General features: G+C 33.3%; 3 long non-coding RNA genes across 4 annotated transcripts; 1 reads left to right on the top strand and 2 right to left on the bottom strand.

Moving 5' to 3' along the window:
- Positions 1–20218: 20218 nt before the first annotated feature.
- Positions 20219–24448, top strand: LOC107850013. 2 transcript variants are annotated; one of them, XR_001668384.2, is made up of 3 exons: positions 20219–20500; positions 20579–20657; positions 24103–24448. It is a non-coding gene; the product is annotated as an uncharacterized LOC107850013 (long non-coding RNA). The 2 variants fall into 2 exon arrangements; XR_001668385.2 differs by lacking the exon at positions 24103–24448 and adding an exon at positions 23245–23591.
- A 4826-nt stretch (positions 24449–29274) lies between these two features.
- LOC107849626 lies at positions 29275–32383 on the bottom strand. The gene is made up of 3 exons (XR_001668221.2): positions 32242–32383; positions 29968–30085; positions 29275–29893 (listed from the first exon to the last, which is right to left on the bottom strand). It is a non-coding gene; the product is annotated as an uncharacterized LOC107849626 (long non-coding RNA).
- Positions 32384–43291: 10908 nt separating this feature from the next.
- Positions 43292–50660, bottom strand: LOC124889539. The gene is made up of 2 exons (XR_007048604.1): positions 50474–50660; positions 43292–45363 (listed from the first exon to the last, which is right to left on the bottom strand). It is a non-coding gene; the product is annotated as an uncharacterized LOC124889539 (long non-coding RNA).
- Positions 50661–72089: the final 21429 nt, after the last annotated feature.

Genomic DNA, 72089 nt, shown 5'->3' with positions numbered 1-72089 from the left:
CGGTATATCTTGGTGGCTGCTGGATGGATGGAGTAACGCGCACCATGCACTTCTGCCATAACCTACTGCCTCAAATCAGGAACACATGGCACACATAATCTATCTAGTATCTCAACACAACACCTCCCCCTTGAGAGAAAACATCTACCTTATGGTATTTAACTGACTCCTTCAGTTTGACCAAACTAGAATCCTTATCTTGCTTCTCTTTTATTTTTGAAACTAGAGAAGATTTGGAATTACTCTGAACCCAAACGTTCCTTTTAGCTGAATCAATCAATCTCACACCCAATTTAGCTAATCGATGAAATTTCTGAAATAACTCCTTCTTACCATTCTTTAAATGAGCAACACTGCCCATAGACAATCTACTAAGGGCATCTGCCACTACATTGGCCTTTCCTAGATGATACAATACACTCATATCGTAATCTTTCAATAATTCTAACCAACTTCTATGACGAAGATTAAACTCCCTCTGAGTAAACACCGACTGCAAACTTTTTTGATCCGTAAATACATCAACATGCACCCCATAAAGATAATGTCTTCAGATTTTCAAAGAAAACACAATGGTAGCTAACTCAAGATCGTGGGTTGGATAATTTTTTTTGGAGGCTTAAGCTGTCTAGAGGCGTAGGCTATGAGCTTACCTTTTTGTATCAAAACATAACCCAAACCAACTCTTGAGGCATCATAATACTCAATGAAACCATCTAAACCATTGGGTAATGCTAAAACTAGCGCTAAAGTAAGTCGAGTCTTCAACTCCTAAAAACTCTTCTCGCAGGAATCTGACCACTGGAACTTAACTTTCTTTTGGGTCAATCTATACATGGGAGATGCAATAGACAATAAACCCTCAAAAAAACATCTGTAATAACCAGGTAAACCCAAGAAACTCCTAATGTCTAATGGAGAGATAGGTCTAGGCCAATTTCATACTACTTCTATCTTTTAGGGATCAACTCTAATACCTTCACTGGAAATAATATGACCAAGGAAAGCTACTAACCTTATCCAAAATTCGTATTTGCTAAATTTGGATAACAACTGATGATTTTTAAGAGTTTGCAACACAATTCTAAGGTGGTCTGCATGATCATTCTCACTACAAGAGTTGACAAGAATATCATCTATAAAGACTATGACAAACATGTCCGGATCAATACTGTTTGAACACTTTGTTCATCAAGTCCATGAAGGCTGCTAGGGTATTAGTTAGCTCGAAAGACATGACTAGAAACTCAAAATGACCATAGCGGGTTCTAAAAGCTGTCTTTGGAATATCACATTCCCTTACTTTAAGCTGATGATAGCCAGATCTAAGCTCTATCTTTGAGAAGTAACTTGCACCTTGGAGTTGATCAAATAAGTCATCAATTCTAGGAAGGGGATATTTGTTTTTAACTGTAAATTTATTTAGCTGACGATAGTCAATGCACATACGCAAAAAACCATCTTTCTTTCGCACAAATAGGATAGGAGCACCCCATAGAGAAACACAAGGCCTTATGACACCTTTATCTAAAAGCTAATTGAGTTGTTCTTTCAACTCTTTAAGCTCGACGGGAGCCATACAATAAGGAGGTATTGAGATGGGCTGAGTATCTGGAAGAAGGTCAATCTCGAATTCTATTTCCATATCAAGAGGTACCCCTGGCAAATCTTCGAGAAAGATATCAGGAAACTCATTGACTACACTGACTGAACTATTGGAGACTTAGACTTAGTGTCCTTGACTCAAAATCTTTGGAAATTAACTTTCTAGCTTTAACATAAGATATGAAATGACTTTTGGGAGACACTGAACTTTTTCTCCACTTAAAGGCTGGCTCATTTGGAAACTAAAACTTTACCACTCGGGTGTGACAATCTATGGAAACAAACAGGAATGGAGCCAATCCATACCAAGAATAAGATTAAAGTCAACCATATCTAACTCTATTTAGTCTGCTAACATGATTTTATGAAGGACAGTGATAGGAAACTTTCTATAGATCTGCTTGGCAACAAATGACTCACCCACTAGGGTAGAAACCAAAAAGGGCTCAGGGATCTTTTCAGGACTTATTTCAAAATTGAATACAACTAATGGGGTCACATAAGAGAAACTTGACCCAGGGTCTAACAACACATAAACATCAAGATGAAAGACGCGAAGTATACCAATAACAATGTCTGCTGAATTATCTTGCTCCTGATAGGATAGTAAGGCATAAAACTGATTTTGGCACTAACCGTCACCTGTACTGGATGATATGCCCTAAGGAGGGATTGGGTGACCTAAAAAAGTTGGTGCACTAGTAGCCTGAGTCTGGGGTCGAACATCTCTGTTTCCCTGCTTAGCATGCGAAAACTCTCTAATATCATGACCCAAATTACCACAACCATAACAAACCTTTCTGTCTAGCCAAACACTTATCGAGATGGTTCTTACTACACTTAGCAGATGAAGAACAACTGGGTCTTCCACTCACACTATTCTGAGATCTAGACATAGAAGACTTACCCCACTTCTTCTTCCTAGGTCTAGGAGTGGGAGCACTAGCTGAGGATGGTGCTGGCATAAAAAAATAATTCTAAAACTGTGAATGATTTCCCCCTTGAGACCTAGCTTGGCCATACTCAAACTGTCCTATTCTAGTTTTTTATGTCCTCTCTCTCCCTTTTAACTTCTCTACCTTAATCTGTTGAGTATGAATTATCAATATAGCAAGATACATGTCTCCAATAAGCATGGTAGTCCTACACTCCTTGACTGCCAAGATAGATACTCCAGTAATAAACTTACTCAAACTTGCCCTAGGATCAGCCATCATATCAGGGGCATACTTAGACAACTTTTTGAACTAAAGGCAGTACTCCTCCACTGTCATTGTGCCCTGCATCAGGTTCATAAAATCCTCTAACTTAGCCTTTCTTATTTCATGTGGAAAGAACCTATCTAGAAATGTATCTCAAAATACCTGCCAACTCATAGGAGCTGCATTCTCACCTCTACCATTCTTCCACATAACCACCCAATCATAAGCTATATTTTTCAATCTATAGGATGCTAACTCTACACTTTTCTCTTCAGAAACATGCATAATCTGGGTGATATTCTTCACCTCATCTAAATAAAGTTGTGGGTCCTCACCAATTTTTGACCCAAAGAACTCTGGTGGATTCATCTCATTCTGGCTACTGCTAAATCACCATTCTTCTTAAGTAGGACTGCAGCCTGATGGTTTCCCTAAACATTAGCAGTCACAGCATAGACCAACGCCTGAAAGGTAGCCTTAAACTCAACATGGGATACATTCTCATTCAGAGGATCAGTGGGCTGGTGTGGCTGGTTATCATTTTTGCGGGCATTAGCTCAATGAGGAGGAATATTCAACTGTCATATAAGAGCATGAGTTACAAAGCAGATAGAGATATTGTAAGCATAATAGATCATGAAATAAAGAGATAATTTCCTAAGGACGTTCCATAGCCTCTTGCCATAAATGTGATGCACTTCAAACCCATGACTAAGACTCTATGTAACATGGCTTGTCTGACTCTTTAGGACTCTTATAAACCTTAGGCTCTGATACCATGTTTATAACGCCCCAAAAACTGGTCTCGAGACATCACACGGTGCTCAAGACTACGAATAACCTTAAGCTAACCCTGTCTGCCTTCTACTAAATTTGAATCTCATAATAATAGAAATATAGATGTATAATTATGCTAAATGCAGAAATTTGTCTGAGCTAACTGAGAATATCTGAATCATAATCTCTTAAATAATAGACTTAAGAGTCTGAACAATCAAAGTTGAATAGTCTGAATCATATCTACTAGTCTGATAAGCCTATACTACTAATATCTAGAGAGTCACTAGGACAAACCCCCTGCTAACTCGAAATGTCTGGAAAATACTGAAATCGTCTATACTAGAAAGCTGAAAATCTAAATAACTAAGTTCCAAAACTATGAGGACTCACCAACTGTCGGGATGTAGATGGAGATGTTTTAAATCACTCACGCTGTGGAAACTGAGCACCTGAACCTACATTATGAGACAATGTAGCACATAGACATATATGTGTATCAGTACTTTGAGAATGTACTGAGTATATATGGGTGAAATGCACACGTAAAACATACTATCAATTATCATCAAAGTTACATAAGCTGGAATATCTGAAAACTGAAATCTGTAATAATGAATAGCAAATCATACTTTATAAATCTAGTGATTCATAACATTTAGTTCTGAAAGTTGTACTAATGTTCTGTCTGTAAATCATATTGTCTAAGTGTAAAAAGGGCTCACTTCTATATCTGAAATCTGAAAGTTATAGTCTATAGCTAATATCATTCTGTAAAAACATAATCTGAATAAAGCTGTGAGCCTTTACACTTAGTTTTCTTACAAGTTTTTTTGTTATTTAATTTTTTTAAGAAAGTTACTCAAAAGTTGTTTAGTTACTTTTACTAGTAGGGAGGTTTTCTTAACCGACATAAACCATGTGAGCTTACATGGAGTCCAATGTCTTGTTCCCCTATGGGAAAAACCACACAATGGGGAGAGGTGTCATACTCTTGCCAAGGAGTATAACCTAATCTAAGTGATCACATTTGTATCTGTCATCCATATAGAAATGGGAAAAATCTGAATTTGTACCTACATTAGCTACGTAGTTCTATGAAAGTTAGGGCACGCTAATCCCACATTTCCTACTCGGTGCTAAATACTACTCCCTTTAAATCTGTATGCTCATTCTGTTCAAAATCCACTTTAAAGCTAGTATAAGGATCCATTTCAAAATCAATTATGCATTTATCTGAGTCAATCTATAAATAAAGCTAATCTAATTTCTATAATCTGTAATAAATTTGTTAAGTGGATTACAAATCTTATCTGAGGATCAAAAGATCAAATCGTTACTAAAAAACTCTTCTATCTTTACTGATTGAACTTAAGGTAGTACTCTTTCACTGTAATTGAGCCCTCCCTCAAATTCACAAACTCCTTTATCTTAGCTTACCTCATTTCACGCGGAAAGAACCTGTCCAGAAAGGCATCTCAAAATATCTACCAACTCGGAGTTACATTCTCACCTCTACTATTCTTCCACATAACCACCCAATCTTCTCCAGTTTATAAAATTCCAACTCAATACTCTCCTATTTAGAAACATACATAATCTAGGTGATCTGCTTCACCTCATCTAAATAAAGTTATGGGTCCTCACTTGCTTTCGACCTAAATAACTCTAGCAGATTTATTCTCATAAATTCTCTGATTTTAGCTGCTGCTAAATCACCATTCTGTTGAAGTGGGACTACAGCCTGATGGTTTCCCTGAACATTGGCAGTCACTGCCTGGGCAAACGCCTGAAAGGCATCCCAAAACTCAGCATGGGATACGTTCTCATTTAGAGAATCAGCAGGCTGGGGTAGCTAGTTATCATTTCTGCAGGCGTTATCTCAACGAGAAGGCATATTCAACTATCACGTAAGAGCAAAAGTTAAAATCAGATAGAGATACAACAAGCACAATAGATCATGAAATAAAAAGATGATTTCCTAAGGACGTCTGGAAGCCTCCTGCTCATAAATGTGGCGTGCTTCACATCCATGATCAATACTCCACGTAACTCAGCTTGTCTAACTCTCTAGGACTCTTAAAAATCTTAGTCTCTAATACCAAGTTTATAATGGCCCAAAACCTAGTCCCGAGATGCCACGCGGTGCTCAAGACTATTAGTAGCCTTAAGCTAACCCTATCTACCTTCTGCTAAGTCTGAATCTCATAATAAGGAAAAGTAGATATCAAAATCATACTGAATATGGAAAACTATCTGAGTTAACTAAGAACAATCTAAATATGATTTCTAAAAAAAACAAATACTGTAAGTCTAAATCAAATCTAGCAGTCAGACAAGCCTCTACTACTAACATCTAGAGAGTCACTGAGACAAACCCTCAACTGACTCAAAATGTCTGAGAAATATTGAAATCGACTGTACTAGAAAGCTGAAAATATGAATGACTAAGTCCCCGAACTATGAGGATTCACCAACTGTCAGATATAGATGGAGATGCTCGAAAACTACTCACGCTGCTAAAACTGAGCACCTAAACCTACATTATGAAATAATGTAGCACATAGATGTATATGTAGATCAGTACTTTGAGGATGTACTGAGTATATAAGGGTGAATTCATAAGTAAAACATAATATCAATCATCATCACAGTTTGTAAAATAATACACGCTAAATGTAAATAACTCACATAAGCTGGAATATTTGAAAACTGAAATCTATAATCATGAATAGCAAATCATACTTTATAAATCTAGTGATTCATAACATTTAGTTCTAAAAGTTGTACTAATGTTCTGCCTGTAAATCATACTGTCAAAGAGTAAAAAAAGGCTCACTTCTATATCTAAAATCTGAAAGTTGTAGTCTGTAGCTAATATCTTTATGTAAAGCATAATTTGAATAAAGTTGTGAGCCTTTACACTTAGTTTTCTAAAAGTTTTCCTGTTATTCTTTTGTAAAAGTCTTTATTGTTAGGGAGGTTCTTTTAATGACATAAACCATGTGAGCTAACATGGAGTCCAACGTCTTATTTCCCTATGAGGAAAACCTCATGAAGGAGAGAGGTGTCATACTCTTGCCAAGGAGTATAACCTGAGCTAAGTGATCACATCTGTAACTGCCATCCATATAGAAATAGGAATAATCTGATAATCTATACCTACGTTGGCTACGTAGTTTTGTGGAAGATAGAACACGCTAATCCCATACTTCCTGCTCGATGCTAATTACTACTCTCTTTAATCTATAAGCTCATTTTGTTGGAAATCTACTTTAAAATCTAGTATAATGGTTCATTACAAAACCAATTAAACTTTTATCTGAGTCATTCTAGAAATAAAGTTGATCTAAATTTTGTAATCTATAATAAATCTGAAAAGTGGATTCAAAATCTTATTTGATGATCAAAAGATCAAAGCTTTACTGAAAATCTGTAATTAATCTGATCATAGGATGCTTAAAACATCATCTTTCTTGAAATATCAACATACAAACTTGGGCTTAGTAACCCATGCATCAAATACACATTAAAACATCATAGAGTTCATGCTTGATAATGAAAACAATGATAATTCATCTCAAAATCTGAAATTTACTGTAATAGGCATGTAAATATGAAAGTAGTCATGCAATTCAACTTCTAAAATACTTGAAATCTTATAATCTTGCAAATAGCAACATTGGGTATGAATCCTAATATAAAAATCATATATATTCATGTAAAATCATGTAAATTTGTAGTTAAAAGCTAGTTTTGGGCACAAGGATGAAAGAGGATCCTTGTTCATAAACCCCACATACCTTGGTAGATGATTAGATGAAGAATCTTGAATTTTGGATTCCTATTTGAGTTCTTGAAGATGAGTTCTTGATTATCTTGTCTTGAAAATCCTCAATTTTAAGCTTTCTTGGAGAAATAATGGAGGAATTTGATTTCTTGGAGAAGAAGCTTTTGAGCCTTAAGAGTTTTGCTTTGAGAGATAATGGATGAAAATAAGCATAATAGGCTTAAAATAAGCATAATAGGCTTAGAATAAGCTTAATCTTGTGTTATTCACTAATTGGGGGCTTGGGAATTTACCAAAGTGCCTTTTTTAAAACTTTAATCAAAACTGAAAAAGGGAACAAAAATCCCGATTTAAAATGTCACCGCGATGCGCCACTATCACGATGGCACTTTAGAAATAGGACAACTGGGAACTGGCAATTTACCACGATACGGAGCCATCATGGTGTTCCATTGAATGCCATTTTGGCCATCGTCGCGATGCGGTACCACCGCATTGGCCTACTATAAATTGACAACTGGAAAATTAGACCTCACCACGATGCTAGCTTATTGCGGAGGTCTAATAGAATCTGATGAATGGGAATTTAACCTTCACCACGATGCGGTGATTGCCCAGATGGCGTACTACTTTACTAAAAATGTCATAACTTCTCAACCGAGTATCGAATTTGGGCAAAATTGGTATCGATGGAAAGCTACTTCAATTTTTCACATAGTGGAGGGTCTAAATATGGGAAATTATATATGTAACAATTGTTATTCATTTTTGAAGATAGTCTTTGACATTCTAGAAGCAAAATTAAGCTAGGAAAAGTACAAGGTATTACACTAACTAAATTTTAAACATACAACTCCACATTTGTTGTACATCCCTCACATCGAATGATCCATTCTTTCGTGGAGATGATTATCTTTTTGTTTCTCTTGATATAGGAATCATGTGTCCACTACTTGACCTAATTTAGCTATGATTTTCAATTGGTGACCAAGTTATTCTTATGATTCTCAAAATAATTGCCTTAATTTTCAGAGAAGATTTTAACTTGTCGCCAAATGTCTCATCACTCTACCTATTTCTCAGATGTTTTTTCTAAATTTAGCCCTCCAATTCAATGTTCATGGTTAAACATGGATTTTAAGATCTAGCTAAAAAGTCCGCAAGCATGTCATATCATTAGAATCGCCATAGAATATACTTATGTAAAGAAAACAAGCAAACAACACATATTTAATACAAAAAGGGAAAAGGGACACTCCATTTAGTTAAAATTAAAGATAGAAGAGTTTGAACATAAAATACAAAAGTACAAAACAAGATAGATATCAAACTAAAACCCTGAAATAATTTGGATAACAGAAAAAAAAAAAACTACCAGACCTCTTCCTAGTTGGGAGAAGGGTGACTTCTTAATTGCTCAGCCTGACATCTTAGCCATTGGTTTGCATATCAGCATAACTAGAGATTCCACCACTATCAGACACATTTCCTTCAATAAATAAGTTTTCCATCCCCATGCTCAACTCATTGCCTCCCACATTTTATGCAGTACCATGTGCTGGTGAAGAACTCTGTGGGACGGTTGAGGTGACAATGTTTTGCACCATAATCAATTTTTCTTGAATCATCTTCTCTATTTCTCTTTTTAAAATATGACAATCTTTAGTACTGTGACTTTGCATATTAGAATGATAAGCACATCATACATTAGGATTAAAAAATTTTGAATGTGGATTAGGAGTATACCCAGGGATAAGAGTAATCATGCCCCATTGTCTCAATGTCTGGAACAAATTGGTATAGGACTCCTTAATTGGCGTGAAATTATCTATAATACCCCGAGAGTACACCCTGGGCATCACACGATGCTTACAGTCTCAAGGGACCACAAGCTAACCCATGAGTAGTATCTGTTATGAGCACTGAATAACATAATCATAAATGTGGAAGATTAACTGATATGCCATAAGGTTTTAACATCTGAAATTGAAACTAAATCGTAAAATTGGAAAACAACTATTTGAATAATTGACTGAAATGTCAACTGAAATCTAAGTACTAAATAACTGACAGTAGTGTCTGAAAAGCCTCTAAACTAAATGACTATGAGTTGATGGGACAGGCCCCAACTAACTCCATTAACTACTAGACTGAAAGCATGAAATGAAATAATCTATCCTCAAAATATGAGGACTCACCACTGCTACTACTGATGGTCTGAGAAGTCTACGAGCGATCTGAGAACTGGGTATCAGAACTTATGATATGATACATCATAGCACAAAATAAAGGTATGCGATCATTACTTTGAATGTACTGGTATGCTAAATGATGTAGGTTGATATGCATAGTTTTATGGACATGAATATAAATAACCATCTGAATATGTATGCAAAATATAAGATACTAAATAAAATGCATGAGGTCTATAGATACATGGGATTATGTGAAATCTGTGAATGCCGAGTATGCATAAAAATCTATAAATACTGAAGATACGTGAAATCTGTAAATATTGAGGATGCATGACCAAGCATATAACATAAACTATATAAGATTTGTAAATGGATATACTGAAATAACTAATATTTCTATGCGTTGGTCAAACAACACTAAGACTGAATGTCTGAACTGATTATTGGGCTAAGACTGTAACTGAGACTGTGGCTGAGACTGTGGGAGCTATCATCTAACCAACATGTCCCAATCTGAGCAAATTAAGGTCCAACCTGTAACCCCAGTTAGAAGGGTGTTAATACTATGCCATGGGTACTAACGTTGGTTGTATGGATCTACTATACTAAGGTACTGTCCTGGAGTACTAAGGGTGTCAAGAATGAATTGACGGGTGATCCCTGCGAGATAGTCAAGCCTAAGCTGATGAGTGACTTCTCATATCCTAGCTGGTTATGTAGCTCTGGAGTTTAGGGACTGGTACTAGCAATTCCACCTATCTGATGGGGAAGTCACCATCCCTACACTTGCTCGGTGCTAAATCCTACTCCCAACTGAATGACACTGAGTTACTGACTATTCTGAGTTTAACTGATTATTATAACAATGCTCATTATGTAATCTAAAGTCATTCTGAAAATACTGAGACAAGACTGAGTAAACAGCTATGGTTTTACTGTATTCAATACCTCCAGGACTCAAAAAGCAGTAATAGTAATATGACATTAAATTTAGGGGACATAGCATGAAAGCATCTATTAAAATCTACTTTTGTAGGCATTTCACCAAACATTTGGCATGAATAGTGTATATTAAGATTGAGGATAGTTTAAAGCTTATGGAAAGCACAAATTTTCAACACCATTACCACAAATCATGAACTAAATTTATGGACAACAATATTTAGACATATGGAGGTAGTAATCAACATCAATTTTGCTAAAACATGATATAGGACAAGATTTATGGAAATACATTATAAAAATCATGATTAAATTCAATGAATAATAATATGGGAAAATATGAGATTTAATAACAACCATAGTTTCATTTAAACATAGAGTAGAATCAAGTTTCATGAAGATCAATGGGTGAAATCACAATAAAAATCAAAATAACTTGGAAAGATCATAATGTTGCAATTTAAAATCGGATGCTTGGACACCATGGGTGAAAGAAACCCATGGATGAACATTTAACATACCTTGATTGACGAATTTGTGGATATTGATGGCGAGTTTCTTAGGATTTGATCTTGAATTTAAGAGCTAGGGTTCTTATTTTTTAGAAGAGGCTATTTTAATTTGAGAGAAACTGAATGGATGATGACTATTTAGGTTGTTTAAGGGCTAAATCCCATGTTTGGGTGGATTTGGGGCCATGGGAAAAGTCTAATTTGCCCTTGGGACTTAAAATCTCGTAATTAGAATGTTGATTAAAGCCTCATCGTGATGCGGTGAGTGGGTGATCGCTATATCCACCGCGATGTGGTGGAATCGCGATGACTCTCTGGATTGTGACAATTGTCAATTTGGGCCTCACCGTGACCCAGTGCAATCGCGGTGAGCTATTAAAACTTGACATTTGCCAATTTAGCCTCCACCATGATGTGGTGGCCTTCTCACCGCTATACTCACTACGATGTATCCTAATCGTAATGAGCTACTATTTTGCCAATTTCCATGCGATCCAATCCTCGTCCAAAAATTTTAAAACTTACCCGAGATATGTTTTTTTCACCCCTAAGTATAATTTAACTTAATAATCAATGTCTCGGATCCCAGAGGGTAAAATTTGAAATATTTGAAGTTTAAATAGAGTCAAAATGGCTAAGTCTCTTCACTCCAAATTTTTAGATTCTAAGTGTTATAAGTACTTTCTAAGGGCTGGACTGAGTTATAAATATTTGGGGTATTACATTATCCTTTGCCTTCTTCCTCATTGCGAACTTTGTCCTCTTATTAAACTTGGATTTAGAGGTTCCTTAGTAATTTTGTGGGGATTGAGGACGATATTCCAAGTGATAGTGACGGTTTTCCGGCAAGAAATCGTCGGAACAGTCAACCTCTGCTTGTTTTCTCTTGTATTTTTTTCCTTTTTCATCCACCTTTATGTGCACCTCTCTCTTTTCTCTCTTATTTTCTTGTGTGTGATATCTCTTCTCCAGTGAGATTTTATATGTATGTATGGCGTGTATTGTTGTGAATATGGAAAAAAAAGAGGTCCTCTGTATAATTCTTACTGTGTGGGTATGTATTAGAGTGTTCTGTGTATATGTGTGCTAATCTGTGTTCAATGGAAAAAGGAGTATCTATATTGTGAATGGAATGGAAGAATTATATGTGTGCCTCCTCATTTTCCAGTGAGTTGTGAGAGTGTGTGCATATTCTATTATATTTCCAAAAAAAATGTGTTGGGGTTAAGGGGTGGGGTGGCATGGGTATAGGGGTATGTGGGTAGGGTGAGTTTGTTAAATTTGTTAGGATGAGGTGTCAAAGTTGTTGGGAATTTCGCTATTTTTGTTTTTTTGTGGAAAAATTATGGAATGGGGTAGGGTGTGTGATAAAGTAAGGATAAATGAGTAAAAATGATATCGGGGAGGGACAGAATTACATGTCTACATCCTTTAGTACCAAAATTTTAGCCCATATCTATTTTCATGACATACTTTGCATACATGGAATGCCTCTATCTAGCATTTCAGACTTGCGTTCAACGTTCACTTCTGGATTCTGGAGAGATTTTTAGGAGGATTTGGGTAGTCAGGTGGATCTTAGCACCGCTTTTTACCCTTACACCAATAGACAATTGGAATAGACTATTCAGGTTCTTAAGGATATGCTTCGAGTTGCAATATGGATTTTGGAGGCTGGTGGGATCTACACTTAGGATTGATGGAGTTCGCATATTATAAGCAACCATTCGAGTATTAAGATTGCACCTTTTAAAGAACTATATGGTAGGTATTATTTATCTTTGCTTAGATGGTTTAAGACCTCTGAGGTTAGACCCCGTAGTACTTACTTGCTTCGGGAGTCGTTGGATAGAGTCTGGGTGATTCAGGTTAGGCTGAGGATAGCTCAAAGTAGGTAGAAGGCTTATGCAAATCGTAGACTTCATGCCTTGAGGTTTGGAGTTAGAGACCGGGTATTCCTTCGAGTATCGCCCAAGGTTTGAGAGGAAAGAAAAGCTCAGCCCCAGATATATTGGCCCTTTTGAGATCCTTCAGACAGTTGGAGGTATGGCTCATGAGTTAGTTATAGCCCCATATTTTTCCATTGTTCAACCAGTTTTCCATGTCTGTAGGTTGTGGCATTATGTTCTGGATGATTCACATGTGCTTCGGTGGGACTCTGTTCAGTTGGACCTACATGGAGAAGCCAAGGTTCATAGTAGATAAGGATGTCAAGAGATTTGCTCTAAGGAGATTCCTCACGTTAAGGTTTAGTGTAGACACCTCCCAGTAGAAGAGGATACTTAGGATATTGAGAGTGAAATACAGGGCCCAGTATCCTCTCTTTTTTTAGTCTTCAAGTACATCCTAACCCTTTACTTTAGCGAATGAAAGTTTTTTAGTAATGGATATCGTAATAAACCTCCAGGTCAATTCCTACTTTTCACACATTTATGTTATTTAGAGCTTTTAAATAGCTGCCCCAAGTAATTGGTGACTTGCTGGAGATGACAGTTCAATTACCAGGCAGTTCATTTGGTTTTAGACCCAATTCTATATTTTGAAGTCTTCGTTGGTAAGGATTGACTATTGGGGGTAAACTTTAATTTAACAACCTTGTATGAAAATTCTGATAGTTTTATCTGCTTTGAAATGTCAATTTTGGGTTAGAGGTACCATTAGTTCGGGTCCTCGATTTCGAACTCATTTCGGGCTATTGGCTGAAATTGATAAAAATGGCCCATAGGTGTAGGGCCCATATTTCATCGAATTGACCCTGGATGGAAATTTCAATTATGTCATTAGGTATGGAATGTCGAATTTAATAGGGTAGCATAGTTCATTTGCGAGTGGTCGGTTGAAACTTGAAATTTTCTAAGTTTTAGCTAATGCATCACTCAGCTGGTGCACCCACTAAAGCAGCACTTTGGTCACTTTAGCGGAGGGTGATTTGGCAACCAACTAGTTGCGTAAGCGACCATGGCTTGCCCAGCTAGAACGCTAATGTGGAGGCCACTGAAGTGGTAGCCTACCCGCTTTAGAGGAATGGCCAAGCCTAGTGGATACCACTTGAGCGGTAAATGTCCGATTTAGTAGTGACCGCTTAAGCGGTCAAATGGATACTTAAGTGGCACCTGGGAGGCCATTAAATCCCTTTCTTACCTAATTTTCTCATATTTTCTCACTCGTCTCAAGAGCTAAAAGCCCTAGAGAGTGGGGTAATTTGGGAGACTAACTATTGAGAGAATGTAGGCGTTTGTGAACTCAAAATAATCATTTCTTCGTTGAAATCCTTGTAAGTTCCCGTTCAATTATTGGTCAAAGTCCCTGTAAGTTTTTGTCAAATTAGTTGTTTGATTCTTCTATTTAAACCCAAATCCCTAGATTATTGTTGGTTTGATTTTAGTATCATCTAAGCTCAAAATTTACCCATTCTTGAGGGTAAATGATCCTTGAGCATAGGGACATGTTGACGATTTTAAAAATGCGATTCTGCAGCAGGCCGTACATGAGATTTTGACTCATTTTTAACCTGAAGCATACAAAAATGCAATATGGGTATCGTTGTTCTCGTATTGATGAATACATTACAATTTTTATAGTGTGGCATCATGCAGAGGCTTTTCAAATGGGAAAATTGTTGATTTAGCGAACTTCACCGGGTTTTCTTAGTGTCCAAGTAGGATAGGTTTACATTTATCTTAGATAGACCTTAATTGTAGTAAAGATATGATATTATGCTAGTTTTGGGATGGGAATTAAGTCTTGGAGGTATATTTAGTATAATTCGAATCTTTTAGCCTATTAAGGAACTATAATTAGGCATAATTAACTTAGTTTCTCGTTCTTTAGGTAGAATTGCTATCTTAGGACTAACATGTGAAGTATTTAGTATCTAGTAGTGGAATTAGATGCCTTAGCCTAGTCGGGATAGAATTTTCCTTAGAATAAAATTTGGGGTTAGAAGTGGGCTCCTCCGACCCACCTTAGGCCAAGATTTCTATTAACTCTTTATAGAACCAATAGGCCTTCAGTATTACTTTGATTGCATTCTTGAGCCCGAATAATTTTAGATACGTGATGCCTTATTCTAGATGGATACTTGGGAAATGGTTAGTTTCAATTTAAGTCTGGAGATTTATGATCTTGAGTTTTAGTTCAAGTCCAGCAAATAATGATATGAGTTCTGGGTCAAGTCCGGCCAATGAAAACATAAGTTTTAGTTCAAATTCGGCATTGAGAGATTACTTATGATAGTTATGGAACCAGTTCGAGTCCGGTGTTTTATGGTAGGGAAGGACCCACATTTAAGATTTCAAGATATGGCTAATTAATATCATGTCAGGTACTATTTCTCCTTTTTTCACCCTCTGGGCTAATGGGGACCCGCATTAAGTTATTTACTTTATTTGCACCTCTGGCTTATAGGGGCTATCTATGTAGAGATACTTTTGCCTTTCTTTATTATTGTTATTATGATTGTTTACTTTCAGCATTTGGAGCGTTATTCCGGGCTTGTCTTTCTCTCTCGACTTAGTTTGTTTATCTCGCATTTTATTATATTTATATTATGATTTTGCTCAGTCGGTCGATGAAACTACTAAGTGCTCATGGCTTTTATACTCATACTACACTTCTGTACTTTTTTTATGCAGATTTGAGTACTAGCCGCCACCATTGATGATGTGTTTTTTCTAGTCACAGTTCAAGGATCCGGATAGCTCTCGAAACCGGAGATGACCATTTCTCCATCTTCTCTTTTTGCAGTCTCTATTTTTAGACTATTTGTTATTGACTTGTATAGTACTCGTAGTATTTTTATTAGCGGCTCTTGTACCGATTATACTAGGTCGTGGGATGTTATCATTTTTCTCTTATTCCTCACTATTTATGCTATTGTGTCTTGTAATTTTGTTACTTGCACATTCTGGCATTTATGCCACTTTCAATCAATTAGCCCATTACTTATAATTTCGATCTACGATTTGGTCTACTTACTGGTGGGGTAAAAGTATATGCAATTATGACTCAAAAATCGGGTCGTGACATATAGTCAGACCTCAAGCGGGAGACATTCATTGAGCTATCACATGACATGATTGGCAGAGATTTTCTAAAAGATTTTACATAAGTCTTTGTAAACTAAGTTTTCAGTAAGCCAATTTTTGTAAATCTATACATGTTCTTCTACTTAACTAGTTTTTCCTAACATATTGAAATGAGGAGTTAAGGCGGAAGTCTAAACATGATGGAGTGCCTGAATGATGGCAAAAAGCAAACCAAAGATCGAAGGAGGTCAAGACGAAGTAGTTTCAACCAAAACTAATAATTTTTCTGTGGATCCGAGGATCAATGCAAAATGGGGGTCATCCTCACAAATCCCCTAAGCGAGTCAGGAACCGCACCAAAGCATATAATACTCAAGAATAGTATTTTAGGATGGACCCAAAGACAGGTTCAATTACCTATTTATCAAGAACCTTTTGAATTGTCTATTTATTTCAAGAGACCATGGATGACAAACAAAGGTGTATTATCCTCTTTATGAATATTTCATTTAAAACTTTTCTAAAATTAGTCGCTAGCAAAAGAAACTTTGTGTCTACTAAATATTTTTCTTAAGTGCAGGTGCATTCAAAGAATTTAGGCATGATAAGGACACAATCAAAAGAATCACTTAATAGGAGGAAGATCAGAAAAGTCCTCCTCAAGTTCACCACAAAGTGAAGCAAACGGTATTCGAGTGGTCCCTGGAAAGGAATTTCACCCATCTATTTACATCCGGTGGATTTTTTGTTTAAATACTCCCTCCAAAAGAGAAGATTAATAACATACTAAGTCATTCAGATTAAGTCATTCGGATTATGATATAGAGTATTTATTATTTAAAATTTCATAAAGCCTGACTATGGTCACTAGCAAGAGCGACACTATGTATACTACCGTCTATCTTGAGTACGGTACATGCAGAAAACCATTGTATCCCATTACATTCTATTGTATTCCATTATATACAGTTACATTTCGTTGTATACCATTATATTTCATTACATATCATTGTATTTCATTTGCATTCCATTATATTCTATTACATTTCATTACATCCCATCACATTTCATTGCATTTCATTACATTCTATCGCATACCATTTTATCCCATTATATTCCATTGTATGCCATTTTATCCTATTACATTTTATCGCATCCATTATATTCCATTACATATCATTGCATTTTATTTCATCCTATCTCCAAGAGGGTCATGCTGAGAGAGACATTTCATTTCATGCCGAGAGGCCCATTTTATTCTATTGTCGAGAGGGCCATTTCATTCTATTTCCAAGAGGACTATGCTGAGAGGGTCATTTCATGCGATGCCCAGAGGGACATTTCACTCCATTACCAAGAGGACTATTTCATTCCATTACCAAGAGAGATATTTTATTACATTATTGAGAGAGCCATTTTATTTCATTGCAGAGAGGGTCATTTCATTTTATGTCGTGAGTCCGTCATAGAATTCAACTGAATCTCACCACTCACTGTGTAAGAGAATAAGGTTTGTATTTGAAAGATGCTTTGGAGCACCTATATCCATTGACCACATGAAGATATCATAATTTGGCATTGAGGATATTTCAGCATTTTATCAGCATCTAAATTCATCAACATATCAAGTTGATAAAACATATGATTCGAAGGGACTTCATCACAACGCTATTTGAAAGCGAACCACATATTACATTTTCCAGAAATTGACAATCCAAGGGTCATCTATAAGTCACAATCGTTAATATATGATAGTGTGCGAGATTACTCATGAGGTGATAGTCCATAGGTCATCTATAAGACGAAACAACATCCTAACCAGATAGTGTGCAATGTTACCAAAATATTGATGCTTTGAAGGTTATCCATAAGTCACAACTAAATCCTTATCGAAGAATATGCGAGATTACCAAATTGGTAGGTCCAAGGGTTCTCTATAAGTCATGACATAACAAAGATTGATTATGCGAAGGATTATCCAAAGACTAGAAATTTGAGAGAAATTGATAAGTCATATTATATTTAAGGTCTAATGATGTGCAGAAATACCTGAGAACTAACGATTCAAGGGATATATATAAGTCATCTCTTATCCAAGGTTAGATAACGTGTAGGATACCTAAAAGCTAGCAACTCGAAGGCTATCTGCCAGTTGCCTTATATTCAATATCAAATTATGCACAATATTATCCAAAGACTGATAATTTGAGGGATATCTATAAGTCGTATCGACGCTAAAGATGGACAAGACTTACCCGAGGCCACATATAAGACGCATTATAGCTAACCAAAAGGGTTACCACATCATTGACAAAAAAGCTATTTTATCTAACAGCTAAGAGCGTTGTACTATTTGTAATTACAAAAACTATTTCCCTCCAAATAGTACATGAGGGGAGCACTTCACTTTTTGGATAACAACTCATGTGGAGATATGGTAAAAGTCTATATACCCCTCTTGTGAATTGTGTTTATTACTAATAATTTTTATTTGCGATATTATCGAGAGCATCCAAGAGAATGAAACTCTTAGACAAAAACCTCAGGTGCGGACAACTTAAAAAAAGATATAGCACAATGTGGAACTCTTTCTTACCATAAAATTGAACATAGTACATAGATGGACGTCAAACTTTTTAGACGCGGGCTAAAGGATGATTGCCACTACCATCAAACTATGCCCCTATTAGAAGGCATGTGGGTACTTTGGGATATTCAATTTTTAGTTTCACTTTTAGGATATTTCTAACCTTATAAGGTAGTAACCCTCTGTTTCATTCAAATTCGGGTGACGATACACCTCGAGCATTAAAATTATGCCTAAAATCTTACCTATAGATGTGAAATATCCCACATTTATGGCTAATAATTTACAAGCCTCTTTTTCATATCTCACTTTATTCGTCACCTATCCTGGACCAAAGTTCTGTTTTTTTAAAAAAAAAAATCTTTTCTACGGATTGATTTGAACTACAAGCAGTCTGATTTGATGAGTCTCGAGGATATGCAAGCTAGGCTCCATATTGAAAATGTGACTACATTCCAACCTCTACCCAATCTGCTTATTCCCTAGATTTTTAGTTTTTGCCAAAGTTTAAAATCGAAATAGCTTGTGATTTCTTTGAAAATCATACTTAAAAACCAATTGTTATGAATTACAGGTGGACTGAATTTTACTAAAATATGAGATATATAGGAAATTCAATACTGGGGTCCAGCCACAACACCTCAAAACTCATGTGAAACCAACCTCTTTTGAGGAACAAATTTATTGTGGGACAAAATTAGGAACGTCAAACTCCCTTTATCCAAGATTACTTGCATTCATCCTACCCAAAGGGAGAGGCAGTTGTAGACACGTAATTTTTTTCCTCCATGACTAAATTTAATATTGAGTTGATTTGGTATGAAATAAAATTACAACATTTATTTTATCTAAATAAAAGCTTTTCAAAGATTTATTTAGGTAATTTTATCATTTTAACTGGTAATTATATATTTGTATATTCATATATACGAGATCATATAATATTGTTACTTAAATAATTATTTTATTGAAAATTCAGATTTTAATCAAGGGTTATCGCAAAAATAAATTCAAATGGGTAAAACCTTGATTTAAATATAATTTATTTATAAAAATAATTTACTTGAGAAATAGTTGTTAAATTTTATTAAATCAAGAAGATCAAAATTAATAAGGTATTAATTCATGTTGAATTGCAATTTAATTTAACCAAACTTATTAAATTTGATCATATTGAAATCAAAGTGGTCATAATTGCAGTAATTAGCCAATTGATTTTCTGTGTGGTCGAAATTTAATTAGGGCTATTTCTTAAAGTGACCAAAATAATTAAATCTCCACTCTTAATCTACCCATCTTAAACACAAAAACACCAGCCCATTTCCTTTAAATTCTACCCAACCCAGGCCTAAAAACTAACCCCATCCCAATGTTCTTTCCTCCCAAAACCAGCCCAGACCCAGCTGTATCCCTCTCTTTTTTCCTTAACAATCGAATATCAACAACAACAATACACATAACAAACATCATACAGTACCAACCCATTAAAAATCGGCCCTGATTTTTCTCTTTTTCCACTTATGTCCTTCTCATTTCGTATGACACCATGTGACCAGCACACAAATGTGTACCTTCAAAGTTCTAGAACCCGAGACGTGGTGTTTTTTAATTGCTTCACCATTTTCTCTTTCAAAATTTGGTATTAATTTGTACCAAATTCCACAACTCAGTCTTCTACTAAAAAAGAATTCAAAATCGTGCCCCATAGAAGTTTTCAAAATTATCCCTAATTTCTTCAACTCCCACATCGCTTGAAATCAGAATTCGGCCTCAAATTTGTTTCTATATATACCTCTACTGTTATCATCGAAAAGGAGGAGGGAATATTGAGCTGAGAGACAAATATACTAAATAACTCCAAAGGTAAGGGATTTTTGCTTAAAGAAAAGTGATTTCAGAGTCAAGAAATTCGATAAAACTCGTTTGAGCTCGAATTTCTAGGTAAAAATCTAATTTCATTTTGATGGTGGCAAAAATTTTCTAACGAAGCTCACAAGTCTGATTCGCTGCTCCGAAATAGGTAAACTTATTGTTCTTTTATTTCTTTGATGTAATTGGCACTCTGTGTATTTCTAGCTTTATTTGAAAATTTGATGTGAATTGGTTTTGTATGATTTGGGTAAATATGTGTTTTTGAAATAATTTTTCTTATTCTTCGAGTTTTGATTGAGTTTTGCATGTGGGATTTAATTCTTCACTTAAAATGTAAAAAACAAAAATAGTAACAGATTTATTTTTAGTAATTGAACTAGTTTTTGAGTATAATTCTCCGACAATCTTCTTGATTCATGGTACCAACAAGATCCATTGAAATATGTAAATATGATGTAGTTGAAATCAAAATTTGTATGATCTTGTTGAATTTGTTTACCATTTTCTCTTCTTTTATTTCTATTTTAGCATCGATTATTTTCTCATCGAATTTTTTGTCATAATTCGGTTTTTTCTTTTACTTTTAGAAGGTTATAAAAATTCTTGATACAACGAGTCTTCGTAGGTTGACTTTATTGTTTATAGTTGAGAAGATGTCTTAACAACATTCAGTCTTTGATACTAATGTTTTCTAATCCGCCTAGCTTCTTTGTTCGATCAAAATGCCTTTTTGTGATTGGTATAAAATGGGTAGATGAGGCCGATTTAGTCTAGGTATTAGTATGATTTTTGATCGTAATAGGAGTTAAGATCTTTAAAATTGTTTAGAATGGATGACATGCGTTCCCTGAAAATATTTGCTTCTTTTAAATTATGTAAACTACGAGTTGAGATCCATTTTGTCGTCACTTTGTGTACTTGTTTGGGTATCTATCTAGCCACAAGAATGGGTATCCCGTTCTCGTTTCCTCTGTGTTATAATTGTTTTGGGCTGTATTTTATTTGTTTTGGCTAAAATTTGTACGTGTGCTAAGATCAGCTAACTATTTTCATCCATCTGCTTGATAAAAAAATTTCAAAACTAATCCTAATTTCTCTTAATGATTTTCTTGTTATCTTTGCATTAACATGATCATCATGTCACTATTTGAAAAGGTTCGCAAATTCATAAGTGTTTAAAAAAATTGAATTCGTTTAAATCTTCCGTGATTTTTAGATTCATTGGATACTTCAGTAACACCCCGTATTTTGCATGTTCTAGTTCTATTCATATGGAACTTAGTATAGCCTTGTATATAGGTAATGGACTAGATTTATTACGTGAGTATTAATGGTGTAGATGGAATTCTAGATGTTGCCCGTATGTTTTAATGTGACGCGACCAAGTTAACATTGATACAACTATTTAAACTTGGGATCGTAAGCTAGCATTTGAATCTAAAATTTGAAGTGACCAAGTGTGTACAAGTTTTAAGTTAGATTAAAGGGATTAAGAACTGAAAATGGAGTAACTTGTTGAGGTGCTTGCTTGACTTAATTAAGCTAGTAGGTGAGTCACCTACTTGAGTTATATGATACAAGTTAATGGACCAAGTCCATGGATCAGATTAGGGACTTTATTAGTATACTTATTTGGGCTCAAATTAAGTAAAAGAAGACGGAAAATGGAGAAAAGGCCCAATGCTTAAGTCTGTCAAGGCCTAATTTAATTAATCCCAACTAAGAATTAAGCTAGTAGGTGCATCACCTACTTTGACCTTTTGAGCAGCTTGAACTTCTTAAGTAGGTGCATCACATACTTGGACCAATTTGACCAATTTTAAGGTCCAAAATACAGCTAAGGAGGTGGCGAAAATAGGGCCTTTATAAGGCTAAGTTGCTGGCTATTTTCCTTCATTTCTAAGTCACAAAAAGGATTATATTTCACAAATCCTCTCTACTTTCTTTAAAACAACAAGGAGCGGCCCTATTTTTCTTTCTAGGGTTCTTGAAGAAATTCCAACCATTGCAAGCCAAGGTAAGTGAAAACACTTAAGGTTTAGCATAAATCTCCCATAGAAGATTAGAAAAATATGCTATCCATGCTTAATTTTAAGTCCATGGAAGAATATAAAATAAGCTAACTGCTCGTTTTTTCTTTGTTATTAAGAGATCTCTTTTCTTTGGTTTAAAGTGTAAAGGAAAGTGAAAGTTAAAGTTCTTGAGAAGTTTAAATTAAAAGAATAAGTTGTAGAATTGAGGTTAGGTGACTGCTCCATTTTGTTCTCCTTATATATGAATTTGAGAGAGAATTATAAATGTGTTGTTATTGAACTCAAGAGATAATGAGTTCAATAATTGATTACTACAATAAAAGGGATTTGGAGCTATTTTGTAGACTATTTTGTGTGTATATGTAAGAGGATGCCATGTTGATGTTGGGGAAAGGTGTGATTAGTTCATATTAAAATATATAAAAAAGGTGTGGTGGTACACCACCGAGCTAATTGTTGTATATATTTATTACTCATTCTGTTTGTATACCATTTTGGAGGGAGTAATGAAGTCAAAGTTGTTTTGGGGGATCTTAAAAGAATCTGTATGTATATGGATATAATTGGGGGAGAAAAAGGTTAAAATAACACCCTCGATTGGCAAATTAAGGGCTTACTGCCTGGCTACTATTTTGGTGAAGTTAAGTAGCCCAAATGTGTCAGTTGCTTGCTAATATTAGTTTACCATATATTTTATTGTAGATAAGTAATCTAAAAGGCGGGAAGTCAAGTTGGATTAGTATCGGATTTGGACGACCAGGTATATAAGGCTACTCTATGTCGTATTCCTTGGCATGAAATCCGGTACTTTTAGTACAACATAAGTTTCTATAGATTTCCCATAGTAAATAGTACCTAATAGCAGCACATGATCTCCTATCTAGCTAACGACTTTATTCCCGCTCCTTAGTGTGTTAAAATACCTCACCACATGCTTATTATTGAGTTTACATTTTTACATTCACTAGCAAGTCTCAAGAGTTCTCATTTAAGTCAAATAAGACTCGTATTTTATTTTTAGCTCCTAAACATCTCATTCGTATACAATTTTCCCCATACCTCTTTGACATTGCATTAAGCATTTATTCATATGTCTCTTATTGGTAGATTATTATTTCAAGGTACCACAATGTTATGTTCACTAAGGTAACAATCTCAAAGGCTAAATAAACTAAGTAACGTAAATCTATAAAATGGGTGGCAGTTCTGGGGAATAAGCCTAGAATAGGCCGATCTCGATACCTTTATATGTGGGTGGAAGCTCAGGGGCAAAAGCCTAGCATGGGCCGATCCCGATTTGTCTATTTACCACTGATCAGTTGGTCATTTACATTATATGGCTTATAAATATTATGAAGTAAGAAGGGTAAAAATGAAGAAAAGAATGTAATGTACTCAGTACCACAAGTATATATAAAGGTGGTCTACTAGCACTATTTATGCACTTGTACCTGCTTTATATTGACCTTTTGTATCATGTGTAGTACATTCAGCCTTACATATTATGTACATATGTTCATACTTACGTCCCTCACGGGGGACCTATATTTTATGCTGCAGACACAGGTGCTTTAGCTCATACACCTCCCCAGTAGGAGTAGGGATATCCAGTGACTATTGGTGAGCTCCAGTTTGATTCGGGGCTTTCTGAGTTCATTTTATATATTTTGGTATTGTACAGTAGTTAAGAGTAAGGCAGAGGTTTATCCCAACCTTAACTAAGTGTCTATGTATCTTTTAGAGGATTTGTAGACTAATGTAAAGTTAAGCATGATAGTGTCTTATATTTTAGATGTTATGGCCCCAACAGCCAAGTCTGGTATATATAGTTTTGGGCTTATCATTTATTTCTCATCAATGCATTATATTTATGTATGGCAAAACCTTTGGTTATTATAGTTACATGCATGCGAAGTAAAAAGTTATGGATTGGTTCTTTCGGGCTTTCATGGCTATTGGTGTCTGTCCGCCCCAATAGGATTTGAAGCATGAAAAAAGTAGAATCAGAGCAGGTCTTCCTAGGGAGTCTACAAAGTTGTGTCTATGTAGAGTCTTGCTTATTGGTGTGTTGTGCACCACATTTATAAACAAGAGGCTATGGGACATTTAGGGGTTGTCTTTTTTTCTTCATATCTTAGATCGTGCAATAGAGCCCAAGTCTTAGGTGAAGTTATATTTAACTATTAAATCTATTTTTTCTCATTATAGTAAATATGCCGGTTACAAGAAGGAGTAAGAATACAGGTAAACGAGTAGATGTGAATGCCAGAGAAGGGACCAGTGAGTTACCACCTAGACAAGCTAATCAAAGTGAGGCTCAAGCTGAGTTTGTATCACAAACCTCTTCTACTCCTCCATCTCCAGAAGATCTAAGAAGGGGAAGAACAATATTCTTAGAACCACTTATTAATGTTATTGACCAAGATCTAAGGAATGTGGTGCAATTGTTGGCTCGTATAGTTGCTGGACAAGCTCAAGTACAAGCTATTTCAACTGCAGGTTCTAGTGGTGCAGATAGGATAGCTAGTCTACGGACGCAAGATTTTCTTAAATTGGATCCTCCCACATTCACCGAATCAGATCTTAATGAAGACCCACCGGACTTTATTGATCAAATCCGAAGGGCTCTACATGTCATGCATGTATCGGGTATAGAGACAGTTGAGCTAGCAGCATATAGATTCAAAGGGGAGGCTATATTTTGGTATGAAGACTGAAAATGATCTAGGGGTATCGATGCACCTTCAGCTACTTAGAAAGAGTTTAAAGAGGCATTTCTTGATCATTACCTTCCATTTGAGATTCAAGAGGCCTGTACAGATCAGTTCTTCAATCTTCGCCAAGGGAATATGAGTGTGAGAGAGTACAACCTCCGATTTAACTCTTTGGCTAGGTATGTTCCTAATGTAGTAGCTACTATGGATGAAAGAGTTCATCGATATGTGGATAGATTGGATCCATATCTAGTTAGAGATTGTACTATTGCTTCTTTGAACAAGTACATAGATATAGCAAGGATACAAGCTTTTGCACAAAAAATAGAGGATCAAAGGCAAAGAAGATGAACACAAGAATTGGAAAGAAGGTATTTCAAGAGGGCTAGATCTATAGGGCAGTTTATGGCATCCTAAGGAGAGTTTAGACCTCGATTTTCTACTAGACCACCAAGACCATCATTTTCTTACTCTGCAGCTAGTGTTCTACCATAGTTTCAAGGGTCCACAGGCAATTAGTTTAGGCAGATAAGTGAGAGTCAGAGTTCACCACCCGCGGGGTATCAAGAGCAAGGGAGTATAAACCAATTAAGACCTCATCGGTATTCATGTAAGCAATGTGGAAAGCTTCATTTAGGTACATGTCAGTTTGGGATAAATGCTGGCTTTTGGTGTGGTACGTCGGGGTATATGATGAGAGAATGCCCACAAAAGGGCATGGATGGTATGGCATGACCTACTAGATCAGTCATTCCATCATCATCATCGGTGCCTTCTTTAGGAAGGGGTGTATAGCCTATAGGTCGTAGTAGAGGTGCTAAAGGAGCAATTAGCTATAATGGAGTTCAGAATCGTACATATGCTCTAGCAGATTGACAAAATTTAGAAACTTCTCCAAATGTAGTTATAGGTACACTGTTCATCTTTGCACATAATGTGTATGCATTGATTGATCCGGGTTCTACATTATCTTATGTCACTTCATTGGTTACTGAAGAGTTCAAAAGAACACCGGAATTACTAGTTAAGCCATTTCAAGTGTCTACTCCGGTTGGTGAATCTATTATAGCTAGGAAAGTATATCAAAACTGTATGATAACTATTTGTGGTCGTGATACAATGGTTGACTTTATTGAGTTATAAATGGTAGATTTTGACGCTATAATGTGCATGGATTGGTTCTCTCGGGACATCACGGCTATAGGTGTCTGTCCGCCCCAATAGGATTTAAGGCTTGACAACTTCTTATGGAATATGTCTTGCCAATTATGATTGATAGCTCTACTGAGTTCTTGAGATATCTTAGAATGGAAATTCGTGTTACTTAGATTAGGACCCTTCTAAAAATTCTTACTGGCTTTGAATGCTTTGGTTTGGAAAGTTATTCAAATTACATTACTTATTCTTATCAAGTGTATTGTTTACATTCAGAGAGTGTATACTAATTTTCTTTTCTTTTGTTTAAACATGTGAAACTGATGTGCACGAGTTCATCATGAACTTATCCACGCATCTCCTTCATTGGATCAAGCCCATACCATTGCGAGTCCAATCTACCCGAAGACCCAAAATAGATTCAAAATTGAAAATCGGCTAAGAAAGGGAAGCTAGTATACAGGATTGAAGACAAAGGCAAAAAAAATTTTAAAAAATACACTAAAAGCTTATAAGAAATTGAGGGATAAAGCCAGACAGGTCCAAACGGGTTCAAACCTTATTTTTTTGAACCTTCACTATAAATTTAATTATTATTTATGTTGTATTTTTTTATTTACTTGTAATTCATATTCGAATATTTGTTTGTAATTAACTTTAAAATTTGGTTAAGCTGAAATAAATTTTTCTTTGAATTGCCATTTTTATTTTATCTTTATATATTTTTTTCTTTGTCATTTATCACATAATTTAATATCTTAGATCACTAAATTAACTTTGTTTATGCATGAACCTTTGAATATCCAAAATAATGGCATTTTATTTTATTAATGTGTTAAATTGATTTATTTAAGTTTAAAGAATTCTCATCGACATAAAAAATAAATATTCCTTACAAAATATCAAAACTCTTTTATAATTGGTCAAAATTTCAGAACTTGTTTACTTGCTTTCTTTTATTAAAACAAACTTTTCACTCGAATAAAATAAATGTCATATTTTGAAAATGAGCTTCAAGATTTTACAAAGTTAGTCATATTTTCAAATTATTCATTTTTGCAAATTAGTCAATGCGTCTTTTGGTCAACCATTCTTTCACGACCGCTGTGCCTTAAAAATCTTTTCAAGGTGTTACCTGAATGCTTACTCATATTCTCTAATTTTAAGAATTTATTTGTGTTTTTAAGTTGTTAAAATATTTTTAGCTTTTATTGATATTTTCTCAAAAAACTAAGTGACGACTCTGTAATTTCTTAAATTATTTTAAAATTTTCTTTAAAGGTTTTGAAATAATATGAAAGTCAAAATAATATTTTCCAGCCTTTGAAATCGAAAAGGGATAAAAGAGATATGATTGTACGTTCTTGGACATTTTGGAACTGTTTGTAACACAGCAGTATAATACTCCCTCCGTTTCAAAAAGAATGACCTACTTTGACTTGACATAAAGTTTAAGAAAATAAAGAAGACTTTTGAATCTTGTGGCTTTAAATTAAAGTTATGTTAAATGTACCAAAATGCCCTTTAATCTTGTGGTCCTAAATATGCCATGTGGAAAGTTGAAATTAAAGTATTGTAAAAAAAAAAATGGGTCATTATTTTTTAAACGGATTAAAAAGGAAAATAGATCATTCTTTTTTAAACGAAGGGCGTACTTTTGACTGTTGCAATACTTGTGGGGTGAACAGTTTTCAGTTAACTTAGTCATCTCTTAGACTGAACATACTTATACAACACTATTGTCCTATGATATGTTAAGGTTGTGTAATTGCCTAACTATTTTGTTTTGGTTAGAAACCTAACTATTATTATCGTCTACTCATCAACCAATTTTGTTGTCTATAATCACCTCAAAATGTCCAATATTTGTCTGCACAACTATTTGCTTTCCTCGGCTTACTACTCCCTTTCCTACCAAAACACAAACGCTAACAATTAACACATTATAACCGTGCAGATATTTTTTGCCAAATGTTTCAAAGAAGTTATAAAGAAGCCAAAATGCAGGATTAGATGCTACACCACCATTGCCATTATGTAAATAGCATACCATGTAATTTCAATCGTGCAGGTATTTTTTTGTCAAATATTGCAAAAAAGCTATAAAGAAGCCAAAATTAAGAGCAAAGATTGCCCCACCATTGCCATTATGTAAATAGCATCACTACTAAAAAAAACTGTAAAAAGAGATCTCATGAGGTCTTTCCACGGAAAAGAGACTTCAAAAGCGACCTCAATTGATAGTCTCTAGAACATAGGTCGCTTTTTGTAAGAGACTTCATGAGGTCGCTTGAAAGCAACCTCATGAGGTCACTAGGTTATTTTTTCAATTTTTCAGAAAGAGACCTCGTGAAGTATTAAACTATTTTTTATATTTATTATTATAATATTAAATGAGACCTCATAAGGTCTCTATTTGATTTTATTTTTTTAATTAAAAGACACCTCACGAGGTGATATTATTTCTTTACTTTATATCATAAACAGTTTACTTAAAATACAAGAACATATTTCAGTCTCTTGTTTGAGTGTCTAGAAAATGAAATTTCAAAAAAAAGACCTCATGAGGTCGCTTTTGTGGATTTTCTGAAAAATGAAAATGCAAAACAGCTACCTCATGAGGTCTCTTTTCTAAAGGAAAAGCTTTTATAGATATCTGTCGTCTTCATTCAATTCAATAATATATACAGTCTAATCAACTAACTTGAGCTCAAAGAGCTCCCATCAATCAATCAAACTATAAATATCAACTAACTCAAGCTCCAAGAGCTCCCCCAATCAATCAAACTACAACAAACACAAGTACTAAATATCATCCAATGAACACTAACGAAAATTAACTTTAAAGTACCTTGAAAATGAATGAAAAAAACATAAAAGACAAATTATTTATACAATACTATTGATTGGACTACTTCAAAGTTCTAATGCATTCAAACACAATTAATAATTCAAATAAATCATCATAAAGTACATAGTTTAAATTATCTAACACAGCACTCAACTTTAACAATGCGATGGTGCATTATCCACATTATAATCCTCATCATCTTCATCACTGCTAGACTCATCAGTCGAATCTCAGTATTGACCATATACTCCATTTGAAATAGGTTGAGACTGAGGAGGTCGGAGAGGGCGAACGACATCAACGAGAGGACAAGGAGGACCCCCCCTCCTGAAGCAAGTAATGCAACGAATTAGGCCTTCATTCCCGCATATTGTACATCCCTTTGCCTTTCCCTAGTCTACAAGGCCTTATCTTCATTAGATAGCTCAGCTATCTACTGCTTCAAAGTCAAAATCGTCTCTCTTGACTCCATCCTGAAAATTACCGAGGCCTTCTAAGCATACCCATACCTACTAGGACCACTAACCGCATCTAACCATATTCTCTTATTCTGCTCTTGACTAAGTGACAGGTCTTGATTATCGTCTGGCAGAGTCCGACGAAACTTCTATATGGATAGCAAAAATCGATCCTGAATTTAATAATAATAACATTAGAAGATAAATTTAGGATATAAGGTAATTACTACTTGAAATAGATGCTTACATAGGTCAGTTGACCTCGTGGCTCAACACAAACATTAGGATCTCCAGGATTTTTTTCTTCATTGTGTGTGTAGCCTTGAAAGACTCAGCCAGCGTTATCGGCATACCAAGCTCCTTTTCTGCAAATAAAATGAATTGAATTTTAATTGCTATTTAATAATGGTTATGAAACATCAAGTTTCTACTAGGTAGATAGATGTGGAAGATTAGAAAGGCACACACAAGAAATACAGTTATGACAAGTTATGAAAGACTATGACTTGTCTAATAAGGAATGGTGATACTTCAGAATCCCTGCTATAACAAATTACTTGGTGCAAAACACTTCAAATTTTCATACCAAAACTTGATGGACTGAAAAAAGAAAAGAAAAAAACTCCAAGACAACATAGGAAGCTCAGATTGGGTTCGCTGGCAAAGCTTGTATTCCAGGTAGATGCAGGCTACAAACTAGTATTGCAAACAAGAAGCTAACGAAGCAAAGCTATTAAAGAAAAGCTATTTTCGATAATGGATATGAGAATGGTGAAACTACATCAAACGCACCAGATCCTAAGTGGTGATATTCTATCCATTTGCTTACAAATAGATGCATGAGTGAGAAGGGTGCACACTGCCATACTGTTTTCTAATTAATTTTCTTTCATAAAAATGAGAGCTTGAGCATCAACAATAATATACATAACTTTCATATAACAACAAATAGTTGAATACAAAGTCACTCAAAGAAAAGTACATAGGTCCTTGATGCGAAGCTCTTATCTTTTTGCAGCATCAAATGAATTGTTGTAGGAAAAACCTAAGTTGCTTCGACTCTTCAAAAATATCGCCGCACTCGTGTCAAATCCTTCAAAAACACACTAATTTTGGAGGTGGATCTGACATGCATCCGTTGACAATTTTCAAGAATCCGAGCAACATAGAGGAAAATAATTGGTTCAACGGTCACACAGAATTAAGAAATCCATCAACTATAACATAAAATTGATCCTTTGCATCTAATGATATTCCAGAGATAAGTGATGCTTAATTGATACCTACAAATTTGTTTTTCGTAACTCTCTCTGGCATTAGGGATTCATAAAAAGGTAAGAGCTCAATAATCCCCAAAAGCAAAAATAATTCAACAATTTACTAGCATGATCCACATACATTACCAACAAAAAGAAAACCTACTCCAAGTCTCCAACACCATGATCCCAGCAGCATAGCACCTGATTGCACCACTCACCATCTTTCACACATGTCCTCGTTAATGAACCTCACCACTTAGAGACTCTTCCATAGTGCATAAACTGCCACAGCAGCCATCATAATAGCCACTAAAATCACAACAACTGCTCATGAGCAACCCACGTACCGAATAAACTTTTTCCAGAAAAGGAAAATAAAATAACCACCAAAGTGCTGCCAAGTGCCAACACCATCACGCAGCGGTCATATGCTACTTCTCGTCTACTGTAGACCACTACCTAATCCATCTAAAGCCATCACCAATATATCAAATATTATTTTCCTCTAATTACTTGTTATTATCACAAACCACCACTACAACATTCCTGCGCCATTGGAATACAACATCAACTGTTATACCCCTCCAAAAAAAGTTGATACTGGAAGAATTCCTTTTTGGGAAATACCAACGACAACTTACCTACTTACCTTGAGGACATCCTTACTTATCCCTACCAAACAATCCTAAGTCATTGCCTCAGCACCGTAATTATCTAAAAGTTATTGTTTTCAATATTGTGAAAATTATTCTCTCATGATATCTTTCCCCAAAACGAGAAAATGACTTCTATTACCTATGACCAAATGTCATTTTCATTAGCAAATATTCTAAATCTTACTCCATATTACTTGTTTCATAAATGTTCAACATTCACTCAACCTCTATTACTCGAAAATATCACTAAAATACTATTTGCATACCCTATCCATCACCTTATACAAGTTTGAAATATCACCTACTTCTATATCCAACAAAACACCAGCAAAAAATTATTCTTTACGAAAAATACTCTTCATTTAAAACATTATAAGTTTTACCAAGCATACCCAATTCACCTTAGCGCCTGGTATGTGGGATAAGAACAATAATCCCAAAATAAAATTCAGGATTAACTTTATCTCATATTTAGTTTGAGGTATTAGCTAACTTTGGAATTATTTTGTTTTACATTTTGAGGAAATTAAAGGAGACCCAAGAAATTCATAGATTCACATTCTATTCTATACAAAAATAAGAAAAAATCAAAGCTTGAAACCTTACATGAAATGAAAGAGCTGATGGGTTTATTAGGATTTGGGCGAGAGAGCTTTGAGAGAAAGGGTTGGATTTGAGCGGGAGTTTTGAGAGAGAGAGAGGCCGGTCGAATTTGAGATCAGGTCGAGAATAATAAGAATATTTTTTTTGTTTTCCATTTGGTGTTCAGTATCTTTATTGGAACCTACACTAATCCAAATCTATTAAGATGATAGTGCTCCCAACAAAGTTTTTTTTATACCCAGGTCAAACAAGAGATATTAAAAACAGTAAATAAAATATTTTTATTCCACACTTCATATAATAGTGATAACTAATTATTCTTAACAATTAATATTAATTTATTAAAATAATAGTGATCTCATGAGGTCGTAATGTTTCGAAAAAATTGATTCATTTTATATTTTATAATTTTTTAAATATAATTTTGATTATTTTGAGACTAACTTTTTCAGCATTTTATTTTCGATCTCTTGAAGTCTCTATTATTATGTGACAGGATTTTTTAAATCATTTACCAACTTTATGAGATCTCTTTATTTTAAAATAAATTTAAAAAATAAATTAAGGAAATAACCGACCTCACGAGGTCTCTTATTTTCGACCTACTTTTAAGGTCTCTTATTTTAGTTATCTTTTTATAATTTTTTAGTAGTGACCATGTAAACATCTATGTAAATAGTGTAGACACAAATGGTAAAACATACTTGGCAACCAAATAAATCATATGTTGTCTTTAGCTAGCAAAATCCTCCAACATTAACTCTGTGAAGCACAGGTCATCACTATCTAATTCTCCATAAAATTAGTTATAAGTAAGGATAACGATATTTCAACAATTTCAATAGACAGATTCCTTTTAGTTATACTAATTGATAATTTTTATAACAATATTGATGATGTTGAATTATGTTATTTGATAAAATGATATATTTATATTTTCGAAAAGAAGTTTTTCTACGATAATAATTATTTTTTATGTTGTCAATTTTTTGCAGCAAATATTATTTTGGCACATGAGGAGAAAAGAGAGTTTGGAATCTAGCAAAAGGACAATAATCAAAAGTTTGTAAACTGATAAAGACGTACTTTATTAATTTGTTAGATCATAATTAGGATTAACTCAAAGAGATAATGGAAAATATACAATGAAGAAGTATATATGAAAATGGAGTAATGTAGGGAAAAGAATGTGAGGAGACAGAGTCTTTTGAAAAATATATTTATAAATAAAACAATTTGTAGCTATAACTGTGGGATTATCCACCAATTTTGAAGCAAAATATAAAGTATTTATTATTTTAATCATGGTTATGATTTTAATTTGATTAATTAAATCATAACCATTAATTTTAATTTATGTCATATCTCTTATCTAACTTAAAACTTGGAGAAATGGAGACGATGAAAACGAAGATGAGTAGGATTCAAAATATTTTTGAAGAGTATATCAGGCTAAATATAAACGTTGTTAGATTCATGTTCTACCATTTTAATGGTGCAATATAAAAATATAAGATGAAATTAATGATATTAATGGATAACCAAAATTTATGGGGAATATTTTGTTCTTACCAAATTAATTTGAAGGGTAGTTTTTCAAAATTTATTGACCCACTTAACTATTATCTACTCCCTAAATAATTGAATTGTTGACTGTGACACAACCTTTAAGAAAAATCTTTTACGACATAAATTGTAGGTTATTTTCCACTGTTATCTTTTTAATTGTTCTTAAATTACTTTTATAGAAAATATGAAGTACTCAAAAACCTCATTTAGTGAAAGGGTAAAATTATTAAAAAATTCTGACATGTCTCTTGAAGAATGAACAATACATTTATTTTAAACATTGAAAAATAGCTCAACAATTTATTTATTTTGGAATAGAGGGAGTAATACTTTTTAGTGTAATATAATTATGAATTTTTGACCTTTAAAAATAAAAGAGGGCACAGATCTCTCATCTGGACCAAATCCATAAGCTTAATGCATCATTGTACCTTTAAACTTTGAGGTTCTAGTCAGTAATTAGCTCCTAAGTTCACCCGTTGAATTATCCTCTTATAACAAAATAATTTGGCATAACGTTTTCAACAAACATTGAGTACTTCCAACACATACATTACAAGCATGCAATTCAATTAGTAAGACTGTGGAAGTCATTTCTAAAACACTATGGCAAAATCATATAATTATACACAAACCCAAGCCCCATTTTTAGCTACTGTCCATAAAAAAAATAATAATCTGTATATAGTTTATTCAAACTACAATCAGGAGGTCCAATTGATGTAGAATCGATGTTCATAACTCTGATCAATCCCTTCAAGTTCTAAATTCTATGGTATGATTCAAGGAAAGTAATATTAAATTATATACACGTCAAGTAAAAATTTATCATATAGAATGAAAAGAGTTAATTAATTATCATATTTCAAATGTCATGTGACATCTTCTCAATTAACTTCTTTTATCTCGACACATTTCAAACTTTTTTCAATTAAATTCAGTTTAATGATCAATGCAAATAAGGGAGAATGTAGTATATTAAACCAGATTAACATGATATTTAAATCCAATTATAACTCAATCCAACAAATTCAAATTAATGTCGATGAAAACTTTCATGTACTTAGAAATAACATCAAATATCGTTTACATTTCTTTTTTTGACTAAGAAATAGTATGATCATTAAACACCAAAATAGTCTGTCAAGAAAAAAAAAAATCACTCTCACCATAAATTATCTTAGGATTAAAATGTCAGAATTTAAATAGAAATATGAAGAACTGACAAAAGATAAAGTGTATGATATATGTTGGAAGAACATTTGTCATGAACTATTGCCAGCAAATAAATAAATTGTGCTTCTATTCGAAATTTACCTTGCAAGAGACACGGCTGCACTTGAATGTAACTCATTTTGTTTTAGTATTTGAATAAGAGAATATTATGCATGAATGATAGAATTTGTATGGATTCTTTTATCTTCCATTAAAATGGGATATGAAAAGGTTTTATCCACTATTGGTAACGTCTATTCCAGCTTTTTATTACCCTCTTTAATTACATAGTACATAAATAATGATCATTAAGAGGTACTAACTGGTAGATTATTATGTAAATAATGATGGAAAAATATAAAAAAAAGATTGACAAAAAGGGATGAATAAGAATGTTAGTCATAGAGAGATATCACATGACCCCTCTATATCCAACTTTATTATAATATATAGATTTTTTTTTTTCATAAGCCAATATCAGGCATTAATTTTACATGCACAAACTCCAATAGCTTTAACCACTAGGAAGAATCCTAGACGTGTCTTGTTGATCACTTGAGTATGTTTTGGGATCATTACAAACACATTGCTGATCTTTACATATTACAATATGAGATCTACACACGGTCGGATCACAATCGAGAAAAGTCTTACACTTCTCTGCTTTCACTGCATCATCACATGAAAAGATCAATAAGGTGGCTAGAAAAAACAGAGTCAACAAATTCATTTTCATATTCATATTGTGTAAAAGGAAAGTTTTTTTTTGTGTGTGTGTGTTTGTATGTGTCTATGCGTAGGCCAAGGCCTATTTATTGTGTAAAGAGAGCATAACCCAATTTGAATTACTCCTTTTGCTTTATTTTGCTTGGCTTTCATATTATAAATAAATATTTCAATTTACTTTTTATTTTTGTAAATCAAAAGAGTTTTATTAATTTTTTTCATATCACCCTTGGTACTAAATCACTATATAAAATAGTACTCCCTCTGTCCATCTTTACTTGTTCATATTGCTAAAAAATAGATGTTAAATAATATTTGTCTAGTTTTAAATAATTTAATCATTTGTGTTCATTTTATTCTTAGTTATTAACTACAGTCATTATTACATAATACATTATTAAAATAATTGAATTTATATATTCAAAAAGTGATGTAGTAAAATTATTCCTTTTATTTATTATTTTTTTAGGGTGTGTCAAGTTAATAATATACAAGTAAAGATGGACAGATAGAGTAGTATTAGTTAAATTTAAAATTTCAAAACATCATTAATAAAGTTAATTTAGTAAAATATATCTCTTATTAAAACTTTCTTAAGGAACGTATCAAGTCAGAGATCAAATAAAATAAAACGAAAGGAGTATTACTATTACTCATTTCATCTCATATTATACTTGAGCCTTATATTAAAAATAAATATTTTGTTTATTTGTCAAATTTCAAAAATTAAGAGAGTGATATTATATTTTGCCCATACTATCCTTTACCTTTTGGACATGGCCACTCGCAGGGGCAATATCCTTCACATTAAATAATAACTAGAGTAATAACAGTAGTCAAATTTAAAATTTTAAAGTGTCATAATAAGATTAGTTTAGTAAAACGCTCCTACTAAAATTTTCTTAAGCATGCCAAATCAACGTGAGTCAGTTAATACGAAACAAGGGGTATCAAATAATTTGAACCAAATTAGTTGAAGATATTGATAATATTTTTCAATGCATTTTTTAAATTATTAAATTTATTATATTCAAAAAATAACAACAACAACAACAACAACAAACCCAGTGTATTCCCACTTAGTGGGGTCTGGGGGGGGTAAGATGTACGCAGTCCATACCTCTACCTCTGATGAGGTAGAAAGGCTGTTTCCGAAAGACCCCCGGCACATATATTTTTTTTTTTTTATATTCAAAAAATAATTTACTAAAATTTTTATTTTATATAAAATAGTGCTTCTTAAGAGATGTGTTAAGTCAATATCGAATATGTAAAAATTAACGAATGAATTAACTACTATTACAACTAAATGTCTCGAAACAGAGTTAGAAATACATTTTTCTTTTCTCTAGAGTTGAAATTCTGATGAGCCCCTTTTGTTGTTATCTTCACGTCTGAGACATGTAGTTGTAATAATGGTCAAACTTCGTAATTAAAATGAACGACTATGTGTTGCCTTTCTAAATGCAATATGACTTATGAGTTGCATTTCTAAATGCAACTTAGATATAGAGGAGCTCGTGTCCAATATATTTTACATTTTTTATCTCAATTTTTATCATAGGTAGAATTTAAATAATATCACAATTTTTTATGACTTTTACGAATTTTAGGGTAATTAACTATTTTGATTTATAACACATTTTACGTAATTTTCAAATAATATATGTTACATCTTTCGTCTCAGTTTATGTGGTATTGATAAAATTTTGAGAGTCAACTAAATTTTTTACATATTTTTAAAAATATTTCAAATTATTAATTATTGTGATTTATAGTATTTTTTTCTTCTATCTCAATTTATGTGGCGGTAATAAAATTTAGAGAGTCAACTAAATTTTTTTATATCTTTTTTAATTATTGTAATTTATAATACTTTTACGTAATTTTCAAATATATAATGGATTAAAAAGAAATATAAAATAAACAAATATAAAAGAAAATATCGTAGCAGAAAACACAAGCAAACATGTCGATCTCCTACTTGCCTATCATTCTTTATAAATGTGGTAATAAATCACAAATGCCAAGTAGTTAACTTCCAATCAAATCAAATATAAGACCACATAATTTGAAAACAACAAAGTGCCAATAATGTTATAATGCTATATCCAATTTATCCTATAACACAAATAAAAAGGTTAAACTCAAGATTCATACAAATAAATAAAAAAGTTAATTACAATATTACAAGTACGTTTTATTAGAAAATAAAATTAACTTCTTTGATTAATCTAACAAGTACTGTACGTATCAATATAAATATTATCATTAGCGAACGATAATCCAATTTCTGCTATGCATTAAGTTGATAGTAATACAACTAATTAATAATGTTTAGAAAACATATATAATGGACGACAAAAGTCATGAATTGTTGAAAAATGTAGAGGGAAGAGATGGAAAATGTATAGTAAATGCGTGGGTAAAAGAAGTTGGCAAACTAAAAGAATAAAAGAATAAGAGAAACAACAATGGTACCCACAAAAGGATAACTTACCACTTTCATAAACTTGGAAGAATAAACAGTAGTTTCCTCATTCCATTTTAGATAGACATTTTACTGGAAATAAATGTTCCACATTACATAATTATTTATTAAATTAAAATAGAATAAATTAATTTTTTTATTTTACTCCAAAAATTAATAGCATATATTAAATATAAATAACTACAGTTTCAATATCTATTTTTATACTCAATAGATATCATAATATGGATGAATGGTAAAAAAGTAAATTTATTATTTAATTTATGATCTACTCCATTAATCATCGTATAAAATAAAATATATCCATCTAAAATAAAATTAAAAAAAAATAAAAATAACATAAATCTCAACCTTATTAGAATTATTTACACTCTTTCCCACTTTCTTAATTATTTTACTCTCTCTCTCGATTCATATACATAACAAGCCCGATATATACATAGAAATCATTGTATATGACAAGACCGACATATACATAATAAGGTCGATTCATATATATAACAAGTATGATAAAGTCGATATATATATAACAAGGCCGACATATACATAACAAAGTCAATTCATATATATAACAGGGCTGACATATACATAGAAAGTTAAGTATATGTATTTTTAGAGAAAAATGAAATTTTTGTAATATGTTTGAAGAGATAAAATTTTTTGTAATAAGTGAAATTTAAGTTATGGATTAATGTAATTTTTTTTAAAAAAAAAACATCATGTAGTATAGGACCCATAAACGGAAAACTTTAGCAATGGCATAAAGCCATAAACGTCTGCACAGCCAAAAGATAAGGAAGAAAGCCACAGTAAATAATTGTTCCCACCAATGCACTTGTTTTGTTTCAATGTAAATAACCAAATACCCAAAAAATTGCCGAAACGGGCATGTTAACCTAGTGCCTGGCTGATTAATCCACTATTATATGTTACTTCCTCTGTTTTATTTTAGTTGATCTTCTTTTTAAAAATACTTATTTTAATTTGATTGTCTCTTTAATGAAATCAAAAAGATTTTAATATGTTCTATCAGTAAATGACTAAACAAGTTATATATATTTAAATTTATATTTTCAAAGTATAATTAATAAGATTAATCTGATAAAATAGATCCCTAATAAATTTTTTTTCTAATGGGTGTATTAAATTTATAGGGGTCAACTAATAGGAAATAGAAGGAGTAGTAGAATAGAATATGACTTATGAGTTTCTTTTCTAAATGCAATATGACTTATAAGTTACCTTAAGAGAAAGGAACCCAACATTAAATATCCCTCCATTTATGTTGCTAAGTAGACGTTTAATAATACTTGTTTAATTTTAAAAAAAAATTATTTATTTATATATTTATTTTATTTTTATTACTAAATATTATTCATTATACAACATACTTTTAAAGCATAAAATTATAATATTCAAAGTGTTTTATGATAAAATTACTTGTATTATTTATTATTTCTTAAGATGTGTGTCAAGTTAATAATAGATAAGTATTGTTGGATGAAAGAAATAATAAATGCTCCCCCACTTTATATTAACTGACCCTCGTATTAAAATTAGTTATTTCAATATACTTGCCTGATTTATAAAATTTTAAAAAATTATTAGTATATTTTTCTTTTTCTATTTTTAGTATTAAATAACTATATAAAATAGTAATAATAGTAGTTAAATTTAGTATTTGAAAACATCATTAATAAAGTTAATTTAATGTAATCGTGTAAAATTTATTGGATATAAATTTGTACAATAATTTAAATTATATTAAATTCAATAAATATTATCTAAATAAATATTATAAATTATTATAATTGAGTTAATTAATCAAATTCAATCCCTTTCTTCATTTGTAGTCTCCGAGTAATATTCATAAAAGGACTAATTTCGTCCTTGTCTTGTAATAGCACCGTATCTCATTATTCTTTGTATTTGATAATGGCTGCTTCGATGGAATCAACTATTCGTTGGCCGTGGATATTTTCATCTGTTGTTTTCTGATTTAATTTGTTTCAGAATTTTATATAAAAGATTCTTTTAAGGCATTGAAAATTGTTAAGATTTGACTTTTCTTTCACGGACCACTACATAATTCATGAAATAGAAAATTCAATAAAGAAATACATTATAGATGTTCCTTTAAAATAAATACTGTCTTTTTTTAATTTGAGAAGCATCGGAGATACTTCTAACCAATCAGTGTATAAATTCTTAAAAGGTTTTGATGAAATTTTTATCGATGGGCCATAATATATCCACTATTTTGCAAATCAATTTGAGATATTTTGTTTGAAGATATTTTCACAAATTTTTATGAACCAAGAATGCTTCCTATGAGGATTTTCATATAATACGACTTTATTAAAGCCTCAAATATAGTCCCAGTAATTGAATTTCACTGAAACCTTTTATTCAGAATGCAAATATTCTTTTTTTTTTAAGGGTACTCATTGCTCATTTCTCTGGAGTAAAAATCTGAAGAAAGGAATTATATCTACGTCCGAAATAATGTTCTCATACATGAAAGAAGTAAAAAAAATTTAATGAGAAATCTGAATACAAAAAATACATCCGACGTGTTTATGACATTTGTTGTTCATACCACAGACAATCTCTTTTTGAAATTTTACAAAATTCAAAAATTCATGGTATATCTACTGATCCTTATTAGGATCTGATGTACTGACAATATTTGTCGATATGAAGTCTTCGAGTAATACTCTTAAAAGGATTAATTTCATCCCTATCTTGTAATGACGCCATATCTCGTTGTTCTTTGTATTTGATAATGGTTGCTTTGATGGAACCAACTATTCCTTGGCCAGGGATATGTCCATCGGCTGTTTTCTGATTTCTTTCAAAAAATAGACAAGTTGATTTTCTAAACAATGAGATTTATAGTTTGACAATAGAACAAATTTTGAAAAATCCTAAATTAATTGAAAAAATATTTTTTTTTTTGAAAAATCTATTTTATTTGAAAATATGTGGAGATCACCCAAATACTTTTTGACAAAGAAAGAAACATATTGTTTGTCTTTCATAAGAAGATAGTTTTAAAGAGGATAAGATTCCTACTAAAGCTAGACCTTGTCAAATGAATTCTGAATATTTAAAATTATGCAGAAAAAAAATTGACTCTCTTTTGAGTAAAGGCCTTATAAAACCTTCTAAATCACCTTGATCATACACTGTCTTTTATGTTAATAAACCTGTTGAACAGAAAAGAGAAATTTTCGAATTAGTTATAAGTTTATGCCTCTCAACAAAGTTTTCAGATGGATTAGGTATTCAATTCCTAATAATAAGGACCTATTGGATAGGTTGTATGATGTCATAATTTTTTTACTTTTATTTAAAATCAGGATATTTGCAAATTTAAATAACTGGAGCAGATAAATATAAAACTGTTTTTAATGTTTTCATGGGTCAATTCGAATGAAATGTATTGCCTTTCGGATTAAAAAATACTTTCTCTAGATTTCAAAATACTATGAATGATATTTTTATGCCTTACAATAATTTTATAATTATTTATATTAATGACATTCTAGTATTTTCAAAAGACAGAGAAATTCATTTTAGACATTTGGATCTTTTTAAGAAAATCATTATATAAAATGGGTTAGTAATATCTAAATTCAAAATACTCCTTTTTTAGACAAAAATAAGGTTCTTAGGTCATAATATTGACCATGAAAAAATAATCCCTATAAGTAGAAGCATAAAATTTGCTTCTAAATTTTTTGATGTTATAACAGATAAAACTCAATTGTAGAAATTTTTGGGTAGTCTGAATTATATTTCTCCTTTTATAAAGGAACTCACAAAAGATACAATTATGTTATATGATAGATTGAAAAAAAGTCCAAATGCATGAACAGAGAGTCATACTAAAGCCATGAAAAATATTAAGGCAAAGATTAATAACCTATCACGCCTTACATTGGTCAATTTCAATTAAAAATAATAATAAAAGCAAATGCTTCGAATATCAAATATGGAGGAATTTTAAAGAAATATTTTCTCACACAATAAACAGGCTTATATTATTCAATTTTATTCAGAAAAATGAAATACTAACTGTCACACCCCTTTTTTAACCAAAAAGATTAATTTTAAATTTCGAAAGGATTTTTATTTATTGAAGTGACAAAAGATTGAAAATCTATTTTGAAAAAGGATTATTTACATTTTTAATCAGAGTCGCCACTCGACATAATCTGGTGTGCCAAGTCACCTTAGAAAATCCTTTTCAAAATGATTTGACTTTTTAAACTGGTTTGCAAACAGAGATTCCGGTTAAGGAATTCTATTGACCGAAGGAAAGGTGTTAGGCACCCCTCGATCCCGTGGTTTGACCACTGTCGCTTGGTGAAAAATATCGGCTAATTTGACACTACCAATATATAAACCACATAAAACACACAAAAACAATCAATCAAAACAAAACAAATCCAAAATCATAATGTCCAGTCAAATTATACAGTCCAAAATAGAAAAATGTGAAAAATACAAATCCTATTCTAAGCTAATCCTAGACTAAGCTCCACCCGATGCATCGGTCCTTTGTCACGAACGTCCTCCAGGTATAAAATACTTTGGAGCATTCCTCGACGTATAAACACAAATACCTCGGGGCATTCCCCGACCAAATGATACATTCGATCCAAAAGCAATATAGCCAAACCATTCAACACGCATTTTAACCATTCAATATTCCACAAATTTCAAATTTGCCTACCCGAACCTAAACTTTGCCTATTAAGTTCCGGCCTAAAATATGCTCCTATCGAGTTCACAAACTTGATATTTATTCCGAATTAAACACAACAATAAACCAAAATTTACCTAAATTCATCCTTTTTCATCAATTTCTAAATTCCGCCCCAAATTCCCTTTTAACACTAAATTTCTACATTTCACGATTACCATTTCAATAATCTAGAATCATTTTTTCAACAAAATCAAGCAACAATTCGGTATCACTCAATATTCAATCATGTCTCACGCAAATCAAACTCGTATAATGAGATAAAATGAGAAGAGTTAGAATTGGACCTCGAAAGAAGTTTTTGATATTTAGTATTACTCGGGTAGAGAGACAGAATCCACATCCATGAACCTCTACTCAGCCTCAATACGACTAAACTCAGACTCGATATTAAAAACTACGACTCGAACAGATTTGACGATGATGGAATCAAAAAAACCAAGATGGAACTTATGAAACCGAGAAACCCAAACACAATTTCCACCAAACTTTGCTGGAAACGCTGGAAAAACTGAAATAGGATCGCGTTTTTAATGGATTTTGGATCGGGTTTCACCGATCTACAACTGGTGGATCTGATTTCAATGTTATTCCGGCATAATCTTGCCAGAACTGACCCAAAAAGATCGATTTTGATCGGGATTGAGAAGACAAAACTAGTTTTCAGTTTGCCGGACTTCGTTGTCCGGTAATGGTTCGACCAAAGCAGTCCGTTGGGTCCTAACGGGCCTATTCGAAGCTCTGATGAGAGTCACGATGCCGAAACAGTGACGACATCAGTGATGGATCACTGATTTTTACTCATCTTTCCTCTCTCGCCGTCTCTCTCAGCCGATTTCTCCCTCTTGATGTCGATCTCTATCTCTCCCTCTCAATCTCAATCTTTCTCTTCTCACTTGATGTCTCTCTTCAATTCCCTCTCTCCTCTCTCTCTATTTTGATCTCACTATGAGTGCATGTTTTCTCTAAAAGTGGTAAAAAATGGTGAGAATGTTACTATGTGGAATCTCGTAGAGAAGATGGTATACGATTTTATCTATGGAAGAAGATGGTGTCTCCTCTATTTTTTTCTGTATTGTGTGATGATGGTGAGTATTTGTATTGAAAAAAAATGGAGGAGTCTATATTCCATGTGGGGCCCTCTATTAATTTGGAAAGAAAATAAGAAAAAGGAATATCGTGTGGGCCCCAAAAGAAAATGGAGTCTTTTTGAGTGTATTTTTGTTCTCCTTTATGAAAAATGGAAAAAGATCAAAAAACATCTTTCAAGTGGGCCCTCTTCTATTTTGTGTCTTTATGAATTGGTTCCATCTTGAATAAGACGTGAGGGGTAGGGGAATTGAGGGTATGTGGTGGTGAGTAGGGGGTGGGGTGGGTTATTAGGATGAGGTGTAAAGTTGGTTAGGATAGGATTAAACAAGATAGAATTTGTTAGGGATTATGTTAAGGATTGTTATTTTTTGTATTTTTGTGGGATATAATCACATAGATGAGGGTGTGTGGTAAGGTGAGCTAAAATAAATAAAATTGGACTTAGGAGGGACAAAATTAGGTATCTACAATATGCCCCCTTTGAATGTAAACATGAAGTGTTTTCAGACAAAGAAGTAGACAACGAGACAAAAATTTGTCCCAATTATCATTCAAAAAGAATTAAACAGAAGGAAGAAAGACAACTACATCTTGACTTAAGACACTCCTACTTACCCAAGTTGTGAGGCAATCAAGTCATAGGTATCTCAAAGGGTTGGAAAGAGAGGGACTATACCAAGTTGGAGAGTCGAGTGAAGTTCATCGAGGTTCCAATCCGCTGCTCTGTCATTACATCAAAAATAAAAATTACAAGTCAAAACATAAATGAAAATACAAAAATCCTACCTATGCAGCTTCTTTTGGACTCTTGACTTGAGTTTCATCACCCTATTCTTCAGGCGGGCTCCTGACTTGCAATTTCTTCAACTTGTTGTTTGGCCTTCAATTTCTTCAACTTGTTGTTTGACTTTCAACTTCTTCACCTTGTTGTTTGACTTTCAACTTCTTGACCTTGTTGCTTGACTTTCAATCTCTTAACCTTGTTACTTGACTTTCAATTTCATCACCCCATTCTTCATGCGACCTCCTGACTTGCCATTTCATCACCCTGTTCTTCAGGCGGGCTCCTGACTTGTAATTTTATCACCCTGTTCTTCAAGTGGGCTCCTGACTTTCAATTTTCATCACCTTGTTCTTCAGGCGGGCTCCTGACTTAAAATTTCATCACTTATTGCGGGCTCCTGACTTTTAATTTCATCACCCCGTTCTTCAGGCGGGCTCCTGACTTCCAATTTTATCACCCTATTCTTCAGGCGGGCTCCTGAAATCAAAATCAAAACTAAAATGAAAATTATCCCAAACAAAGATTATGATAAAGAAAGATTTCATTCATTCATTTTTTGTTGAAAGTAATGTCCCATTTTTCAGGAGGGTCCTGAACATAAAGTAAATTCTCATTTTTCAGGAGGGTCCTGAACATGAAGTAAATTCCTATTTCCAGGAGGGTCTTGAACATGAACTAAATTTCCATTTTCCAAGAGGGTCTTTAACATAAAGTAAATTCCCATTTTTCAAGATGGTCCTGAGCATAAATTAAATTCCCATTTTCTAGAAGGGTCTTGAACATAAGGTATCCCATTTTTTAAAAGGGTCTTGAACAGAATGTAAAATTTTCATTTTCCAGGAGGGTCCTGAGCAGATAGTAAATTTCCATTTTCCCTAAGGGTCCTGAACATGAAGTAAAATCTCATTTTCCAGGAGGGTCCTGAACATAAAGTAAAATTTCATTTTTTCAGGAGGGTCCTGAACAGAAAGTAAAGTCCCATTTTTCAGGAGGGTCCTGAATAGAAACTAAAGTCCTATTTTCCAGTAGGGTCCTTAACAGAAAGTAAATTTTCATTTTCCAGGAGGGTCCTGAACTGAAAGTAAAATTCTTTTTTCCAGGAGGGTCCTAAACAAAATGTAAAATCTCATTTTTCAGGAGGGTCCTGAGCAGAAAGTAAAATCCTATTTTTCAGGAAGGTCCTAAACAGAAAGTAAAATCTCACGGATGTGCATTTCCAATGGTAGCTGAATTAAGTGAAGCGAATTTTCCCCTATTTCAACAAAGAAAATTTGTCAGTTAAAAACTTAGTGGTGGCTTGCGGCACTTGGCTGTCCCGACACCTACTCTAGTGTTCATTTCCTTCATTTTGTTTTAGATTGCTGGCACTTGTCCCTGCTTTGTCATATCATTGACCCAAACTCAGATTATTAAGAGTGAATCTGAAATAAATACAGTATCTCTGCTTTGTCATGCTTCTCAGATAAATCCTTTAAACCTTAGTATTTTCATAAGTTCCCTAGCTTGTCTGTTGACAAAACTTTCTGGATGCCTTATTCAGCTCACAATCATGTCTCTTTCATATGCTGACTTTGTCTTTCTTTGTGCAATTGAAGAAACTGGTAGCCAGTATTGAAATCTTTTCTCACTTGTTTTGATATGGACTTGACTCAAAGATAAGAGAAAAATAACAATGACTTTTATTTGGACCACTGACTCAAGAAAATAAAATAAAAATAATAAGAAGAAAGAAAAGATAATGAATGTCCCCATTTAAAACAAAGAAATGAAAAATTTATCTAGAAATGACAGTCCACTCTAATGATTATGCCATGCATATCGGATTAAACTGTCTGATCTTTTCATCCAAAACTTTTTACTAATTGTTGTTGAGTTAATGACCTCAAAATTGAGTTGCTTTCTTAGGTCAATTGCATTTAAGACCTTATTCGGCTAGTGGCACCTTGAAGGGTTTTTGCCAACAAACCTTTCATTCTTTCTCTCAACTCCACATCGCCTGATGATGCTCGTGAGGGTTTTCACCAATAAGGCTCTCTGATTTTTATTTCTCTCAACTGTCCATCGTCTTATGCTGCCCGAAAGGATTTTCACCAATAAGAATCTCTCATTTGTATTTCTCTCATAATTTTATGCTGAGGAAGAAAAGTAGTACCAAAAATGCATCATCATATCCATTGCATGCTTAGCCTTAACATTCTCAAAGATTGATCTAAAGGTTTTTATTTGGTTGTAACTTGGCTTTTGGATAAGGTTAGAAAGAAAGGATGACTTGAGGCCCAAACAACACTTGAAGTGGGGTAGGACATACAACTTTTGGAATCGACTCAATCATTAGAGCCAGTCAAAACAGGCTTATATTATTTAATTTTAGAATTGCCTAGTCAAAAGAAAGTGGGGTAGAACTAAAGCTCAAATGGGGTAAACAAAGGATGACACAATATTTGAATAGCAAACTAAAATGCCTTCGTCATATCAATCCTTGAAGATGCTAGTACATATCATGCAATGTGAAAGTGCCTAATCAATATCACTTATGGCATGTTTTACAACACTAACTTTCCCCAAGCCTGTCTTCTTCCTCACGGTCAAAACAGGCTTATATTATTCGATTTTATTCAGAAAAATGAAATACTAACTGTCACACCCCTTTTTTTAACCAAAAAGATTAATTTTAAATTTCAAAAGGGTTTTTATTTATTGAAGTGACAAAAGATTAAAAATTTGTTTCAAAAAAAGATTATTTACATTTTTAATCAGAGTCGCCGCTCGACATAATTTGGTATGCCAAGTCACCTTAGAAAATCCTTTTCAAAATGATTTGACTCTTTAAACTGGTTTGCAAATAGAGATTCCAGTTAAGAATTCTGTTGACCGAGGGGAAGGTGTTAGGCACCCTTCGATCCCGTGGTTCGACCACGGTCGCTTGGTGGAGAATACCGGCTAATTTGACACTACCAATGTATAAACCACACAAAATACACAAAAACAATCAATCAAAACAAAAAAAATCCAAAATCATAATGTCCAGTCCAATTATACAGTCCAAAATAGAAAAATGCAAAAAATATAAATCCTATTCTAAGCTAATCCTAGACTAAGCTCCACCCGATGCCTCGGGCCTTTGTCACGAACGTACTCCGGGTACAAAATACTCCGAGACATTATCCGATGAATAAACACAAATACCTCGAGGCATTACCCATCCAAATAATACATTCGATCCAAAAGTAATATAGCCAAACCATTCAACACGTATTTTAAGCATTCAATATTCCACAAATCTCGAATTTGCCTACTCGAACCTAAACTTTGCATATTAATTTTCTGACCTAAAATATGCTCCTATCGAGTTCACAAACTTGATATTTATTCGAATTAAAAAAAACAACAATAAACCAAAATTTACCTAAATTCACCCTTTTTCATCAATTTCTAAATTCCGCCCCAAATTCTCTTTTAACACTAAATTTTCACATTTTGCAATTACCATTTCAACAATCCACAATCATTTTTTCAACGAAATCAAGCAACAATTCGATATCACCCACTAATCAATCATGTCTCACGCAAATCAAACACATATAATGAGATGAAATGAGAAGAGTTAGAATTGGACCTCGAAAGAAGTTTTAAAGATTTAGTATTACTCGGGTGGAGAGACAAATCCACATTTATGAACCTCGACTCAGCCTCAATACGACAAAACTTGACTCGATATCGAAAAATACGACCCGAACAGATTTGACAACGACGAAATCAAACAAACCAAGACAAAACTTATGAAACCAAGAAACCTGAATATAATTTCCACCAAACTTTGTTGGAAAAACTAAAATAGGATCGCATTTTTAATGGATTTTGGGTCGGGTTTTACCGGTCTACAACTGGTGGATCTGATTTCAATGTTATTCCGGCATAATCTTGCTGGAACTGACTCAAAGAGATTGGTTTTGATCGAGAATGAGCGAACAGAACTGGTTTTCAGTTTGCCAGACTTCGTTGTCCGGCGATGGTTCTACCAATGCAGTTCGCTAGGTCCTAGCGGGCCTATCTGAAGCTCCGATGAGAGTCACGATGCCGAAACAGTGATAGCATCAGTGATGGATCATTGATTTTTACTCATCTTCCCTTTCTCGCCATCTCTCTCAGCCGATCTCTCCCTCTCAATGTCGATCTCGATCTCTCCCTCTCGATCTCGATCCCGATCTCTCTTCTCACTTGATGTCTCTCTCCAATTTCCTCTCCTATTTCTCTATTTTAATCTCACTATGTGTGCGTGTTTTCTCTAAAAGTGGAAAAAAATAGTGAGAATGTTATTGTATGGAATCTCGTGGAGAAGATGGTGTGCGATTTTGTCTATGGAAGAAGATGATGTCTCTTCTATTTTTCTCTGTATTGTGTGATGATGGTGAGTATTTATATTGAAAAAAAAATGAAGGAGTCTATATTCCATGTGGGGCCCTCTATCAATTTGGAAAGATAATAAGAAAAAGGAATATCACATGGGCCCCAAAAGAAAATAGAGTCTTTTTAGTGCATATTTGTTCTCCTTTAGGAAAAATGGAAAAAGATCAAAAAACATCTTTCAAGTGGGGCCCCCTTCTATTTTGTGTCTTTGTGAGTTGGTTTCCATCTTGAATAAGATCTGAGGGGTAGGGGAATTGGAGGTATGTGGTGGTGAGTAGGGGGTAGGGTAGGTTGTTAGGATGAGGTGTTAAGTTGGTTAGGATAGGATTAAACTTGATAGAATTTGTTAGGAATTATGTTAAGGGTTGTTATTTTTTGTATTTTTGTGGGGTATAATCACATGGATGAGGGTGTGTGGTAAGGTGAGCTAAAATAAATAAAATTGGACTTAGGAGGGACAAAAATAGGTGTGTACACTAACCAAAAAAATTATGCAATTATTGTAAAAGAAATTCTTGCAATAGTAAAATGTGTTATAAAATTTCAAGGAGATTTATATAATAAAAAGTTTTTAATAAAAATTAATTATCAAGCAGCAAAATTTATTTATAATAAAGATTATAAACATGATTTTTCTAAACAGATGTTTGCAAGATGGAAAGCTTTATTAGCACCATTTGATTTTGAAATACAATATTTAAAGGAATCCGACAATAGTCTTCCCGACTGTCTTGCAAGAAAATACTTGAACTAATATCATTTTTGTGGTACGGGATGAAATCTCAGTATTCAACCTCCTCTAATAGAGGCAGGGAAAGAGGATGAGCAGGACGAGGCAGAGGCAATCGTTTTAATAATATTCCAGGAACCTTTACACAAAACATAAACTTAGTAGTCATCGTTCTAATTCAAAACGGGTCCAAAATATAGCCTTAAACGCCCTCTTGGCTTCAGTAGGCTTTTCCAACTGGACCTACGGCATATTTTCTGAATCAAAAATACGACTACCAGATCATGTTTGTTACCTTAATATCATCGGGTGATTAGTTTCTTATTTAAGTACTTCGTGCCATATAGTATTAGTAGCTTAGTATGTTATAGTTCAATACCAGGTGTTTAGTCTATCATTTAAGCTAATTCTAAAATAAAAATAAAGTAAAATAATAATAAATTAAAATACCTTAAGACAAATGGGTGTTACCAGTGCCTTCTGAAATTTACAAAAGCCTTATTCATAGATGATTATGTTACAAAGGAAGCAAAGGGGTACTTGAGAGAGATGATTTCTAAAAATCTGCCCCTAATAAGAAAAGATGAGATCCTTTTATAGAGGATTATCGATACAAGATAACAAAATTATTTTTTTTTACAAATGATCTTTACTATTACAAATTGGCTTTTACTATTACAACTGACATTTACTATTTACAACTTTATGAAAGTAGCCTTCATTATTATTGCTTTATAAAAGCTTACTTTATTAAAGATGCTTTGTCTTCTTGTCCCCAATAATTCTGTATGGGGTCTTGTGTATTATTTTCACACTTCTTTGCCTTTGTCTTTTACTGATGTGGAAGATTCTTTCAATGTTTTTTTGAATTTTCTCAGGTATTCGTCCAGATCAATTTCATTGTCACTCTGGATACTTTGGAATTCTAAGCAGTCTTCTTCATTGTCTGTGGTATGACCAGTAGATTTCATGAAAATGTCGGATGCATTTTTTATATTAAAATTTCTCACTAAATTCTTTTTGACTTCTTTCATGTATCGCTATTATTTCAGACCTAGATATAATCTCTTTCTTCATTTGAAGTCTTCGAGTAATACTCGTAAAAGGACTAATTTCATTCTTGTCTTGTAATGACATTATATCACGTTATTTTTTGTATTTGATAATGGCTGCTTTGATGGAATCAACTATTTCTTGGCCATGAATATATCCATCTGTTGTTTTCTTATTTAATTTGTTTCAGAATTTTGTATAATTTTTTTTAAGGCATTAAAAATTGTTAAGATTTGACTTTACTTTCTCAGATCACTTAATAATTCATGGAATAGAAAAATCAATAAAGAAATACATTGTAGATATTCCTTTAAAACAAATATTGTCTTTTTTTAATTTGAGAATCGTCAAAGATACTTCTAATCAATCAGTGTATAAAATCTTAAAAAATTTTGGTAAATTTTTTACTGATGGGCCATAATATATTCATTATTGTGCAAATCAATTTGAAATATTCTGTTTGAAAATATTTTCACAATTTTTTATGAACCAAGAATGATTCCTATGAGATTTTTCATATAATAGGGCTTTTAAAGCCTTCAACATAGTCTCAGTAATTGAATTTTACTGAAACGTTTTTTTCAGGATGCAAATACTTTTTTTCTTTAATGGTACTCATTGCCCATTTCTCTGGAGTAGAAATTATTTTAATAATCATTTTAAAAAAGCAAGTCTTTTCTGATATTATTGACTGAGTAGAAATGTTGAATTTTAGTTGACCTAATTTGAGATAATATTGTCTCAAAATGCATTCTATACTTGTATGAAGTAGTGGTATATGATGCATTATCCAAATACATTTGTTAATTGTCATGGATCATCTTTTCATTTAAGATCATTGTGTTCTAAGATGAGTATAATATCATTAATTTATTTTGCTCATATAGCTCAATACTTTCATTATTATCATCAGTAAGAGCACTTGAATATGAGGGAATATTATTCTCTTCTTTTTTGAATTTTATATAATTCAAAAATTCCTGGTATATCTGCTGATCCTTATTAGGATCTGATGTACTGACAATATTTATCGATATAATTTTTATTTTTAATTTGGACTAAGACATTGCCTTTCCCTCTTCCTGCTCGTCCTCTTCCCCTGCCCCCAGTAGAGGAGGTTGAATATTGAGATTTTATCTTGTACCACATAAAAGATATTAGTTCAAGTATATTTTGGTAAGAAAATCGAAAGAACTATTGTCAGATCCCTTTAAATATTGTATTTCAAAATCAAATGGGGCTAATAAAGCTTGCCATCTTGTAAATTTTTGTTTAGAAACATCATGTTTATAATATTTATTAAAAATAAATTTTGTTGCTTGACAATCAGTTTAAAAACTTTTGATTTCTCCTTTAAATTTTTAAGAGATAATACCCTATTACCCCCCTGAACTATACCCAAAATAACAGAGACACACCTCAACTTAAAGAGGATCTTATTACTCTCCTAAATTAATTAAAAGTGTAATTTTGACACCCTTAGTGTCTACGTGGCACATACATGGCACAACACACTGAAGTGTCCACGTAGGCACACGTGTGTGACACGTATGTGCTACGTAGGCACTAAGGGTGTCAAAATTATACTTTTAATTAGTTTAGGGGAGAAATAGGACCCCCTTAAAGTTGAGGTGTGTCACAACCGTTTTGGGTATAGTTCAGGGGGGTAATAGAGTATTTTCTCAATTTTAAAACACATTTTACTATTGCAAGAATTTCTTTTGCAATAGTTGCATAATTTTTTTGGCTAGTATTTTATTTTCGTGAATAAAATTGAATAATATAAGCCTGTTTATCATGTGGAAAATATTTCTTTAAAATTCTTCCATATTCAATATCCGAAGTATTTGTCTTTATTATTTATTTTTAGTTGAAATTGGCCGATGTAAAGCATGGTAGGTTATTAACCTTTACCTTAATATTTTTCACAGCTTGAGTATGACTCTCTATCCATGCATTTGAACTTTTTTTCAATCTATCATATAAGATAGTTGTATCTTTTGCGAGTTCCTTTATAAAAGGAGAAATATAATTTAGACTATACAAAAATCTCTGCAATTGAGTTTTATCAGTTATAACATCAGAAAATTTAGAAGCAGATTCTATACTTCTATTTATAGGGATTATTTTTTCATTTTCAAATTATGACGTAAGAACCTTACCTTTGTCTGAAAAGGGAGTATTTTGAATTTAGATATTACTAACCCATTTTGTATAATGATCTTCTTAAATAGATTCAAATGTCTAAAATAAATTTTTATGTCTTTTGAAAATACTAGAACGTCATCAATATAAACAATTATAAAATTATTGTAAGGCATAAAAATATCATTCATAATATTTTGAAATTCAAAGGGAGTATTTTTTAATCCGAAAAGCAATATATTTCATTCGAATTGACGCATGGGAACATTAAAAATAATTTTATATTTATCTGCTTCAATTATTTAAATTTGTCAATATCCTGATTTTAAATCAAATTTTAAAAATACTATGGCATCATACAACCTATCCAATAAGTCCTTATTAGGAATTGAATACCTAATCCATCTGGAAACTTTGTTGAGAAGCTTATAATTTATAACTAATCTTGGAACCCCTCTTTCCTGTTCAGCATGTTTACTAACATAAAAGACAATGTACGATCAAGTTGATTTAGAAGGTCTTCTAAAGCCTTTACTCAAAAGAGAGTCAATTTCTTTTTGGCATAATTCTAAATATTCAGAATTCATTTGACAAGGTCTAGCTTTAGTAGGAACCTTATCCTCTTTAAAACTGTCTTCATATGGAAGACTAACCATATACTTCTTTCTTTGCCAGAAAGCATTTGGATGGTCTCCACATATTTTTAAATAAAATTGATTTTTCAAAAAATTTATTTTTTCAATTAATTTAGAATTTTTCAAAGTTCATTTGTAACGCCCCGAAAACGGGCCCCGAGGTGTCACACAGTGCTTAAGGCTACAAGTAGCCCTAAGCTAACTCTTTTAGCCGTTTTTCTACCATTCAACACTTATATTCAAAGTCATCATAATCAAAACATCAAAAAATCCTCCATAATATCATACTGCAATACGAATGAAATACGGAAAGTAACAAAATACGACATCTCTGACAAATCTGATCAATCTATCCATCTAGTCTGACAAGCCTCTACTAAACTGTCTATCCATGAGCCATTGGGACAAACCCCAACTGACCCGAACTCATAAAATAAACTGAATGACTCAAAGTAAATAAGGAAATTGAATAACTAGTCCTCGGACCATGAGGACTCACCACTGCAGAAGATGTAGATCAACGTGCTCGGATAACACGGTCAAACTTAGGAATGAGCACCTGAACCTACATTATAGGGAAATGTAGCCCACATGCGAACATATGGGTCAGTACCATGGAATATGTACCGAGTACATAGGGGTGCATGAAATAAACATATTTATATGCATTTATATATATATATATATATATATATATATATATATATATATATATATTTAACGATCATGTCATAAGTTTTCTTTCCAAATCATGCAGGACATTTGTAAATGGCTCATAAAGCCTGAAAGAAATCTAAAATCTGAAATCATACATAATAAATGGTAAAACATGCCAATCTGGATATCTGAGCCATTACACTTAATCCAACTATCAAGATTCTTTTGTTATTCTCTCATCAAGCAATCTTAGTGAAATCTAGAATATTGAATACATCATAAATCTGCATTTCAAATCTCTTTTAAATCAGTAAAATCAATCTAAGAATGAGGGACGACTCTTCGGGAGGTTTTTCTAACCGACATGTACACCATGTGAGCACCCATGATGTCCCACGACTTGCCCCCGTAAGGATAGGGCTGTCCTACCCTTGCCATTGGTGTTGAACAATCTCATCTCAGTGATCACTATCTCAATTTTCCACATATAGTGGAAGTCAATGTCTCAAACTACGGTGGCACGTAGTTCTGGGGTATGAAACAGTAGTAACATACACAACTCGGTGCTAAATACTACTCCCAATACTATGCTCAAAAATCTCAAGAAAAATCCACTTTAAGGGTAATATCATATTTCTTAAGTTAAATAAATGAAAAAATTTGCAACTCATTTCATAAAGTGGATTTTAACTCTGTTGTGACCAAAAGGTCAAATTTTTCTATACTTCATCAAAAATAGTCTAAACATGGGTACATGTAGCACATAAATTCTCAAAACAACAATCTCAATGTGGGTTAATGACCCTTATAGCGATACTTAATCAAAACATTTCAACATTTATGCTTTATATCACAAGCATGCATAATTTATACGGAAATCTGAAAAATTTCAGCCTTTAATCATAACAATAATCTCAAACTCATGGAGTTTATTTTCTAAACATTCAAAATAATCATAGTATCTTGAACAACAACATAGGATAGGATTTATCACTTTAAATTCATGATAAAACATGTAAAAATCATGTATCTTTGTAAAATAATGCAAAGTTTGGGAACAAGAACGAAAGGGTGTTCTTGTTCATAACCCCACATACCTTTATGGTAACGGATTCGTTGAAAGATTGAACCTTCAATGTTGATTGTGTAACCCTAGTTGTTTTTATCCTTTAGTGCTCTTGGATGATGAACTTAGACTGATAATAGGGTTATGATGTGTTTAGAATCTATTAAATTCGTAAGGTTAAGTTTAGGGGTGTGTAATGAGTGCCAAAAGACTTAATTGCCCTCAAAATAACCCAAAAACGGAGTGTTTAAGTTTCTTGAAACCATAAGATATGCGCCGCATATAATATCGCATATATTTACATAGGCACCGCATATGATATCGCCTATATTTTACATAGGTTCCACATATGATATCGCCTATATTTACATAGGAGCATCCAGTGGCCATGTGCGGTTGGTTAGGCGATGCACTCTACTTCGCAAAGCCATAACTCCTAGCTCGAGTGTCGAATTTTGGTGAAATTGGTATTGTTGGAAAGCTAATTCGATTCTCTAAAATTTTTTGGGTAGAAATATGCAGAAATAAGACCTATTTATCAAGTTATGCTCATTCAAAGATGATCAAACACTAAAACTTGATGGATTTCAAAACTCTTAGCTTGTACTACCTTAAGTGACTCATATAACCACACTTAACACATCATAATCTCTCTTATAACTAGGGTACTCTTGGTAATTTAGGTGCCCAAATATGGCTTACAAAATTGGGGTTTTCACATATACGAACAACGGTTCATTTTCTAGCTTAGGAAAGTATGGGGAATTATAATATCTCCCCCTTGGGGACATTTGTCCTCGAATGACGCTGGGTATACTAAGAGTAAAGAGAAAATGAAGGGTACACAGCTGAAATAACTTGCTAATCTTGCCTCTATTTCATTCTACATTTTGGACACAACAAGGGGTGCATCACTCATGAAATCACAGCTGAATAGTATAAAATAACTGTTGAACTACTGCAATTCTTCATAGATAGGAATGATTTAAAGCAGAATGGTACCTTCATCTTGATCGGAGCTTATGGAAAATAGGTGTGGGTACTTGGATCGCATATCCGCCTCAGCTTCCCATGTTGCACCCTCAACGGATTGGTTTCGCCACAACACCTTGACCAAGGGAACTTCTTTGTTCCTTAGTCTTCGGACTTGGTGATCTAAAATCTCAACAGGAACTTCCTCAAAAGAAAGACTATCTTGCACATCAGGGTTTTCTGAAGGATCTATAACAACACAATCACCAACGTGTTTCCTAAGCATGGATACATGGAAGACAGAGTGAATAGAAGATAACTCTGAAGGCAACTCAACCTCATACGCTACCTTACCAACACGGCTAAGAACTCTGTAGGGGCCAACATAATGGGGAATAAGTTTCCCCTTCTTTCCGAATCTCTTCACTCCTTTCATGGGTGAAATCTTCAAATACACCAAGTCACCAACTTCAAATTCAAAGTCTCTTCTCCTCACATCAGCATACGACTTCTGACGACTCTGTGAGGTTTTTAATCTTTCTCTAATCACTTTGAATTTTTCCATGGCTTTAAAGACAGAATCAGGACCATTCACGGCCGCTTCACCCACTTTAAACCAACCTATGGGTGACCTACATTTTCTCCCATACAAAGCCTCAAATGGAGCCATGCCAATGCTAGAGTGAAAACTGTTATTGTAAGCAAACTCTATCAACGGTAAATGCTCATCCTAACTCCCCTTAAAGTCAAGAGCACACGCTCTCAACATATCCTCTAAGGTCTGGATGGTCCTCTCAGCCTGACCATCTGTCTGCGGATGAAAAGTAGAACTCAAATGCACTTGGGTACCAAAACCCTTCTGAAAAGCTCTCCAAAACTACGAAGTAAACTGAGTACCCCTATCTGAAATGATGGACAAGGGAACTCCATGCAATCTTACTAATTCCTGTATGTACAATCTAGCGTAATCCTCGGCAGTATAAGAAGTATGCACAGGCAAGAAGTGCGCAAACTTAGTCAATCTATCCACAACAATCCAAATGGAATCATGATGGCGTCGTGAAGGAGGTAAACCAGTCACAAAATCCATGTTTATCTCTTCCCACTTCTAAGTGGGACTACCAAACTCCTGATCATACCACCAAGTCTTTGGTGTTTTACCTTAACCTGTTGGCACGTCGTACACTTAGCCACAAATGCTGCTATATCCTTCTTCATGCCACTTCACCAATAGATTTCCCATAAGTCACGGTACATCTTGGTGGCACCAGGATGAATAGAATATTGCGCACCATGCTCTTCAGCCATAATTCTCTGTCTCAGATCCTCGACATCCGGAACACATAATCTATCCTGCAATCTCAACACTCCACCCCCCGGGAGAAAACCTTCACCTTTTAGTCCTTGACTGATTCTTTCAGTCTAACCAAACTAGCACCTAAGTTTTGCTTCTCCTTTACTTCCGAAACCAAGGAGGATTCGGAGCTACTCTGTACTAACATACTCCCTTCAGCGGAGTCAAGCAACCTAACTCCTAACCTAGCCAACCGATGCACATCACGAGCCAACTCCTTCTTACCCTCTCCAATATGCGAAACACTACCCATATACATCCTGCTAAGGGCATCCCCCACTACATTGGCCTTTCCCGGGTGATACAACACACTCATATCGTAGTCTTTCAATAACTTTAACCACCTTCTCTGCCTAAGATTCAACTCTCTTTGGGTAAAAACATATTGCCGACTCTTATGATCAGTGAAAACATCAACATGAACACCATACAAGTAGTGTCTCCAGATTTTTAGAGCAAACACAACAACAGCTAACTCAAGATCATGGGTGGGGTAATTCTTCTCATGGGGTTTCAGCTGTCTAGAGGCATAGGCTATAACCTTACCTCTCTGCATCAGTACACAACCCAAACCAACTCTAGAAGCATCACAATATACCACAAAACCATCAACGCCATCAGGCAGAGTCAAAACAGGGGCTGTAATGAGTCGAGTCTTCAACTCCCGAAAACTATTCTCACAAGAATCGGACCACAAGAACTTCACTTTCTTTTAGGTCAACCGGGTCATAAGAGATGCTATAGAGGATAAACCTTCAACAAAACGGCGGTTATAGCCAGCTAGACCCAAGAAACTTCTAATGTCAGACGGAGAGACAGATCTAGGCCAGTTTCTAACAACTTCTGTTTTCTGGGAATCAACTCTAACACCTTCGGAAGAAATAATATGACCCAGAAAAGCAACTAACCTTATCCAAAATTCACACTTGCTAAATTTGGAGAACAAGTGATGATATCTAAGGGTTTGCAAGATGATACGAAGATGATCTGCATGTTCATTCTCACTACGGGAGTATACCAGAATGTCGTCTATAAACACTATGACAAACCTTTCAAGATATGGCCTGAATACTCATATTCATGAGGTCCATGAAAGCTGCTGGGGCATTAGTTAGCCCGAAGGACATAACAAGAAACTCAAAATGACCATAACGTGTTCGGAAGGTTGTCTTCAGGATATCACATTCCCTAACTCTGAGTTGATGATAGCCAGAACGAAGGTCTATCTTTGAGAAGTAACTTGCACCTTGCAATTGATCAAAAAAATCATCTATTCTTAGAAGGGGTTCCTTGTTTTTGATAGTGAATTTGTTAAGATGGCGATAGTCAATGCACATGTGCAAAGAGCCATCTTTCTTTCACACGAATAGGACAGGTGCACCCCAAGGAGACACACTTGGTCTTATAAAACCTTTATCTAAGAGATCTTTGAGTTGTTTTTTCAACTCCTTAAGTTCTGCGGGTGCCATACGATATAGAGGAATGGAAATGGGCTGAGTATTGGGAAGAAGATCAATTCCAAATTCTATCTCTCTATCGGGAGGTACCCCTGGAAGGTCTTCTGGATAGACATTGGGAAACTCATTAACAACATTAACTAACTGGAGAGTTGGAGTCTCAGACTTAGTGTCTTTAACTCTGACTAGGTGATAAATGCACCCTTTGGAAATAAGCTTTCTAGCCTTGAGATATAAGATAAAATGACTCTTGGGAGATGCGTAATTACCAGATCATTCGATAATAAACTCACCAGGGAACTGAAACTTGATTACACGGGTACGATAGTCTATGGATGCATAACAAGAGTGAAGCCAGTCCATACCCAGAATAACATCAAAATCTACCATGCATAACTCTATCAGATCAGCAAACATAACTCTATGAAGAATAGAAACAGGACACTTGTACACTCTTCGGGAAACAATGGACTCACCCACAGGGGTAGAAACTAGGATGGGCTCAGAGATAATCTCGGGGCTCACTTTAAAATTTACAGCAACCAGAGGTGTCATATATGAAAAACTGGACCCAGGGTCCAACAACGCATAAACATCAAACTGAAACACACAAAGCATACCAGTAACAACATCGGGGGAGTTCTCCTACTCCTGATGGGAAGTCAAAGCATAGAATCTGTTCTGGTGCTGACCGCCAGTAGTGCTGGAAGAAGCACTATGAGTAGGAGCTGGATGAGCTACAGGAGCTGGAGCACTAGTAGTCTGAGCCTGGGGGCAAACATCATGGTTCCCCTGTCTGGTATGAGGACAATCTCTAAAACCATGACCCTTCTGGCCACATCCATAGCAGCCCTTCTGACCCCACAAATACTTACCCCCCGTGATCCCTACCACACCTGGTGCATGGTAGACGGTTAGGTCGGTTACTCATAGTATTTTGAGATCCAAACATAGAAGACCTATTTCCCTATTCTTACCTACCTCTAAGTGCTGGAGCACTAGATGACGATGGTGCTGGTATAGATGAGCGGCTCTGAAACTAAGGGCGATTCCTTCCTTGCGATCTGTTCTGACCATAAGTAGGTTGCTCGGATCTGGCTCTCTTATTCCCCCTTACTTTATCTTATTCCCCGTTACTCTATCCCTCTCTTTTATCTTATCTGATTCGATCTGTTGGGCATGGGTCATCAGTCTGGAAAAATTTATCTCACTATTAAGCATAGCTGATCTACACTCCTTAACCACATAGCTTGACACCCCTGTCAAGAACTTACCCATACTGGCTCGGTTGTCGGCTATCAGATTTGGGGCATATTTTGCTAACTGATTGACCTTCAAGCAATACTCCTTAATAGTCATGGAGCCTTGCCGTAATTTCATGAACTCCTTTACTTTCTCCTCTCTTAACTCTAGCAAAAAAAATTTATCCAGGAATGCATCCTGGAACTCCTGACAAGTCATAGGAGCAGCACCCTCTACTCTACCCTTTCTCCATGCAACACCCCAGTCATACGCAAGGTCTTTCAATCTGTAGGATGCTAACTCAACACTCTCCTCCTCAGACACGTGCATTACCTGTGTGATCTTCCTTATCTCATCCAGAAACAACTGCGGATCCTCACCTACCTTGGACCCATAAAACTCTGGCGGATTCATTCACATAAAGTCATAAATTTTTACGGCAGCTAAGTCACCTCCCTATTGTTGTGGAACCGGGGCTTGGTTGGCTTGAACGTTGGAGGTAACAGCTTGGGCAAGCACCTGAAAGGCTGCCCTGAACTCAGCATGGGATACATTCTCATTCAAGGGATCAGCAGGCGGAGGTTACTGACCCACATTATTTCTTCTAGCTCGACGAGGAGGCATATTCTGAAAGAAGAGAGCACGAATTAATAGATGAAAGGGAACAACTGTAAGCACGATAGACTTCTGAAAGAATGAAACGACCCTTTTTTTTTCTAAAATATTTCGTAGCCTCTTGCTCATAGATGTGGCACGATACACACCGATGATCAAGACTCTTCTTAACGCAGCTTGTCAGACTCCCTAGGAATCCAATAACCTTAGGCTCTGATACCTAGTTTGTAACGTCCCAAAAATGGGCCCCTAGGCGTCACACAGTGCTTAAGGCTACAAGTATCCCCAAGCTAACCCTTTTAGCCAGTTTTTTACCATTCAACACTTATAATCAAAGTCATCACAATCAAAACATCTAAAAATCCTCTATAATATTATACTGCAATAGGAATAAAATATGGAAAGTAAAAAAATACGACATCTCTGACAAATCTGATCAATCTATCCATCTAGTATGACAAGCCTCTACTAAACTGTCCATCCATGAGCCATTGGGACAAACCCCAACTGACTCGAACTCAGGAAATAAACCGAACGACTCAAAGTAAATGAGGAAATCAGAATAACTAGTCCTCGGACCATGAAGACTCACCACTGCAGAGGATGTAGATCAACATGCTTGGATAATCACGGTCAAACTTGGGAATGAGCACCTGAACCTACATTATAGGGAAAATGTAGCCCACATGCGAACATGTAGGTCAGTACCATGGAATATGTACCGAGTACATGCGGGTGCATGAAATAAACATATATATATATATATATATATATATATATATATATATATTTAACGATCATATCATAAGTTTTCTTTTTAAATCATGCAGGACATTTGTAAATGGCTCATAAAGCTTGAAAGAAATCTAAAATTTGAAATCATACACAATGAATGGTAAAACATGCTAATCTGGATATCATGAGCCATTACACTTAATCCAAATATCGAGATTCTTTTCTTATTCTCTCATCAAGCAATCTTAGTGAAATCTGAAATATTGAATACATCATAAATCTGTATTTCAAATCTCTTTTAAATCAGTAAAATCAATCTAAGAATGAGGAACGACTCCTTAGGAGGTTCTTCTAACCGACATGTACACCATGTGAGCACCCATGATATCCCATGACTTGCCCCCATATGGTTAGGGCTGTCCTACCCTTGTCATCGGTGTAGAACAATCTCATCTCAGTGATCACTATCTCAATTTTCCACATATAGTGGAAGTCAATGTCTCAACCTTCGGTGGCACATAGTTCTGGGGTATAAAACTGTAGTAACATGCCCAACTCAGTGCTAAATACTACTCCCAATACTATGCTCAAAAATCTCAAGAAAAATCGACTTTAAGGGTAATCTTATATTTCTTAAGTTAAATAAATGATAAAATCTGTAACTCGTTTCATAAAGTGGATTTTAACTCTGTTGTGATCAAAAGGTCAAATCTTTCTATACTTCATCAAAAATAGTCTAAACATGGGTGCAACATAAATTCTCAAAACAACAATATCAATGTGGGTTAATGACCCTTATAGCAATACTTAATCAAAACATTTCAACATTTATGCTTTATATCACAAGCATGCATAATTTATACGGAAATCTGAAAAATTTCAGTCTTTAATCATAACAATAATCTCAAACTCATGGATTTTATTTTCTAAATATTCAAAATAATTATAGTATCTTGAACAACAACATAGGATAAGATTTATCACTTCAAATTCATGATAAAACATGTAAAAATCATGTATCTTTGTAAAATAATGCAAAGTTTGGGCACAAGAACGAAAGGGTGTTCTTGTTCATAACCCCACATACCTTTATGGTAACGGATTCGTTTAAAGATTGGACCTTCAATGTTGATTGTGTAACCCTAGTTGTTTTTCTTCTTTAGTGCTCTTGGATGATGAACTTAGACTGATAATAGGGTTATGATGTGTTTAGAATCTATTAAATTTGTAAGGTTAAGTTTTGGGGTGTGTAAGGAGTGCCAAAAGACTTAATTGCCCTCAAAATAACCCAAAAACGGAGTGGTTAAGTCACTTGAAACCATAAGATATGCGCCGCATATGATATCGCATATATTTACATAGGCGCCGCATATCATATCGCCTATATTTACGCCTATATTTACATAGGCGCCGCATATGATATCGCCTGTATTTACATAGGCGCCGCATATGCTATCGCATATGCTTTTCTGTGGCCATGGGCGGTTGGTTAGGCGACGCACTCTACTTCGCAAAGCCATAACTCCTAGCTCGGGTGTCGGATTTTGGTGAAATTAGTATCGTTGGAAAGCTAATTCGATTCTCTATAACTTTGTGGGTAGAAATATGCAGAAATACCACATATTTATCAAGTTATGCTCATTCAAAGATGATCAAACACTAAAACTTGATGGATTTCGAAACTCTTAGCTTGTACTACCTTAAGTGACTTATATAACTACACTTAACACATCATAAGCTCTCTTATAACTAGGGTACTCTTGGTAATTTAGGTGCCCAAATATGGCTTACAAAATTGAGGTTTTCACATATACGTTCATTTTCTAGCTTAGGAAAGTACGGGGCATTACATTATTCTATTGTCAAACTACAAATCTCATTTTTTAGAAAATCAACTTGTCTATTTTTTGAAAGTATTTTTTCTTTATCAAATTTATAATTTTGTATGAAGTGGTGAGCACCATTCAAATTTGATCTCCTTGTAATTAAAAGTGCTTGTTACACCATTTTTATCCCACCAAGTGATGGGATATATATGAACAAAACAAGACTTTACTAAAATAATTTCATCACTAATATCTTTTACCGACACAAAGGTTTCTGGCATGCATGATTTTCCTTGGCAAATATATGCCTTGAAAATTTTATATTCAACTCACATTCTATGTTCGCTAGCATTCCTTAAAATATAAGTAATTTTATGAAAAATAGAAAAAAATTACTCGTTATTATTCTTTAATTCTAGCAACAACAGAAAAACTATTGTTTTCTATGAACTTTTTTTAATTATAGCAACAGCAAAAAAACTGCTCTCTTTTATTTTAATCCTACCGAAAAATAATCGCATAAAACTTTGTAGTTTTCTTAACAATTACATATAAGTTTGTAATATTGTAATTGCTATTTTTTTATTAATCAAGTACAAAAAGAATATATTTTTATTTGTTATATAAAATAATATATTTTATAAAACAATGATACGTATACATTTTTATATAATAATGATATTGATATATATAGAAAATGTATAATTGTTGTATATAATATATGTATAATTGTTGTATATAATTTATATACAACAATTATACATTTTCTATGTATATCAACAAACAAAAAATATATCATATACAATAATTATATAATTTCTATACATATTTTATACATCTTTAGTTGCAATTATTATTCAAATACATATTTTATACAACAATTATACAATTTGTATCCACAACTATTATATTCTATACAATAATTATATAGCTTATGTACAATTATATTTAATCATTATTTAAAAAAAATAGACTTTTTAGTCCAAAAAACTTTGGCAAACTAAATAAATAAACTGAACTACCTTTAAAAATGGGCTGAAATGGTCCAAAATTGGAAATGGTCAGACCATAAAATTAGGCACAAATTACACTAAACCACAAGCCTAAAAGACCTTATTACCCAAAATTTCCTACCTTTTAACAATTACTTAAAATTCTAAATTTTTATTTTACTTTTGATATATATGAAAAAATTATCACCCTACTTTTACTCCACAATTGATGCATGTAATCTATTTAGCTTTGAAGATTTTTTTTCCAAATATCTAATTCCCTAAAATCTCTCCTAAATTATCATCACTTGATACAATTTTAACATTTTATTTATAAATATTTGCTACATTTAACATATGTTTGACATATGTAAATTATTTATTTTTGGTGTGATATTGAATTTTTAACGATTAGTGAGTAATTTTACGAAATGTATCATTGTGATACATTTGGAATCAGATTTATTATTTTCACAATTTGTGCCTAATTTTACTCCCATAATAATGAAATCTGTTACTTCTTAAAATAAAAATCTTTTTTTATTTTAAATGTATTACTAATTATATGTATCACGTTATAATATATGTATCACAAATTTAAAAAACTGGGATATGATGTGATTAAACAAATATTTAAATTTAAATTATTTATAAATATTTGATACATTTAACGTATGTTTGACATATGTAAACTATTTATTTTGGTGTGATATTGAATTTTTAATGATTAATGAGTAATTTTACGAAATGTATCATTGTGATACATCTAGAACCAGATGTATTATTATGATACATCTGAAACTTGATTTATCATTTTCACGACTTGTGCCTAATTTTACTCCCCGTAATACTTGAATCCGTTACTTCCTAAACTAAAAATCTTTTCTATTTTAAATGTATCTCTAATTATATGTATCACGTTATAACATATGTATCACAAATTTAAAAATATGGGATATGATGTAATTTAACAAATTATTGGTATAAAGTGTTATAGCACTTAAATATTTAGGGATTTAGTAAGTTACCCTAAAATTAGTACGGCCAACTGGCCATGTAATGGAATTACTTTGAAATTTTGGCTATTTTTGATGGAAATAATTTCTCAAAAGGGCCACAGGGTGTCCTTTTTCCTTTAATTAAAGTTTAATTTTTGTTGGGTTAGTCCATTAATTTGGACTACAAAAAATGAATTTTTTTTGTTAAGTCTAAAATATCATTTTATTCTAGAGGCTTAATTTGATGTCCCATGTCAAATGATGTATCAAGTCAAGTGAAAGGGCCAATAGGATCATGCCATATATTGAAATGATGCAATTATACCTTGTGAAATTGAAGGTCAATAAAAATGTGCTACATTTTATAAGTGAAATATTCCGACTAATCAAATACCACCATGTCACTTAAATCTAATTGGTTTGATGTCATGATTCAAATTACTACTTTATTTTTAACTATATAGGAGAACTCTTACCAGCTAACCAAGTATATGTAGAAGTTCATTTTAACAACCCTTAAATAAGCAAGTAGTTCAATCTTAAAACCAAAATAAATACTCAAGACCTTTACAAGTAGTAACTTAGACAAACGAAACAAACTCCCAAGACCTGATCTAGATGTATACAAGAGAATTTACATAGGAAAAGACAATAAAAGACACAATCTTCACCGAAAGAAGAGATGTAGAAGTTGATGAATACTCACCATTTCACATAAAAGACTTTCAGTCAACTCGCACATACCTACATTCCAAAAAGAATATAGCAAGAGTAGTATCAGTTAGGGGTAGACGTTTGGTATTCAGTTCGGTATTTTCAAAGTTTGAGTTCTGTAATTCGGTAATCGGTATTTGAACGTAGATATCACATACCATACTTATAAATATCGGTTCGATAATTCGGTAATCGATAAATTAAACTTCAGTTCGATACGGTATTTGGTAATACCATAATAAAGTTGGAGATGTGCAAATGTACGTTTAAACTTCAAAGAGTATATTTAATAGAAACCCTATTTAGTATTCTTTTTGTTTCTTCTTACGAATATATTACTAAGGTCAAAGAGATTCTTTGAGATGACTAATACTATTGTCTATCGGGTTGGATTAGACACACACACACACACATATATATATGTATATATATTATCTTCGATATTCGATAAATACTGAATACCAAACGGTATTAATATCTTATACCAAGCCCAATCCCAAATACCAAAATGTTGAAATTTTACTCCCAAATACCATACCAAATACCGAATTACCGAATACCAATTACCAATTTTTTCAATTCGATTCGATAATTCAGATTTTGCTATTTTATGCCCAGCCCTAGTATCAATACATCACATGTATTGAAAACTATAATTGATCGATCAAAATTTGATTACGCAACGACATATAAAATCAAAAGAACAACCATGAAATTTTGTCCAATAATTTTACACCAATATTCCATCCAACCCATCAATAATAGGGAAGCTCTCAATTATTTTTCTTTAACATAATTAACCAAGACAATTTCACTAAATATTTTAATTTTTTAAGCTAAATTCCATTAATTATTACTCCGACATTATCTAGCAGACACTAAATTACATGAGCTCAATTAACAGTCCAACCCAATATATCTTTTGCTTTCATATCACAATTACCTCAGTATCAAGAATGACCCTGCAGACAGATAAACAATATAAGAATCACACATAAAATAACATCCTTTCAACCAATACGACACCCCAATTGAATATACCATATCAACAACGTTGTTACACAATTCACAGACAAGTTTCATGACTACTAACAAACCCTGCAATTCTTATAATATCCAAAATCAGGTCACATAACCGTCAACAATATCAAATTGAATCACAATTACCAACCCACAACACATTGGGGACTTATATCCACCTCAGCCTCATAGGTGTGGTAGCAACAATATTATTATCACAATGCACTTTACCACTCACGTATCAACTTTAGTATCTCTTTCATACACGCTTAAAAATTTATTTATGTTTTAATAGTCATAACCTATGGGAATTAACTTTGTTCATGTTCATGCCGGTGTGATATCTCATCCTCCTGTTGGGTTCGAAATCGAGGGCGTCATGCGGAAGCTTAAAGTTTACAAATCAAGACGGTGATAATTCAGATGACAAATAAAATAATACTAAAAAGACGTATTATTAATATGATTCGGTCAAACGACCTACAAAAAAACTAATATTGAAAAATATAAAACCTATTGGGTGAAAATCTCCCCTTAAACAAAAACTACATTGTGAATGTTATTATTGTATTGTTGGTATGAGAAGGGGGTCAAAATCTTTTCTCCAAAAAATAGTTTTGTCAAATAATGAAAAGTTTTATATTTTCCTTTAAAGAAAATAAAAGTAATTATGGTATTACTTTTATTTTCTGAAAAACTACAATTCAATTTTGGTAAGAAAATCAGGACAAAAATCCTAATAAATCTCTCCTTTTTGACTTGATTTTCTTCACTTGATCAACCTTCTTCACATTTTGATCTGTGTTCTTCATATAATCTTCATAACTGCTGCTTGCCATATTTAAAAATAAAGTTTAAAATATCATGATTAAAAATGGTTAAAAATTAATATTTTATTTTTATTTTTAAAAATGAAGCAACAAGAATATTGAAAATAAGGTTGAAACTTGTTCTCCACATGTAGTTGGACAAAAATCTTCATTATCATCCAATTGATTGCAAATTGATTAGAACCACCTTGGACTTCCACCTCATTTTACCAAACCACTAGATCTTTGAACTGTAGGCTCTGATACCATTTGTTGGGTTTGGAATCGAAGGCTCATGCGGAAGCTTACAATTTGCAAACCAAGACGGTGATAATTCAAATGCCAAATAAAACAATACTAAAAAGACATTATTAATATGATTCAATCAAACGACCTACAAAAAAACCAATATTGAAAAATATATATAAAACATATTGGGAGAAAATTTTTTCCTAAACAAAACTCTTAAATGACTACAATATGAATGCTACTATTGTGTTGTTGGTATGAGAAGGGGGTCCAAAATCTTTCCTCCAAAAAAGAGGTTTGTTAAATATGGAAAAGTTTTATATTTCCATTTAAGGAACAATAAAAATAATTATGATACTACTTTTATTTTCCTTCAATAGAAAACTAAAATTCAATTTTGATAAGAAAATTAGGACAAAAACACTAATACCTTTATGTTATCAATAATACAAGTATTCATATCGGCGCGGTACCGATCCTTAAAATGATGACAAGAGATATTTCAGTTAACTATCACTCAGATTATACTGCAATGCACTAGCATCACAAGCACATAACTATCACAACATACTTAATCAATTTGATTGTTCTTTAGATTATTTATTCAAGAGTTTAACAACTAAAATTACAGCTAAAAGCATGTTCGAAGATCAATTTAAACACATTTAATTTAGGAGTAGAACTGTCAATACGGGTTGGCCTAGCCCATCTGGACTAGCCCATACGAGTTTGAGTTTGATGAGTCAGGCCGGGCAGGCCCATTTAAATGACGGGCCAAAAAACACTAAGCCCACGCTATTACCCTATGGGCTGCAGGCCTCACTGGCCAGCCCACTTTTAAAAAAATAATATTTTATAGTTTAATTTTACACTGTTAATAAACATAAATATTTATCACACAATAACACATAGTATTAATGTTTGTTAATCAAAAGGGAACCAGAGCTCGAATTACTCAAAGTAGGAAGAAAACGAAGAGGTGGCACTACTCAATCGAAAACATCACAGTTGAAAGCTGATGACGCGTTGAGGGAGATATAATGAAGAGGAGACGGCTAGCTGAACTAAGAAAATGAGAAAAGTGAAGAGTACAATGTACTCTTTATATTTTAGTGGTAGATATTTAATTATTTTATTATTTATTAGATAGGAAAGTAAGAAACTTTCCGATTTCCATTTTCTTTGTTAATGGAACCGGTCAATGATCATCATTGGACTTGATTGTTTTTTTAACTCTTTTATTATTTTTCAGTATTTTATTTTATTTTTAAATTATTTATTATTTGACTGATGGGCCGGCCCACGGGCTAGCCCAACCCACATTCCTTAATCTCTACGGGCCATGGGCTTATCCAGATCAGACTAAAAAGCCCTGTTCTTAAATGGGCTGGAAAAATTGAAGCCTTCCATCAAATTGCCCATATCTAAATAATTCACAACTCATCATGGAGGTCATACAACGCCAAAACTTTCATTAAAAGATTCATACGTTAACACATCACACATACTTACCTCTTTTACGTAAATTCCATGTTTTTACCATTCAGGCACCATGCTCGCAGGTTTAATCATGATTCTCCCATCAATTCTATATAACATACATGTTTACTAACCACAGTCTACAACTCAAAAATCATAACTTACCTCGACGCCAAACTGCTGCAGAGTGAGTGCATCCTTATTCCTTGTTTCTAGTTTAGTGAATTTGACGAAGGATTCATGAGGATGATGAGGAGTTGTGCTGCTTGAGAGCCTTCCCTCTCTATTACAGTCGTTTTAAACTAAATTGGCTCTAGGGGCATTTTAAAGAGAAATAACTCTATTTGGACAAAAACTGGGAAAGGATTTAAAACCTGCGTAGCCATTGCTCGAGCACCACTACAGTGGCCCAGACCTCACTATAGTGGATCATGTAGTGGCCAGGTCCTAAGGCAGTCCGGCTCAGCCCTTTAATCCCGTTCCCAAAATTATTGTTAACCGAATAATAGCTAATTCCATCTTAAGTTTGACTTAATATTAATTTTTAAATTCAGATATTTTATCACGGTTATTTTCAATAACAATAAAATGAATCGTTACATTAGATACTAATTTATCAATCGTTTATTTCCAAACACACTGGAGAACAAAAGCAAGAGCTCAAAATAATTCTAGGAGAATTACTATCACTATTAGAAAAGTAACGGAGATTTACTTGAAAATTTTATTAAAAAATTCGCAAGTAATTTAATTTTCTGTCAAAAGAAATTCGTTGAATTTTTTTTATGGGTAATTATTACTTGTGAATTTTAAAATGGAAAAATTATCCGTAATAGCCCCTAGTGGGCTATAATTGCCACTTATAACTATATTTTATCATAATTATCTATTGTAGCCTAAATCATATTTTCTTTCTATTTTTTCATCTTTTTCCATTTTTTTTTGCATTTTCTTTGATTCCTTCTCCATTCTTTTTTATTTTTTTGATCATTTTTTCATTTGTTGTTATATTTTGTATTTTATATTTATTTGAATCATACTACGTATTTTAAATAAATTTATTATTTGTTTTTGAATAGTTTAGTTGTGAATATGTATAATTTTTCATTCGTATTTGTATATAAATAAGTATATTGATTAATTGTATTTGCTTGAGACTAAAATACATAAATATGCAATTTGTCTTTCAATGCAAATATATCATTTTATTTCATATTTCAAATTTATCATTTATATTTGTATATAAATAAGTATCATTTTGTAAGCATATGGTTCAAGTTGTATAAACATGTGTCATTGATACAGATGTAACATTTGTATTTGTATATTTGTTATTTTTATTTTTATTATGATGTAAATTGTATCAATAAATGTAAATACAAGTCTTCATAGAAAGAAAAATAATAATTTTTTTCTAATGTTTAAAGATACAAACGATGTTGTCAACTACAAATTCAAATACAAACAAATGAAATTACAAATACAAATACAATATACGATCAACTTATAAATACAAATATAAAATAATTCTTTAAAAATACAAATACATCGACAAAAATAGAATACAAATTGTACATAGTCACGACTAAATACAATATGCAATAAACTTACAAATACAAATACAAAATAATTCTTTAGAAATAAAAAGACATCGACGAAAATAGAATACAAATATAATCTAAATATGCAAACACAATAAAATCACAATGCAAATATAATCCAATATAATATACAGTCAATTATAAAATACAAATACAAAATAATTTTAAAATACAAGTGCGAATTATATAAAATATAAATGATGGTGCGAACTGACAAATACAAATACAAGTGCAAATTATAAAATACAAATATAATGTGAACTACAAAATACAAATACAAATACAAACGTTAACTTTAAAATAGAAATACAAATGCAGTTGTATCAACGAATACAAAAATATAAATGACGGTGTGACTATAAATATGATAAATAATTGTGATATTTACGTTGTCACCCATAACTTGTGCTCGAGCAGTCATATTTTTCGAAAATACAAAAAATATAA

The sequence above is a fragment of the Capsicum annuum genome, chromosome 12 (genome assembly GCF_002878395.1).
Source record: "Capsicum annuum cultivar UCD-10X-F1 chromosome 12, UCD10Xv1.1, whole genome shotgun sequence".
Taxonomy (NCBI): Eukaryota; Viridiplantae; Streptophyta; class Magnoliopsida; order Solanales; family Solanaceae; genus Capsicum; species Capsicum annuum.
Note: the sequence above shows the minus strand (reverse complement) of the source record. Positions and strands in the feature narration are given on the sequence as shown.